The sequence below is a fragment of the Tenrec ecaudatus genome, chromosome 1 (assembly GCF_050624435.1).
Source record: "Tenrec ecaudatus isolate mTenEca1 chromosome 1, mTenEca1.hap1, whole genome shotgun sequence".
Taxonomy (NCBI): domain Eukaryota; kingdom Metazoa; phylum Chordata; class Mammalia; order Afrosoricida; family Tenrecidae; genus Tenrec; species Tenrec ecaudatus.
This window is the reverse complement of record NC_134530.1, coordinates 116453286-116514233: the sequence shown is the minus strand read 5'-3', so window position 1 is coordinate 116514233 and position 60948 is coordinate 116453286. Positions and strand designations below refer to the sequence as shown.

Sequence of the window (60948 nt, the reverse complement as noted above, 5' to 3'; positions counted from 1 at the left end):
CCCACTTCTGGCGCAGGAGAGTCACTGGGCAGATAAATACAGGAATGAATGTCAAAGATGGAGGAAAGGTGAGACTGGAGGTACCAGAATGTGATGATGGTCAAGAACAGACAGGGGCAGTGTGTTAGTCTGAGTTAACTAGAGAAGCAAATTCGTAGACACTCATATGTGTTTAACAAAGAGCTTTATATCTAAGAGCAGTTGAATATTGAGAACACATCCCAGCCCAGTCCAGATGAAGTCCATAAATCCGATACTAGCCCATATGTCTGATACCAATCTATAAAGTCCTCTTCAGACTTAGGAAACACATGCAATGATGCCGAATGTAGGAGGACCACAGGTCAGTAGGTGGAAGGTCTGTGGATCCAGTGATGGTGTGAACATCTCAGCGCTGGCATGGATTTCCACGTGGCTCCTCCAGCTCCAGAGCTCCAGTGTAGGTCCATGTGTCTTTTGAATGGAGATGTCTCACAAGGAGTGAGTGCGTGTGTCCTGCCTCCAGCAAGCTATTTCTCTCCTTTGCCCCTCCAAATGAGGTTATCAAGCTGTGACCTGATTGACAGACTAAACGCCACCCCTTCACTCTTAAGACTCTCAAATTGGACTGCCACAAAATACTGTTGAAAACCACAAAAGAAGACCCAAGAATCCAAGGTCTCGGTCACTATTAACTTTTGGTTACCAAATAGTAGTAAGCATGACAAAACACCAATAAAACTTGGTAGTGAACAGAGTAGTGAACATCTTTATACTTCTCAGTGTGTTTTCAGTTTTTGTTTACAAAAGACAGCAAAAGCAACCTCAATGTGGCCAGATCAAAATGGACAGGTGTTCAAAATTGCTTTGATAAATTCTGAACCGTGTCTTGCATGAGCAAAGTGGGTAGTCATGGTGAAACAGTTCATTACCACAAGTAAGGAGTTGTATTGTGAACCAATATCCTCTTGGTGAGGACTTGTATAAATATGTTATGAAAATCTATAATCATTTTCTTGGGCTAGGAATGTTCCCTGAGTATACGCCCCGTTCTTATGTAAAGGAAAATCCAATTTTTTTTAAAGTATAGGGATTATGTAGATTATTTTCTTTAAAAACGTTTTTATTGTAGTTAAACTGAAGATTTACAAAGTAGACATAACATTTACAATCAACAACTTACACACATTTGTTTCACCACATCTATTTCAATCCTCTTAAATTCTCATGCATTTTTGAAAACTTTTCATAACAATCTCTTGGATACAAAACAAGAAAGTCCACAGTGCCTCAAAATTGTCAAAATCACACTTATTCTATAAGCCTAGTTTTGAGGGGTTTTTTTAGGCTCTATAATAACACCAAACTAAAATTGTATTTTAAGCAATTTAGCTAAATGTACAAATGGAAATAATACAACCATTATATGTTTTGTGGCTCCTAAACATTTAGCCATTGACAGTTTCTATAGTGGCTGTTGGTTCTTCAAGGTCAGGACCGTTCATATGCCCACTAGTCTGTGGAAAAACCCAACTCCCCTGTTTGTATTCATTGCTACTAAATCATAGATGTCTTTATGAAATGTAAATATCAAATTTTAAAGTCATTGTGTAATTCTTGTTTCTGATCATATGCTCCACCTAGGTAAATATACTTTTTTTTCTAATTATACACTTTAAAATTTTCTTTCTTTTTTAAAAAGTCATTCTATTGGGGGCTCGTACAATTCTTATCACTATCCATCCATACATCCATTGTGTCAAGCGCATATGTACATTTGTTGCCATCATCATTCTCAAAACATTTGCCTTCCACTTCAGCCCTTAATATCAGCTGTTTGTTTTCCCCCTTCCTCCCCACTCCCCACTACCTCATGAACCCTTCATAATTCATAAATTGTTATTATTTTGTCTTTTGTTATACTGTCCAACGTCTCCCCCTGCCCTCTTCTCTGCTGTCCATCCCCCAGGGAGGAGGCCATGCATAGAGTCTTATAATCAGCTCCCCCTTTCTAACCTACATTTCCTCCACCCTCCAGGCATCACCACTCTCACCACTGGTCCTGGAGGAGTCATCTGTCCTGGATTCCCTGTTTCGAGTTGCCATCTGTACCAATGTACATCCTCTGGTATAGCCAGATTTGTAAAGTAGAATTGGGATCATGATAGTGGGGGGAGGAAGTATTTAAGAACTAGAGGAAAGTTAGATGTTTCTTCGTTGCTACCCTGTACCCTGCCTGGCTCATCTCCTCCCCACAACCCTTCAGTAAAGGGGTGTCCGGTTGGCTGCCAATGGGCTTTGAGTCTCCACTCTGCACTCATCCACATTTACAATGATATGATTTTTTGTTCCTTGATGCTTGATGCCTGGTCCCTTCGACAGCTTGTGGTCACATAGGCTGGTGTGTTTCTTCCATGTGGGCTTTGTTGCTTCTGAACTAGATGGCCACTTGTTTATCTTCCAGCCTCCAAGACCCCAGATGCTATATCTTTTGATAGCTGGTAACCATCAGCTTTCTTCACATTTGCTTATGCACACGTTTGTCTTCATTTATCGTATCAAAATTTTCTTTCTTTTTAAAAAAAATAATTTACATATAATTCAATAGTTCAATCATTCTCACCCTTTTTACAAAACAATTTTTTCTTCAGAAGTTTTGTCGAATGTTTTCTTTGCCTCTCCATGTTGCTGCTTCATTTGACAGATTTTATTTTCTAGTTGTACAATAGTCTGTTCAATCTTATAATTCTTACTAACCAGGGATGCCCAAATTGAGTTGGTTTCTCTCAGTTTAGACCCAACTGTTCTTGCATGTTCTATCGTGGCCAGTTTACGTTGGAATATCTTTCCGTCGCTTCCGGAGCTCTTTCTGGGCGCGTTCAAACGAACTAGGTTTTCAGTACATATTTCCAAGCAGTGCGCTATGCTGTGACCTTAGCTCCCAATTCTCAATCCGAACGGCTCGATGGTCATTCCATTTCATACTGCGCAATTCAATTGGTTGTCGAGCAGCCAGTCTTTCAAACTCATTTCTCACTGTGTCAGAATCATCTGGGGCTGTCAGGGAGCTCAGGTAATTCTTTGTGGGGCAGCACCGGCGAGTCTTCTGCTCCAGGGCCGCTTCCCGCACACCAGGTGCTTCATAACCTGGATCAAAAAGGCGGGGGGGGGGGGGGGGCCCATCCATCGCAGCTTCTCCCGCCACCAAACCTCTGCCCGCCATTACAGCTACGTCGGGATTATGTCGATTAAAAACATTTTTTCAACAGTTTTATTGTGTATACCTCACACTCACTTATCATACAGTTCCACAGTTAAATCACATCAAGATTAGTTACACAATCATCACCACAATCAGTTTCAGAATACTGTCTTCATCCTTATACTAAATGTTATTAGCTCATTTCCCCACAACCTCCCCTGCCATACCCCGTCCCCCCCCCCCCCAAAGAACCATGGATCCAGCTACTCTCCCTATAGATTTGCCTATCCTGGACTCCATATGCAGAAAACATCTAAAAACTAATAAGGGTAACAAATAAAATAGATAAAAACCTTACTAGAAAACAAAGCAGAATATAATAAAAACTAGAACAAATTTAAATGGATCATGAGAGGTCAAATGACAGGGTACTAAATTTTGACCTAACTTCATCTGCAAGAACACATTTTCCAATGCACTCTGCATACTAACGAGGCTATCACATCCCTGGTCCATGGTCACAGGGGATGCGCCAGCAGCTTAATCCACATGGATTTCTGCTTGACTTCTTTTTTAACTGTAACACCTCTAAAATGGGTCAAAAGGGAGTTCAAATGATAAGACTATACATTTTAACATAACTACATCTGCCATAATCAACTTTACAACACTCTGTGTCTAATAACAGGGATGTTCACATCCCTCAACTATGATCGGAGGGGATTCATCAGAGGCCTCACTCAGGTGGGACCCTGCAAATGGATTTTGCTCTTCACCTGTCATCCTTACCCTTCTAAAGACCAGGTTTTCACAACTTAACCTTTGATACCATTGCCTTCTTTAGATTTGGTTTATATTATTTACAGTCTTTGGATCATACAGGCTGGCGTGCTTCTTCTATGAAGACTTACTTGATTCATCACTTAGATGCCTGCTTGTTTGAAAACAAGCCTTTAAGACTGAAGACACTATTCTTTATGATAGCTGGGCACCATCTAGTTTCTTCACCACACCTTGCTATAGCACCCATCTCTTTAGTGATCTCTTCATGAGGTTAAGTCTAAAGTAAATTTTATAGCATTCAGATATCAATGGGAATGTGCTAACCACTGCTCCCACCCTGGGCACAATACTCTCAGGTCAGCCTGGGCTCACTGTAGGAACCTCACTTTGGCCTTTGACCCTACAGTCGACTCAGAAGGCAGACTAATCCTTTCAAAATGAATCAAGTCACTTCCCCAGCTTCTCTTCAAATTATCTGAACCACATACATGGTTACCAAACTGGCCCGTCAGCACTTTATGAGACCTAGCTTATGCCAATAACCAGTCTCCCTTTGTCTACCTCCCTCCATGCAACTGTGGAAGTGCCACTCTTCACATCACAATCCAATCATGCCTCTGTTCAGAGTAAAATCCATGTGACTCAACGCAGTCAGAGTAAAGCCTCACACAGATACACAATCACGCACTGCATAGTGGATGTTCAAGTAACATCTGACCACATATACATCTACAGCCCCGGCAAGTTAAATGAACAACAGAACGAACAGCTCAGTTCTGTGCCAACCACACAATCGTTCTTACGTCTAAGCCCATTGTTGCAGCCAATGTATGTATCCATCTTCTCAAGGGTCTTTCTCTTTTCACTGCTCTTGGACTTTGCCAAGTATTATATCCTTTTCCAGGGACCGGTCTCTCCTGATAACATGTCCAGAGGACATGTGTCAGAGTCACACCATCCTTGCCTCTAAAGAACATTCTGACTGTACTTCTTCCAAGACAGATTTTTTGTTTTAATAGAGTTTAGAAATCCTGATCAAAGAACAGGAACACCGTATGTCCATCTCTTGTACACAAAGCTATTGTGCTGCCAGATATATAACAGTATAGTACATACATAACCTATAATATGAATTGTGGAAAATGAAAATAAAAGATGATGGATATTTTCCACAGAGTTTTGGAAGACCCCTTATCTTGATAGTCATAATACATCACTATGATGCTGACTTATTTTTTATTGGACTTGTGTTAGGGTAGACTAGGAAAACAAATCCAGGGAGACTCATATGTATATAAGAAAGAGCTTTATATATTATATCAATTATATATTAAGAAAAAAAATCCCTGCCTAGCCCAGATCAAGTTCATAAGTTCAATATTATCCCATAGGTCCAATGCCAATCTATAAAGTCCTCTTCAGACTCAACGCAACACATGGAATTATGCCAAATGCAGGCAGGAAGATCACAGGCCAATGGGTGGAAAGTCTTCTAGATCCAGTGGCGGTGGGAGCACCTTAGCGCCGGCGTGGGTCTCCACATGGTTCCTTCAGCTCCAAGGCTCTGGTGCCATCAGCATTGCTACATGTGGCTTGTCAACAGGAAGATGAAGCAGAGAGAGTATGTGTCCCACCTCCAGGGAGGAAGACAGGAATTCCCAGATTCCTCAGAGAAAGCTATGCCCACACAGAGGCCTCATTGACTCCACCTTTCACAAGTTGACAAGAGATTATGTAACTGCCCAGTACTATACTTTCTGTCTAAAAAGTTCACCATATAACAGTGTATGCTTCAACTCATAGACAGCAATCTCCAATCTCCTGTATCGTGTGTTTGAGTGCTGTTGCATTATCTCCCTGCTTAATTTTCTTTCAAAAACACTGCCATAAAGTTTATCACGACTACCAAATGCAGCAAAACCAGTGCTAATGCTATCCACAAGAAGAGGCAAAAGGAAGTATAAATTTGGAAGTGAAAACAACATGAGAATGGAAAATCAGTGAATGCTAACTGCTTGCAATTTGGACGTGTTGTAATGATCCTCCAAAACAAAGGGAAATTTCCCCACAATTTTACAGGCAAGGCCCCACTAGAAGGCATAAGATTGATGACAATGCTAGAGGAATTTAAATCACTATGGAGAGATTTCCAATAATGTGGACTGTGGACCAAACACTAAAGTGAATCCCTCTCAGCATGGTGACAATGATAGCGAAGGCACAAAGCTTACAGAAAAAGCAGATGCTGTCTAGATATGGTGTTTGCAAACAAAACTCCAAACTCACTGCCAAGGAGTTGATTCCAACCCATTGTAATCCTATACAACAGGGTAGAACCGTTCCTGTGGATTTCCAAGACTGTAAACTCTTGACAGGAGTAGGAAGCCTCCTTTTTCTCCTGGGGAGCCCCAGGTGATTGTGAACTGCTGAACGTGCAGTTAGCAGTCCAATGCATTTGGCCCACTACGTTAAGTGTCCATACTGAATAATGTCCCGAATGCATCCTGGATGTTGATACATGTTGTATAAGAACTTTAAATAAAGTTTAAGGTTACTCACTCCATCCTAGCTACAATGGAGGCTATTCCTAGGCTGGTCTGTTCTTGGCTGTTCTACAAAAAAAAAAAGGCTTTAACCAGATGTCCGTTAGGCTCCGTCTTTCAGTCTTGACTCAAAACTCAATTTCTCAGTGAGGTCTTTGTTAACAACCCTATTTTGAAGTTTAATTCTCCCAGTCCATAAAGCCTCATTCTAATTCCGTTTGGTTGTTTCTCTTGCAATTGGTCATCTTCTAATAGTTGGCAAAGGGACCTCTTCTGGGGTAATGGTTACAGCTCAAAACCACCAGCCAACCCGCAGGAAAGATGAAGTTTTCCATTTCCTTAAAGATTGTCGCCTTGGAAACCCACAGGGGTAATTCCACTCTGTCCTTGGGATTGCTACAATTCAGGACTGGCTCCACGGTCACCATTTGGTTTGGAACAGGTGCTGCTTTGAGTTAGGCACTGGACAGATAAGTGCAAGATGGCTGGTTCAAACCCACTAGTCACTCTGCAGTAGAAAGATCATGTCGATTCCTGTAAGATTTATCATCTTAGAAATTCTACACACGGTCACCAGAAGTCAGAATCGACTTGATGGCAGCAGGGTTTGGGTTCCTGGTGGCACAGTGGTTAAGCTCTGCGCTATTAACTGAAAAGCTGGCTGCTCAAAACCTCCAGTGGATTCATAGGGAAATTATGTGCCATTCTGCTTACATATCATTTCAAAACTCAAGCCATTGCTGTGGAATTGATTCTGGCCATAGTAACCCTAAGATACCCTGGTAACCTACTGGGTTATAATTTGGACTGCTACTGCAAGGTCAATGGTTTGAAACCACCAACTGCTCCAAGAAAGAAACATGAGCTTTGGAAACCCATAGACGGTTTAGACTAGATAGCAATGAACTGGGTCATTTCCAATTTTTACTGTGACATCTTTTTTCCCAGAGTAGCTGGTGGGTTTAAACTGCCAACTTTCAGGTTAACAGCAGAGCACATAAACCAATCACACCACCTCAGGACACTGTTGCTTTGTATACATAATTCTATTATTATTAGTTAGAGTACCATTTTGAGTATTGTTGCCCTGGACCATTGGAGCAGATTAAGACACAGACTGAATGCGAAAATCGGTATCCCTAAAAAAATGGGAGAACTCTTATAAAACAAGATGCCTGGAGCATATTAATAAGTACTTAACAAATGTTTGAGTTGCACAAGATTATGCTCATGAATTGAGTGCTTACAACATGCCAGGTACCTTTAAGAGCCTTACCTAAGACTTCAGGTGCTATATCTTAAAGACCTGAAGATAAACAAGCAGACATCTAGCTGAGAGACAACAAACTGCACATGGAAGAAGCACACCAGCCTGTCCCAACTAGATCGCTGAGGACAAAGTGGGTGCATAAGCAAATGCGGTGAAGAAAGCTGACGGTGCCCAGCTGTCAAAATATATAGAATCTGGAGTCCTATCAGCTGGAAGATAAACAAGTGGCCATCTAACTGAGAAACAACAAAACCCACATGGAAGAAGCACACCAGCCTGTGAGATCAAAGGCATCAAAGGGATCAGGTATCAGGCATCAAAGACCCCCCCAAAAAAATCATAGCATTGTGAATGAGGGGGAGTGTGGAGTGAGGACCCAGGACCCATCTGTGGGAAATTGGACATCCCCTTGCAGAAGGGCTGCAGGGAGAAGAGCCAGTCAGGGTGCAGTGTAGCAACAAAGAAATATACAATTATCCTTTAATTCTTGAATGCTTCCCCCCTACACACACACTATCATGATCCCAATTCTACCTTACATATCTGGCTGGACCAGAGGATGTACACTGGTACAGATAGGAACTGGAAATACAGGGAATCCAGGACAGATGAACCCCTCAGGACCAGTGGTGAGAGTGGCGATATCGGGAGGGTGGAGGGAAGGTGAGGGAGAAAGGTGGAACAGATTATAAGGTCTACATATAACCTCTTAGCTGGGGGACGGACAGTGGAGAAATGGGTGAAGGAGACGTCAGAAGGTGTAAGATATGACAAAATAATAATAATTTATAAATTATTAAGAGTTCAGGGGGGAGGAGGGTGCGGGAGGGAAGGGAAAATGAGGAGCTGATACCAAGGGCTCAAGTAGAAAGCAGGTGTTGAGAATGATGGCAATGTACAAATGTGCTTGACACAATTGATGTATTTATGTATGGATGGATTGTTTAGAGTTGTATGAGCCCCTAATAAAATGATTTTTAAATTTTTTAAAGAGCCTTACCTATATAATTTAATTCCCACAGCAGCCCTCCAAAGTAGATACAGCTCCATTCAACAGATTAATGCATAACGAATAATGTTTATAAATAGTAACCAAAAAGTATGCACACGTTAAATTGAGTGTTAAAATGATGAGACGGTATGGTAGTTCCTTTTTCACTTTGCTGTGTGAGAGACTAAATAATTTAAAAGCCTAAGTGAGCAAACGTGGCAACAGGAAAAGTATTGCAGGATAAGGTCTGGGCAAAGGGGAGGAACCCCAAGGAACTCCAGAAAGAGCAATCTGCGAAGGTGGGGAGGGTCCCACTGACGGAAGTGATTCCTTACCAGGGAAGCAACCGCCCTGAGGAGGCGTGGCTTACGTGGCGCCAGTTGGGGGCGGAGCTGATGCGGAATGGCTGCAGCCGGAACAGGCGTGGTCCAAAGGCTGGGACTGATTGGCTACAGCAGTGGCGGGGCGGGCTCTGCCGACGGGCCAGCCTCCCAGAGGTGCTGCGCCGAAGTCGCGAAGACCGGCTTCTACCTGGGTGTCGAAACCCCGCGTCAGGAGCGCCGTCGGCCTCCGAGGCGGAGCCGGAAGCGCCACGGTCTGTCCCCCAAGCTCTTGTTTTTGAAGGGGCAGCCCCTCCTCGCTGTGCCGCTCCGCCTCGCTTACTTCCCCCTTTACTCGAGGCCGAAGCCCCTAGGCCTGGGCGGTGCGGCGCGACCCGAGCTCTACACCCGGAAGAGGCGCCCTCGCCAGCCTTTTCCATGGAGCCCACCGCGCCGTTCCTCACCGAGGAAGACCTGACTGAAGTGAAGAAGGACGTGAGTAGCACCCCAAGAGCGGCGTCCGCCCAGGGGCCAGAGGGAGCAGGGGCGGGCTGCCACCCCTCGGGAGGGGGAACCGGAAACCCCGAATCCGAGGCGGAGGTGGAGCCTCCGGTTTGGAGGAGCAAAGGTCTGGGCTCAGGGACCTGGGTGCAACGATCCCTCAGGACCCGGAAATCCCGGCGCTAGCCCCCGGCGGCGGGGGAGCGTTTCCCCCGCTCACCCCTCACTCGTTCCTGCTTGATCTTCCTTCTCGCTGCACTCTTGGAAAAGAGCCCCAGTAGCGATGCGGCTCGGGCATTGGGCCGCTGGCTGACAGCAGAGCGGGCGGCTCGAACCCAACCCCGGCAGTTGCTCTGCGAGAGAAAGATGAAGCTATCTGCCCCCGTGAAGATTTTCGGTCTCGGAATCGACTTATGGCTGTGGGTTTGGTTGGAGTTTGGGCATCATCAGTGGCTCAAGTCCATCCCTGAGTCAGACCGAGTGCTGCGGTCCTAACCCAGAGAGCTACACTTAACGCCAGTTAGAGAGGAGTGGCTCCAACATTTGAAACTTGCAGAGGGCCTGGGGGGAAGCTCAACAGCTGAAAGCACAAACGGGAATTCCCCTAGTAAGCGAACACCCACACATTTAAATTGAGGGGGTGGGGGACTGAACACTAGTAGCTGAGAATTAATTTACAGGTTAACATTGGAAATATGCACTAGCTAAATTATGCCCTACTGGCTAGTTGTTGCAGGACTGCAAATGCTTTAATATTAATTTGTAAGGAACGGCTTTGTTGACGAATGATTTGCTTCCCTATCTCCTTTACTTTTAGTCACTTGCTTTGCCATTTGAGATATACACAAACATCACTAAGGTACTTTATATTCAGAAGAAAACAAACGCCCCGTGAAGGGTGTTTTGACTGAACATTGCAGTATTCCATAGTTTACTCTCAACTTCCTCTTCTCTGTAAGATTTATTACACTATATTCATTACAATTGGTGTGACTCATTAGCAAACAGGAAATTAAACTATGACTGGGATTTGTGCCTTAGTTTCCTCATGCAGCAGATAATTCATAAAAGACTCATAATGTGCTAGGTACTATTCTTGGCTCAGAGAGGATGCCTCACATTAACATCAGGTCCTGCTTTTCAATCTAGCTGAGATAAAGCTGAGTGCTGTCATATTTAGAAACCCACTTCAGGTGTTAGACTTTACTATGTTCCAGGTGTGGTGCTACCCAAGTTACTGTGTTCATGTTTAATCTGAGGGAGACTTCCTTGTTCCCATTGTACAGTTGCTGAGAAGGTACATAAGTAGGAGGAGGTGAGACCTGTGCACAAATACACATGTAAACATTGGCTTCTAGGCCTTTCTTTTCCCTGTTCATTCATTGATAGTATCTGCCTTTATTGTTTATATTTACATCCATATCAGAGATTGATAATTATGATTAAACCATAGATGAATTTCAGAAATTTATGTGAAAAATGTGTGTGCACATTTTTTTTCTTTTTCTGTGTGTGTGCACAGTTTTTCTTAGAGTTTTTTTCCCGTAAGACACTAAACATTTTATAATCGCCTTCTATATGGAATTGCTTCTCTTTCAACTCTAGACCAATACTATCACCTATTTAATGGAAGTCTCCTTTTATATTCTGCAGATTTGCTCACTTTGTCTAAAACTGTACTTGCTCTTCCTGCTCTATCAGTGGTGTACCACTATCCATCCTCCTAGAAATCCCTTCTTCACTCTAAGCTCATTTACCTCATCTCATTGATTGAATTAGTGTAGTTTGATAAATATAGATTACATATCACTATGAGGTTAGTACTATAGTTGATTCTAACTGTTCATAAGGAAAAACCACAAAAAAATCCTATTTTGGCAAAGAGCTCAGTTTCTTAGAGCAAGGGAGACAGAATGTTAAATTCATACAAAAGACTGTCTAATTGGCTTTCTGCTAAGTGTGTGGTATACAACAGTGAACAAAATATGATTGGTCCTGGTTTAAAACCAATGTATAGCTACAAATTAGGATAAGTACTGGGAAGGAGGCAGACAGGTGCTGAGAAAATAACCAGGGTAGTCTACTTGAGGTAGGATGATCAAAGAAAGTTACATTTAAAGTCATCTTGGGAAGTCTGTAATATTATCAAGAGAATATACTAGGAACATAGAATTTGCAAAGGAACTGAAACAGGCAAGCATCAGAGGATGACCTGAGGTAGAGTTAGGAAGGTGGGTGTGACCCAGATCTGAAGGGACTTAAAGATGGCAATTAATAAAGGATTTGGATTTTCCTCAAGTTGCTGGGTGTCATCGAATTAGTTCCGACTCATAGCAACCACTGACCTTATGTACTACAGAAACCCTGCCCAGGCCTGTGCCATCCTCACAATTGTTCATGTTCAAGTCCATTGTTGCAGCCACTGTGTCTATACCAAGCATGATGCCAGTGACTAAGACAAGGTTTCACCATTCTTGCCGCAAGGAGCATTCTAGCTGTACTTCCAAAACAGATCTGCTTGTTCTGTTGGCAGTCCTTGGTGCTTCCAGCATTCTTCACCAGCACAACGGCTCAAATGTATCTCTTCTTCAGTCTTCCTTATTCCATGTCCCACTCACACTTGCATGTGAGGTAATTGAACATACACCATGATTTGGGTCAGCTGCATCTATCCCTCAAAGGAATATCCTTGCTTTTTAACTCATGAAAGAGATCTTGTGCAGCAGACTTACCCGATGCAATGCGTCATTTAATATCTTAACTGCTGCTTCCATGAGCATTGCCTGTGGATCCAACAAGACAAAATTCTTGAAAACTTCATTCTTCATTTATCACAGTGTCACCTAATAGTCCAGTTGTAAGGATTTGGGTTTTCTTTAGATTGAGTTTTTATTCATACTGAAGACTGTAATCCTTGATCTTCATCGAGTGCTTCAAGTCCTCCTCACTTTCAGCAAGCAAGGTTGTGTCATCTGCGTATCATAGATTGTTAATAAGCCTTCTTCCAATCCTAATGCTGCGTTCTTCATATAAGCCACCTTCTCTGGTAATTTGCTCAGCATTGAATAAATACGATGAAGAGGAGCCAATAAAAAGAGGCCTTCCTGTTCCATTACTCCACCACTTTACCTGCACACACCTTTCTTGATTTTAAACCATATAGTATGCCCTTGTTCTGTTCTTTCTAGGGATCTTGTGAAATATTCATCATTACCTTATTGATGAGTAATCTATCTGATCTTTAACGAGGTTAAGTAACTTGTTCCAGCTTTCACAGGAATACGTGACAGAGTCAAGATTTATGTCGATATTGATCTGACTCAGGGCTGCACTCCTATCTACTCTTCTACCATCCTTGAGGAACATTGTCCAAAAGCCAGGGGTTATGTGCTCCAAGAACCCTGTGTGTGAAGTTGGTGTGTTATTAAATTAAAATTTCAATATTAGGAGAACTCATAATACTCCACATATTCAGTTTCTATTTTTAAAAATCTTGTGATGTTTCCAGTAGAAATTGGAATTAATAAGTTAGGAAATCGGGTGGTAGTTACCCACATAAGATATAATGAGTGCCTAAAATTATTTTGTTAATTGCTGTCTAGTCAGCCTACACTTCTTAATCATGATCACACACAACAGAGTGAAACTGCCTGGTCCTGTGCCATCCCCATGATCGGACCTGGTGATCCATAGGGTTTTCATTGGCTGTCTTTCAGAAATAGATCACCAGGCCATTATTTCTACTCCATCTTTGTCTGGCATCTCCCTTGAAATCTGTTTAGCCTCAGCAATAAATAAGGTTCCACTGACCTATGGATGGTGACTGAACATGAGGTGCATTGCTTGGAAGTTAAATCTGCATCTCCTACATAGAAGACAAGAATTCTACCACTGAGCAGCCAATGTCCTCGTAGCCCAAACTGTTGTTATTGTTAAGTGCCAATGAGTTGGTTCCTACCCAAAACCACCCTGTGTACAGCAGACGAAAACACCGCCCAGTCTTGCACCATCTTCACAGTTGTTCTTACATTTGAGCCCATTGTTGCAGCCACTGTGTTCGTCTGTCTCATCAAGGGCCTTCCTCTTTTTCACTGCCCCTCCGCTTGACCAGGTACTGCTTTCTCCTGACAGCATGCCCAAAGATTGTGAGACCAGGTCCCACCATCCTTGTCTGTAAAGAGCATTCTGGTTGTACTTCTTCCAAGACAGATTAGCTTGTATTATTCTTTACCAGCAAACAAAACTTCTCACCTCTAAGGAGCATTCTGGCTATACTTTTTTCCAAGATAACATGTTTGTTCTTTTGGCAGTCAATGGTATGGTCTGCACTGTAGTTCAATTTGAATTGATTTTCTTCCGTTTTCCTTATTCAGTATCCAATGTTCACATGCACATGAGGCAATTGAAAGTACGATGGCTTGGGTCAGGTGCACCTTAGCCCTCAAAGAAGCCTCCTTGCTTTTCAGCACTTTAAGGAGGTCTTGTGTAGCAGATTTACTTAACGCGGTTCATCATTTGTTTTCTTGACTGCTGCTTCCATGAACATTTATTGTGGATCCAAGCAAGATGAAATCCTTAACTAGGGTAATGGTAATAATACAGATGAAACCAAAAGATAGATTAAATAAATATGAAGGTTAGAATGACAAGACTGAGCACATGGGTGATGAGCTGGAACACGTGAGTGAAATAGAGGCAACAAAGACTTAGGTTTATTGCATGGGTAGATGGATTTTGATGCTTACAAGTGAGGTGGAAGGATAGAGGATGAGAACAAATTTGTTTGGGGCCATGTTAAATTTTAAGTACCTTTGAGAGTCCCATCAGTGGAAAAGGTCCCTCAGTCTTGATAGTGGTTGTTGCTAGGTGCTCTTGAGTCAATCTCACAGCGACCCTACAGACAACAGTCGGAAACACTGCCTGCTCCTGCTGTGCCGTTCTCACGATCTTTATATGTTGTAGCCAGTGTCTCAGTCCAGCTCGTTGCTGGTCTTTCTCTGATTGCGTTCTCCCTTTCCAAGGACGGGTCTTTCATTTATCATGATATTGTTCAGTTGTAAAGGATTGGGGTTCTCTTTACTTTTGTAGTACATACTGAAGGTTACAGTCCACGCTGTTTATCCTCACTTTGAGCAAGCAGAGCTGTGTGATCTGCGTTTGTCTTGATTATGGGTAAATTTAAGAATCACCAGCATATAGATGATAAACCATAAGTAGAGGTTCTCCAAGTCTTTACTTTAATTCCATAGTTTAAATTCAGGTGCTTAACAAAGTTTACCACAGCAGTCTTCCTTTGACAGCAGTTTTTGTTCCCTTCAGTCCCTTTCAAAAATTATCTCAGTGTCTCCTTTTTGGCTGTAGGGAAATGTATGTTCTTCAGTGTGTTATAAAAATCTTGTGAACAAACCCATTTTTTATCCCAGCTTCTTTTACAATCTTCTTATATGTACAGCTACCCGCCTTCGAGTGTCTAGCTCAGCTGCACACCACCTCTGTAAGTTCCCCAGGTCCTGCGGGTGACGGTGTGTTTCCTCTGTTTTCTCAGTACTTGTTCTATGTAGTCTTTTTCCCTAGGGCATACCATATTGTTTTGTAACTCCGAGTAGAAATTAAACCAAGAGGACACATAACCATAGCAGCAACCACTTCTCAGGTCTACGCTTGTTTTCTGTGGTTTCTTTCATTTCTTCCAATATTCACTATTTCTTTAAATTTCTCTCTCACACTGTTTCTCTGTCTCTCTCTCTCTCTCTGTCTCTCTCTCTCTCTCTGTCTCTCTCTCTCTCTCTCTCTCTCTCTCTCACACACACACACACACACACACACACAAAATTCTGTTCCCTTTCCACCAAGACTGAATCATAAGTTAGTTTGTCGTCTTTCTAACTGATGTCTTTCAGTTTCTTTCTTGAATGGTTTCCATGTAGGAAGATGGAATGATTAGTAAAAACCTGAGGAAGTGAGTGTGTTAGGCCAGGTTGACTAGAGAAACAAATCCAGTGACACCCATATATGTGTAAGAAAGCACTTATATCAAGAAGTAATTATATATCAAGAAAACATCCCAGCCTAGTCCCATCAAGTCCCTAAGTCTGATACTAGTCCATAAGTCCCTCTTTAGACTCACACAGTCACATGCAATGATGCAGAGTGCAGGAAGATCACAGGATGATGGTGCATGCAAAGTCATGTGGGTCCAACAGTGGCTCTGGTGGCACACCGTCAGCCAGCAGGAAGGTGAGGGCAGAGAGAACAGGGAGTTTCCCAGGGCCCTCTTTATAAGGCCACACCCACAGGAGTCACCATCAGCCTGTGACCTGATTGACACCCCTGAACTTTTATATATCTTCAAGTTAACATAAAATTATGTAATTACCACACTTAGTAAACTTGGAGAACTCTTACTGTTATGCTTCCTACTACTGAATAATCCTTAACTCCTTACTAAATGATATCTAGAAAGCATGGCAGCCTTTTCTCATTCTTACCCTTGAAAGGCTCCTTAAGCAGACCATCCTGTTTTAGGACTGCAGTGGGAAGGACTATCTAGTCTGGGACCTGCTTGTATCTACCAGGCAGACCTTCATCCCAACTGACATGCATTATGGTGGGCCTGGGCCTCCTCATTTAGGAAATTTTCTTACACTAACTAGAAATTCCTGAGTATTCCTGTGTATAATTTTCTTGTTTTAAAAAATAACATTTTGTCTTTTAGGCATTAGAAAATTTACGTGTATACCTGTGTGAAAAAATCATAGCTGAAAGACATTTTGATCATCTACGTGCAAAAAAAATACTCAGTAGAGAAGACACTGAAGAAATTTCTTGTCGAACATCAAGTAGAAAAAGAGCTGGGAAATTGTTAGACTATTTACAAGAAAACCCCAAAGGACTAGATACACTGCTTGAATCTATTCGGCGTGAAAAAACACAGAACTTCCTGATCCAGAAGATTACAGATGAAGTGCTAAAACTTAGGAATATAAAACTAGAACATCTGAAAGGTAAGATAACTAAGAGGTAATTTAAAAATTAAGATGCAAAGTTAATCCTAGAAAATGTTGCTTGCTTTTAGTGAAAACATTAAGTTTCAGGATTCTGTTAGATTTGTTTGTCTTATAAAATGTATTAGGCAGGATTGACTAGAGGAACAAATCCAGAGATACTCATATGTGTAAGAGTGAGCTTTATATCAAGAAGTAATTATATATATCAGGAAAACATCACAGCCTAATCCAAATGGAGTCCTTAAGTCCAATACTAGTCCATAAATCCCTCCTCAGACTCAATGCAGCCTCATGCAATGAAGCAAAAGGCAGGAAGATCATAGGCCGGTGGGTGCAAAGTCTTGTGGATCCAATGACAAGGGAAGCATCACGTGGCTCACGTAGGTCTCTGTGGCTTGCCAGCTCGAAGGTGAAGGCAGAGAGAGAGCAAGGCTCCCAGGACCCTCTTTTTGAAGAAGACACGCCCACAAAGAGGTGCCATCAGGCTGTGACAGGCTAGACCCCAGCTGTACACTTTTAACTTGACATGAAATTATGTAACTACCACACCTGATAGCATATAGAAGAATGTTAGTTTCATACGGGTTAAACACTTGACTGTTAACCAAAAGGTTTGTAGTTCAAACCCACCAGCAACTCCACAAGAGAAAAGACATGGTAATCTGCTCCTATAAAGATTGCAGCCTAGTAAGATACAACTGGTCTTTCCTCGCTTGAGATAAAGAAAATCAAAGACTCAAGGAAGCAATTAATGCAATGGACTACATAAGCTACAACCTCCACTAGCCTGAGTCCAGAACTAGATAGTGCCTGCTTACCACTACTTCTGATTGGGATTATAATACAAGGTCCTGGACATAGTGGGGGAAAAATACAGAACAAAATTGAAAACCACAAAGGCCAGACTTAACTGGTTTGAACCTCCAAAACTATGGTTTTTAGATATCCCCAATCCTGGGACTGAACCCACTGCTGGAAATCTCTTTTCAGCCAAACAATAGACTGGTCTGTCCAGTGACCAGTAACACTGAAAAACATACTTCTTAGCACAGTCAACCATACAAAAGTAAAAGGGTATTTTCCCAAAAAAAAAAGTTTAGAAGGCTGGAAAGATGAGCAAATAGAAGATGGGAACCAAAGGAAGAAGTGGAAAGATTTACATTGAGAGAATTGCAACTAGTGTCCTTAAATAAAATGTGTGTCTACAGTTTCCTATTCAACCGTATATACGCATTTTATAATTTAATTTACAAATTATTTTATGTTTCATTGTTTGCTCTGTAAACTTTGATCCAAGCCACAATGAAACTTTTTTTTTTTAATCTTACAGCCTAGGAAACCTTATGGGGCAGTTCTGCTCTGTCATATAGGATCTTTATGAGTAGAAATTGATTTACTGACATGTAACAATACTACATTGGAAAAGTGAAATACTACTCAGCTTGTGTTTTATTTCCTTAACATTATTTATAGAACACTTCTATAGTGAAGTCTCAGTACACGCAAGTGTTTGTTTCTAACTGTAATAAGTAGAATGTAAAATTTAATCTATTCAAAATTAGTCTGACGATTATGTACATCACACATGAACAGTATACAGACAAAATATTGTTACCAGGTAAGTTATGTACTTCTAACCACAAAGTTGGTGTTCAAACCCACCAGCTGCTCTGCAGGAGAAAAATGAGACTGTCTACTCCTATAAATATATAATCTTGGAAACCAAGCTCTGAGTCCAGATCAACTTAATGGCAGTAGATTTGGATTGGTTTCTGGTAACTGCTTGTTTTTCTCCCACTAGTAGAAACATAAGATGAAGAATAAGCTTACCATATATACTCAAGTATAAGCCAACCCAAATATCCGCTGAGGCACCTATTTTTACCACAAAAACAGCATTTAAAATGTGCTGGAAAATTCGGCTTATACACAAGTATATATGATATGTTTATAGGAATCACGCTGTGTAAAATAATCATAACTTTAAACACTAAGAGTCAACTCACTCTAGGAAAGTAGGCACACTGAGAGGCTTGGCCCTGAGACTAATTAAAGGAATAAATACCAAATGCACCTGTTGCATCTCACCCTTACTCACCAATGGAGCACTATGTAGAATTGTCTGCACAATTTAAATTCATTCTCTGCGGTGTGTAATTTAAATATGCATGTGCTATGGTTTTCCTCCACCTGTTCTTGGCAGTGGGAATACAGAAATGTATATTTTAGGGCTCTTCCATTAAGGTTCTCACACTCTCTAAATGTAGATAGTTCCTGACTTAGGCGCTCTGTTCAGTTGATTCTCTCATAAATTGGTTCTAATGTAAGTCAAATCCCTTTTTTTTCCTTCTAGTTTTCATTATTACTAAGCCTTTTTATTAAAATTAGTATTTTTTTCAAACCAATCTTTCCTTTAGGGGTTGGGAACATTACCTGTGAACTTAAGGATATATTGTATTATGTTCATGCATACATAAAATGTACAGATAATGAAAACTTACTCCAAGAGTTGGACAGTGTTGGCACTTTGTCCGATGCCAGACTGACTTGTGGAAGGCACGAAGCCCCTGTGGGTTATCCCCGGGATTGTGGTCGGCATTTCCAGTCAGAAATCGCCAGTTCACTTCTCTTATTTCATTAGAATTGAACACTGCGTGGCTTTCTGTGCACTTTGACTCCTTACACCGGCAATGACTCCATTATATCCCAGTTCATAACCTTAATTTACAGGTGTGTTTTGAACAGTAAATCATAGCACTGAGATCAGGCTGCAGCATGGTAAATAGTACAGATTGCTTACTCAAAGATGTACTGTATTGGACAGGGTTCTCTAGAGAGACAAAACCAGATTGCTAGTAATTATATATAAATATATTTATAAAGATAGATATATAATACAAGAAATGAACCGATAAATTATGTACAGATAGATAATACAAGAAATTAACAGTTAAATTATAAAGCAGTGAGACACTAGCAGTCCTTTAAGGCTTGAGAGCCGCCAGTTGCCAGTCCCTTTCTGTAGAGCGAGCTGGGCTATGTACATACCCAGGCAGCAAATAGCAAGGCAGGTCCCCAACTGTCACCAACTGTCGGTCCCCAGCTCCAGAGACGAACATTCCAATCATGTGGGATTAAAGGGACCTCAACTTACAGCGACACAGTGCACAGGCTAGGCATCCCACAGGTAGTGTACCCCTTTAAACGAGGCACAGAACAAGCAAGGTGAGGCTCACTGAACCATTTATCCCTCCGCCCTTCAATTAATCCTACTTGTGTTTATCAGCCAGGCTGGCACAATAAACTATCGCATGTACCTTGGAAAAAAGAAAGGATATTCATAAGTGGAGCTTGTTGTAACAAATTCATAAGTCAAGGACGGCCTCTATACACTTGTATACTTTGCACATTGGCCATTTCCCTTCTGGATGCCATATTTAAGAAAACCATTTCTGTAGCATGTGACAGAAGTGCTGGCGTGTATTGTGATGGTGATGGGCTTGGGAAAAATGTGAAAGGGTCCTTTGAATCCCCCAAAGGGGTCACGACCCATAGGTTGAGAACCACTTGTAGGTTTTATAGATCTTAAGTCATCTTAAACAGAAATCACAATTTGTTATTTGTTTACTAAGTTTGTGTTCATTGTTTCATCCTGAGACAATTATTGGCTACATCCTTTAGATAGAATAAAATTCTTTGATGGAAATAACTGCCAGTTAAAAAAGTAAATAATTAGTTTGAGAAGCAGATCAGTGCCCATTTCATGTGACGAGATCCGATTCCCGTTCTCACCATATCACAAAGTAACCCTAGAATGTTGGGCAGGTTTTGTTATATGCCTCAATTATTTCTAATAAAAGCTATACCAGATGACCTTGAACTCCCTTCCACTTCAAGAATTAGTCCTTGGCATTAATCAATTTATAAAAATAATATTTTTGGGTTGAGAATATACACAGCAAAGTAAGCAACAACTCAGCAGTTGCTACATGTACCACTTAGCTACATTGATTATATTCTAGTGGAGCCCTTGATGCCTCCTTTTCTGAGTTGCATCTCCCCAGTTAACGTACTCACTGTCCCTAATGTTCCTAGCTAATCTGAGTTACCATTGTCAATTTGAGGCCATATAGATCAAGCGGTTCTCAACCTATGGGTCGTGACCCCTTTGGGGGGTTTGAAGGACCCTTTCACTGGTCGCCTAAGACCATCAGAAAACACATATTAACATACATTATAGTAAGACTGTTACCTATGTTATACCATGCTTTAAGACATAAATTTATTTGTCATTAGAAATAAATAGAAAAAATTTTTCACATATACAATTACATATTGTTTTTGTGATTAATCACAATGCTTTAATTATGTTCAATATTTAACAATGAAAATATATACTGCATATCAGATATTGACATGATGATTCATAACAGTAGCAAAATTACAGTTATGATGTCGCAACGAAAATAATTTTATGGTTGGGGGTCACCAAAACATGAGGAACTGTATTAAAGGGTCGTGGCATTAGGAAGGTTGAGAACCACTGATAGATGGTCCTTAAAAGACAATGCTGAAGGTAAACACTCTTACTAGGTAAACTAAACTGTTCAGGAAAACTTCAGGGGCTATCTTTGACTTAAAGATTCTGTCGGGGAAGTAGCTTCAAGATAACTGAACAAAATTTTAATGCATGCCCTGTTTAAATTTTAAATTAACAAAATGGACATGGATTCGGTTTTGTGTTCTTTTAGTTACTTTTCTGGCAGTAATCTATTAACCTGACTTTAATAGATGTGAATAATTTTATTTCAGGACTGAAATGTAGCCGCTGTGAGCCTTACCCAGATGAAGCTACAAACAACCTCTCTGGACCCAATTCTGATGAGAGTAACTTCTCTGAGAAACTGCGGGCATCCACTGACATATACCATCCGGAAGGAGAATCCAGCACAGCCCCCTTTTTTTCTACTGACTCATCTCTGAATTTACCTGTTCTAGAAGTAGGCAGAACTGATAATACTGTTTTTTCTTCAGTGTCTCTTCCTAGGCCTGGAGACCCTGGGGCCCCTCCTTTGCCACCAGAACTGCAATTAGAAGGAGAAACTTGTGGAAACTCAAGTGAGATGTTTCTTCCCTTAAGATCACGTGCTGTGTCAGGACAATGACAGTTTCCTACCTTTTAGTTACTTAAATTTATCAAAGATGTTTCAAAGAATATAAATCTTTTTATAAAATCACTGTACTGATTTCATTTATTAACATTTGATACTTGTATTTTAAAAGAACTACATAGGAACTCCAAAACCTGTATAGACTAATTGAATTCAATGGTAACAGAATTTTTCCACCGAGTTTTTGAAGCCCCCTAGGCATTATGCTTTAAAAGAATGTAGGCATGTTGTGTAAATAGAATTTTTTAAAGGACATGGGAATTTAGGACAGCTAAATATAAACTATTTTGGCCATGTATTTCTCAGTATTTTCTAGTCAGGTGTGTCTTTCAGTGTTGTAACTGTTTTTAACCTTTTTGTATTTCTAGACTAATTTTCATAGGGAGCATTCCTCTATTTGATTTAGATATGGTTGACGTTTTCATGGAGTTTCCAGGATTCAGCTGCTATTGCTATTCAATAATAAAGTCAAACTGATGAGAATGCTACCAGTGAACTGAAGAGATTATCTCTACACTTGGTTGGGCTTCTCTGAGCTTCCAGAGCCCCTCTGACGTTGGAGGAGTGCCTGATGGGCTGGGATGCACCTAAAGTTCTCAGTTGTTAACCGTATGACAATTAACCTGGATCAGTCATTACTACCCATTTGAGGCTTTTCACATCCCTTGTTTTATTATTTTAATCCTTACAGAAAAAAATCTTAGTTTAAACCATATTTAAATAGATTTTTCTGTACTTTGCATTCTTTAAAGCGAACGAAGCTTCAGTTGAAATAACTGGAACAAATTGTTTTTTGTTGTGTGTGTGCGTGTGTTTTGGTGGTAATTCTGTTTTTAATAATCTTGAAATAAGCAGGCCATTTTCCAGGATTTATTGCTTTGTTTTGGATCACAATTTGACTACATGTATTGTTAAATCTTAACTCTGAAAGTTTTGTTTTAAATCCCAATTCTACGTATTTCTTTATATTTTCATGTATAAATTTTTATTATTATAAAAGGCAGAAATGAAAATTTTCCATTAAAGTGTTTTCATATATTTTAAATGTAATGATATATTTGAGGAGTATTGAAATTTTCGCTAGGAAATCACTTCTAACATACTTTTTATAAATACTAATTTTTATAGGAATTGTAAAATTGAGTTGCACTTCTAAATGTTCTGCATTTGTCAGTCATGAAGATTAACCTTGGCTTTAAGAAAAAGTTCTAAAGACTGGATGGTTTTTGTAGTTTAAAGCATATTTTATGTATTATGGGAAAATGTTTCATTCCTAGCTTAAATTTAAAAATGGAATTGTTTATGAAATCTTTAATTAAAGCTCAACGTGTGACTTCCTTCTTAAATTTTCAATAGGATTTATCCAAAAGACCATAACTTACATAATCACATATTGTAGCACCTATATTTTTTTACTTATTTTATACTAGTTTTGAATTGTTGGCTTAATAATAGACAACATAATTAAGGTATTAAAAGGTTTTGAATTTTCTTTTTTTAATCATTGGGGGCTCATACAGCTCTTATCACAATCTATACATACATTCATTGTGTCAAGCACATTTTTACAGTTGTTGCCATCATCATTTTCAAAACAATTTTTTCTACTTGAGCCCTTGGTATCAGCTCATTTTTTCCTCTCCCTCCTTCATGAACCCTTGATAATTTATGATTTTTTTTCATGTTGTACATTGACCAATGTCTCCCTTCACCCACTTTTCTGTTGTCCGTCATCCTGGGAGGGGGTTATCTGTAAATACTTGTGATTGGTTCTCCTTTTCTCCTCCCACCTTTCCCTTATCCTCCTGGTATCTCTATTTTCATTATTAATCCTGAAGGGTCTATCTGTCCTGGAGTCCCTGTGTTTCCAGCTCTTATCTGTACTAGTGTACATCCTCTGATCTAGCCAGATTTGTAATATAGAACTGGGATCATGATAGTGGGGGAAACATTAAAGAACTAGAGGAAAGTTGTATGTTTCATCAGTGCGATAGGATTTTTCTGGATCCTATAATGTCTTTTTTTAAAAAAACACTGAAACTAACCATTCCCAATAATGTATAAATTAGTTTAACCGACATGACTGACAAATGCATATGGTTACTAGATTGATTATGAAAACGGTATGTTTCACAGATACTGTATTAATACAAAATCAGCTGTTTGGAGCTCACTTTTGAGAGGGAATTCATTCATTGTTTAGCATGTGCCCTCTTACTAGAAGATTACTTTTATCTTTTTCTCTTAGGTTAAGTGTTTTGATAAGCAATAGTTCTGTCAGTTTCAGTTGAGTCCAGTTTAGCAATCTTATGCCTAGTGATTATTAGCTTCCATTTTTTAGATCTCAATAACATGATAATCTCCTGTTTTCCTCTGGAACTTCAGTGTTCTCTAAACTTTAGTGGTTTCACAACTTCCTTTATGATCGGTTTCAAAGTAATTTTTCGTATCTGGTATGAGGTAGAAAGCAAGCCTTAAGAGTTCCTACGTTCTCCATTAAACCATGTAAAAGGGACCAGGAAGGTTCAGGCACTGGCCCTCTTATAAATATGTGCACTGTTAACTGTTTTTATACCGTCTCCATAGCAACTATAAGGATCTCATATTTCCTTATTTTCTCTCTCCCCAGCTAGAATGTGAGTTACATGGGAAGGTGGGTTGGGTCTGGTTTATCTTACCTTTCCAGTACCTAGATTAGGAGGTACTCAATATACTCCGACCTTTCAACCCTAAAGTCCTGCATGACTATGGGTCATTTAAGTAATTTTTATTTTTTATAGTTTTATTGGCATATACTTAACATCATACAACTTTATCACTCAGTCATATTAAGAAGAGTTATGCAATCATCCCCACAATGTCATAACCTTTTCTTCTCTTAATGGTTGTTAGTACCCCATTTCTCTCCAATGTCCCCTGCCATGCCCCAGGTAATTAATAATCCAGTTACTGTCTCTACAGATTTACCTACCCTGGATTTCCTATTCAGAAAATCATATAAAACAAACAGGAAACAAAAAAATTAACCTTAATCAAAGCAGAAAATATTAAAAATTGAAACAACTTTAAAATGGATCAAAAGGAGGATTAAAGGATAAAGTGTTCAATTTTAACCTAACGCCATGTGCCATAATTGAGTACAGTGCTCTCTGTCTGATACCATTGTGTAGCTAGAGAAGAAACACGTCTGTGGACTACGGTAGTGGGAAGGTTAATCATGTGGGATCCTGCAAATGGATTTGGGACATCCACTATAATCCATAGCCATCTGCAAGCTGGGTTTTCAGAATGGAAGCTCTGATACTATTTTCCTCCTCCAGACTTGGATTTTATTACTTACGGTCCTTGGATCACACAGGCTAGTATGCTTCTGTGTGGACTTCGTTGATATCTCACTTAGAGTACTGCTTGCTTAAAGACAAGCCTTTTAGACACCAGACGCAATTTTGAGTTCATTTCCAATCTGTCAAAAAGGTGACAATAAGGCCTACATTGCAGGGTCACTGTAATTAAGAATGAGATCACACAAGTGGAAACCCCAAGCCCAGTATCTAGCCTGCAATTAGGCTGTGTTTCCAAAACTGCTGCACATTGGAATTGCTGAGAATCTTTGCAAAGTCTCGGGCCTGATTGCCAAACTGTTCAGATTTAATTGGGATGTGTGCAGCCTGTGCTTTGGGATCGTTAAAAACTTCCTCCTTGATTCTAACTAAAAGCAAAGGTTGAGAATTATAAAGGGCAATTATGTATAAGTAATTGGGAAATTTAGGGCAGGAATTTTAGGGGCAGTACGTTATCCTTGTGTATGCTTATATGAAGCTCTCCTTTCAGGAAGTCTCCATCATACGATTTTGCTTGACAACTATTGTAAGTTGCTTCCTAGTTTGCTCTTTTCCAATACTCAGCCACACCTATGATGTGCTAGGCCCTTTTGAGTAGACATTCTTCCTCTTGGTCTAGCCACTATGCAAATGAAGTAAATATGTTTAAGGTAGTGGAAGCCAGGTTTCTGTACATTGGATAATGTGATGGTACTGTTTCTCAATGTATTCTCCACTTAGGCTTAAACGCTTCTGAAGACAGTATTTCTATCTCTAACCCTTTCCAGAAGAATTCTGCTCTCCAGTTTATATCACATCAAAACAGTTGGGGCAATCCTCAAGGGACTCAGATAATATTCCTCTTAAAATGTTGTTCTGTGTTTGGGGGTAAAAATTGTCTCAAGGAGCGAGATAGGGATGTAGGGTGAATGGGATAAGACTTTACAATAAAATTTTCCTAGGACAACCCTTGCCACTCTTGAAGATTAAGCATGATGTAAAAAAATTCCTTAACTGTTTAAAAATTAGCTTTATGCAAGGGCCAACCTGACTTAAGTTCTCCCGAGATGGCCAAGCAGCCAGACTACGACCTGGAGAAAATTGAGAACAAAGCAGCACCCACCGTAGCCATGTTTCCCAATTACCTGCAAGCTTTCAAGAAGGCCCTGGTCCTGGTCATGCAGGTGGAAGAGCAGGCCAGCAAAGAAACTAGCAGCAGGAAATAGCACCAGTGATGACTCTAAACAAATCTGAAAATAATGGAAGTTTCCCACAAGCTTTTTGAAGCCCCCTTGTATATCTGTCTCACAACTTTTGCCTGTTCAGTTATTTACAGCTTTAGGCCTTATTGACAGCCATTATAAGAATCTGCAAGCTAACATTCCATGATCCTTGTACTTTTTCCATCACCCCTACCCTCCACCCCCCACTTTATGTATACTGACCCTAGTAACCACTAATAAATTTTAGTATATTTTTTAATTGGCTTTATGGAAGCACATCATACAGTAGTTCGATTGTATTTTAAAAGGTGTGTAACCATCACCACAGTCAACTTTGGAACATTTCTTCCTGGTACCCATTGGTGTTGACTTCCCGTTTTCCCTGTCTCCTCCTGTGCCCCTAGGCAATTACTATTTCAGTTACTGTCTTCATAAATCCACCCATCCTGATTTCGCCGTACAGTAAAACAAAGCAAGGCAAAGGGGGATAAGGACCCAGCAACAATGGTCATTTAAACAGGAAGCTCAGTCTAAGAAAAAGAAGACACTACAGCTTTAGCATACACTGAGGGAGTCCAGTAGCATGACTTTCTTGACCTTTCTTAACAGTGCAGCTTTTCTGTTTAAACTCCTGTTTTCCATTTTTAAAGCACTTCCTAACAAGCCCTCATGATTGGCCTGTGTCCTTCAGGGAAGTCTATCCACATGACCCCTATAGAATTCCAAAATCACAATTGCTATAACCTCAGCTGACTTTGCTCCTTGAATTTTGTTGGTCCCAGCATACCTCACTCTCTGGATCAGAAATGGTAACTGATTATGACTCAGGGTTATGATTCATTCCATAAAGTCACCTTCCTGGCTTTGATGGTGCCTAAAAAGTTGACTGGTCACCCTTTGGGTGAGCTGATTTGGGAAGCATTTGGCCCCCACTGAAGATACTGTGCCACATGAGAGCCCAACTTTGGTAGCTATTACATCAATTGTCATTCTACATTGTACCACCATGCGCTTGCTTTCAGTCAGTTTCTTCATTGACAGTCATTGTCGAGGTCTCCCTGACATTCCTTACAATGTTTGACAAATCTATATATGCTTGGTTTGCGTAAGGCACCCTGTAAACTGGCTACAACGCTTCAATGATAGAGGAAGATGACCACCGGAGTTTTGTTAACAATTGCCTTGATCTCAATGATTTTTTTCCTGTGGCACAGAAAGTACCTTTTTAAAAAAGGCATTCTGATGATTCTAAAAGAAGCACGGCATCTTACTAAAAGAAGTTGTCAGTAGATGTACAGATCACAGTCATGTTCAAATACATTTTGTTAAGAATAAACTCATGAATATGGCAATACCTTTTTACTTACCATTTTAAACACGAGGCTGGAACATCTTGTGTCAACACAGCAAGCATGTGCTCAAAGAATGGTAGGAACAGGCCCAAAGGACTGAAACCTGCCTAAAGGTGCTCCCATTGGCCAATCCTGGGACAATTTCAAAATCAAAATAAATAATGGATTTTAACTCACAGGAAAATGAAAATCGTGAATCTGCTGATAAATAACACTGATGAGTGGAATATTGGTATCAACCCAAAGTATGTTTCACAAAATACTTAAGTATAATTGGAGGGGGGGGGATGGCTTTACAGTGGAGAAGCCTGCCAGGTTCCCTTAAACAAGAACTCAATCAGTGATAGAACAAATCCAAATGTGCCTCCAGGAAGCAATGAGAAGAAGACAGAAGCATATCTGTGATAACTTTGCTGAACATTGCAGTAAACATCATTGGAGGTCATATATGAGGAATTAGCTACTGAAAACCTTAAAAGCATCAGCAAAACATCAGATAACTGAAAACCTCATGAATAACAAAACATTATTAGATATGGTGTCAAAAGACGCCTCGGGTTGGAAGGCACTCAAAATATGACTGAAGAGCTGCCTTCAGAGTTGACCATAATGACATGAGTGGCATAAAGCCCTCACTCAGGACTTTTGTTGGCTAATGGAACACAACTAAAAATGACAAGGAACAAGTGCAAACATCTGTGAATAATTGGAACTTGGAATGTATAAAGTATGAATCTAGGAACATTGGAAATTGTAAGAATGAAATGGAACACAAAGATCAATATTCTGAGAGCTAGCTTAAATACACTGACATTGGCTGTTTTGAATCAGAAAATCATATTGCTTATTATGCTAACAATGGCACAAGAATAATAGTGTTGCATTCATCAAAAAGGACATAAGCACTACCTTGAAGTGCAATGCTGTCTGTGATAGGATAATACCTATCTATCCAAATACAATGAAATCCAGTGTATACAGCTATTATTGAGATTTATGTATGATCCATGGAAGCTATTGAAGAAAAAATTTTCACCAAATTCAGTCCAAAATTGATCAAACATGCAATCAAGATGCATTGGTAATTATTGGCAATTGAAAAGCAAAAATTGGAAATAGAAATGAAGGGTAGTTGGAAAATATGGCTTGGTAATAGAAATGAAGCTGGAGTTTACATGATGAACTTTTGCAAGACCAATTACTTTATAGCAAACACTTCTTCAACAACACATGGCCACTATATACATGAATTTCTCCAAATGGAATACATAGAAGTCATACTGACTACAGCTATGGGGAGAGACAATGGAGAAGGTCCATATCAGCAACTAAAACAAGACAAGGAGCTGACTGGGACAGACCATCTAGTGCTCATATGAAAGTTCAGCTTGAAGCTGAATAAAATTAAAAGTTGAAAATATGATCTTGAGTGTATCCCACATGAATTTTGAGGGCATCTCAAGGGCAGATTCCGATGCATTGAACACTAATGACAGAAGTTGTGGGAAGACATCAAAAACACATGAAGAAAATAAAAGGTAATTAAAAAGGCAGAAAAACAAGACTGTCTAAATAAGATAGGCTGGATGAACACTTTGGGGGAGAAAAAGGGACCGACAGTCCTGGGGAGACATGGAAGAGGAGGAGGTGGGGGAGGGAAGTAGTGGTGGTTACAAATCCAGGGATAAGGGAACAACAGGTGATCCAAATCGATGGTAAGGAGGGTGTAGGAGACCTGGTAGAATGTGACCAAGGGTAATGTAACCAGAGGAATTACTGAAACCCAAATGAAGACTGAGCATGATAATGGGACAAGAAGAAAGGAAAAGGAAATAAAGGAAAGAGCTAGGAGGTAAAAGGCATTTATAGAGTCTAAATACAGGCATGTGCATATGTACATATATATGAGGATGTGGAAATGGATGGATCTATGTGCATATATTTACAGGTTTAGTATTAAGGTAGCAGATGGATGTTGGGTCTCCACTCAAGTACTCCCTCAATGCAAGAATACTTGGTTCTATTATCTGGCATTCCATGAGCCTCACCTTCCCGGCATGGTTGTTAAAGACAAAGTGGGTGCATAAGCAAATGTGGTGAAGAAAGCTGATGGTGCCCGGCTATCAAAACATAGCATCTGGAGTCTTAGAGACTTGAAGGTAAACAAGTGGCCATCTAGCTCGGAAGCATAAAAGCCCAGATGGAAGAAGCACATCAGTCTGCGTGCTCACAAGGTGCCGAAGGGATAAGTTATCAGGCATCAAAGAACAAAAAATCATATCACTGTATGCTCACCTTCCTGATACAATCGCTGAAGACAAACAGGTGCATAAGCAAATGTGGCGAAGAACGCTGATGGTGCCCAGCTATCAAAAGATACAGTGTCTGGGGTCCTAAAGGCTTGAAGGTAAACAAGAGGCCATCTAGCTCAGAAGCAACAAAGCCCTCACAGAAGAACCACACCAGCCTGTGCAATCACAAAGTGTCAAAGAGATCAGGTATCAGGCATCATCATAACACAAAAATAATATCATAGTGAATGAGGGAGAGTGTGGAGTGGAGACCCAAAGCCCATCTGTAGGCAACTGAACATACCCTTACAGAAGGGTCACAGGGAGGAAATGAGCCAGTCAGGGTGCAGTGTAGCAATGATGAAACATACAACTTTCCTATAGTTCCTAAATGCTTCTTCCTCCTCCCCTGCACTATCATGATCCCAATTCTACCTTAAAAATCTGGCTAGGCCAGAGGATGTACACTGGCACAGAGAGGAGCTGGAAACACAGGGAATCCAGGGCGGATGATCCCATCAGGACCAGTGGTGAGAGTGGCGATACCTAGAAGGGGGAGGGAAGAGGGTGGAAAGGGGGAATCAATTACAAAGATCTACATATACCTCCTTCTGGGGGACAGAAAAGTGGGTAAAGGGAGACATCGGACAGTGCAAGATATGACACAATAATAACATATATTATCAAGGGTTCATGAGGGAGGGGGGAAGGGGGAGAGGGGAGGGAGGGGAAAATGAGCTGATGCCGGGGCTTAAGTGGAGAGCAAATGTTTTGAGAAGGATGAGGTCATTGAATGTACAAATGCACTTTGCACAATTGATGTATGTACAGATTGTGATAAGAGTTGTGTGAGCCCCTAATAAAATGATACTTTTAAAAAGGCAGGGAAAAAATTAAAGTGGATATCTGAAGAGATTCTGAGACTTGCTCTTAAATGTACAGTAGCTAAGGCAAATGGAAGAAATAATAAAGTAAAAGCTGAACAAAGATTTGCAATAGGTAGCTCAAAAAGACAAAGTATTATAATGAAATGTGCGAAGACCTGGAAGTAGAAAACCAGAAAGGAAGAACACACTAGTCACGTCTCAAGCTGAAAGGACCGAAGAGAAAAGAACCAAGCCTCAAATTTCAATATTGAATTCTCTGGGCAAAATATTGAATGCTGCAAGAAGCAGCAAAAGAAGATGAAAGGATTACACAGAGTCACTGTACCAAAATAAACTAGTCGACATTCAGATTTGTCAAGAGGCAGCATATAATCAAAGAGTTGATGGTACTGAAGGAAGAACTACAGCCAAAATATTCCTTAAAAGGTGTCGAAGGGAGCAGGTCTCAGGAATCATCAGAACAAAAAAATCTTGCCGTAGTGAATGAGGGGGGAAGTGCAGAGTGGAGACCCAAAGCCCATTTGTCGGCCACTGGAGATCCCCTTGCAGAGGGGTCTAGGGGAGGAGATGAGCCAGTCAAGGTGGGATGTAGCACCAATGAAAATACAGCTGTCCTCTAGTTCCTAAATGCTTACATGCCTCCTCCCCAACCCACCCCCCACTATCATGATCCGAATTCTACCTTGCAAGTCTGGCTAGACCAGAGGATGTACACTGGTACAGATAGGAGCTGGAAACAAAGGGAATCTAGAGTGGATGATCCCTTCAGAACCAGTGGTGTGAGTGGCGATACTGGGAGGGTAGAGGGAGAGTGGGTTGGAAAGAGGGAACCAATTACAAGGATCTACATGTGACCTCGTCCCTGGGGGACAGACAACAGAAAAGTGGGTGAAGGGAGACGTCGGACAGGGCAAGATATTACAAAATAAAAGTATCAAGGGTTCATGAGGGAGGGGGGAGTGTGGAGGGAGAGGGAAAAATAAGGACCTGATGCCAAGGGCTTAAGTGGAGAGCAAATGTTTTGAGAATGATGAGGGCAATCAATGTACAGATGTGCTTTACACAATTGATGTATGTATGGATTGTGATAAGAGTTGTATGAGCCCCTAATAAAATGATTATAAAAAAAAGTTGGTGAGGTTTCATCTCATGTACTTTGGATGTATTCCCAGGAGACTCAGTGGCTGCAAAAATGGGCTCAAACAACAATTGCATGGCATTGGGTAGGGTTTTGTCCATAGGATCTCTATGAGTCAGAACCAACTCCAAGGCACCTCCAGCAACACTTTCATACAGGCTCTGAGCTGGAAACCAGGAATAGGAGTAGAATCCACAGGAGGGGATCTAACAGCAGCAGTAACTTAGTCACACCCGCTACCAAATGTACATAGATTGAAAGAACGCGCAAAGCAGGCATAGCAGGAGGGCCACGACGAGCAGCAAAAGAGGTTGGAAGACATCCGTGGTGGGATAGGTGTAATCCAAGAGGGGGTTATTTTGGAGAGGTTGCTCAAAATGCCCCTGAATGAGGTCAAGCAGAGAATTATTTGGTTTGTGACTTGGGAGGTCTAGCACTCCTGGTGGCCTTCCATGACTACGAAAGGAAATTACTCGCTGCTTTTTAGTGGATTCTGTCTCATTGAGACCCTACAGGGCAGGGTAGAACTGATCCTGTAGACTTCCAAGACTAAGTCATCGAGGGAATAGAAAGCCTCATCTTTCTCCCATGGTGCAGCTAGTGGTTTCGAACTGCTGACCCTGCTGTTAGCAGCTGAAGGCGAACCACTACCCACCAGGGTTCCTAATATTTAGGGAAGCACCCTGGGTGGTTTTTATTTGGAAGAGGTGATGCCTGATGCAGGATCAGGAAGAATTCCTGGCTTCCCAGAGTAAAAGTTAAAAGTGGAATGGCAGTAAAAGACAAAATTCTCAGCTATTATGCCTTTAATAAATACCTTTTATGCCTTTATTGAAGTCTGAGAGTCTCACAGCTCCACAGTAAAGATCTCTGGCTCAAAATCAGCTCTTGCTTGGGAACGTGCCGGGTTTTCCTCAAGCCGGTGCAGGAGCGCCGCACGGCCGCCAGGGGGCGGAGGCCACCAACCACCCAGTCGGCGACCTGGGGGCGGGGCCAGCCATGGGCGGGCCCTCGAACAACTTCCTGCTTCCGGCGGCGTTCGCCGTCAGTGTGCCGCCGTCATGGCAGCCGACGAGAAGGATCCTCTGAGTTATTTCGCAGCCTACGGCAGCAGCAGCTCGGGCTCCTCGGACGAGGAGGACAACAGCGAGCCGGAGGAGGCGAGTCGCCAGGCCCCGGATCCAGCGAAGTCGGCCAGCGGCTGTGGAGACAAGGCGGAGAAGCGGCTGCCGGGACCCGACGAGCTGTTCCGCAGCGTGACTCGCCCGGCCTTTCTGTACAATCCGCTCAACAAGCAGATAGACTGGGAGAGGCACGTCGTGAAGGCGCCTGAGGAGGTGAGGTCCTTGACCCCGTGTCCTGGTCTTGGCCCCGGCCATCTTCCCCTTTCTGCTGGGCCTCTCCTGGGGGCCTGCTGCCCGCGCCCTCACACGCACCCACCCACCCTGTGCGGGATGCCACCCGAGCCCCTCTCCCTTCCCAGCCCTGGGCGCCCGGGTCCCTTCCCCAGCCCGCCCCGCAGCCCTGGCCCCGTGGAGGAGGCGCAGCCCTCCGCCCTCGGGGCCCCGACCCCGCGCGGCGAGGACTAACGGTGGTGACTCCCCCGCCCCCCGCTGCAGCTTCTCCCCGACACCCCTTCCCTTTGACGCCGAAGTGCCTGCGGTGCTGCCTCCAAGACAGTGTCTGCTGCAGCCTCCTGGAGGGGTCAGCCTTGGCGTAGTATCTCTGGGACTGGATTCTGCTTTGGTAACTAAAAGTTATGAGCTTCATTCCTCTAGGGAACCCTTTGACTTCACTTAGCAGTATTGTGATGTGATGGAAAGGTGTGTCGTTAAGCCTTAAAAACAAGTCAGTCTGAGAGCGAGAGAAGCGGACGGCAGGGAGGTGCATGTGCTCCGACCCACCGGCCTGGGAACCGGGGTGTGTCACAGTGCTTCTTCATGTGTTTGCTTAACAGCCTCCAAAAGAATTCAAAATATGGAAGTCAAATTATGTTCCACCTCCCGAGAGCTACACGACGGAGAAGAAACCGCCGCCCCCAGAGCTGGATATGGCGATCAAGTGGTCTAACATATATGAGGACAATGGCGACGATGCCCCCCAGAATGCGAAGAAAGCCAGGCTTCTGCCAGAAGGCGAGGAGACGGTGGAATCCGGTAAGGAGGATCCGACCCGGCTGGTGCTATCTTTGTGCCCCGCCGGTGGGGTCACAAGAAATAAAAACACGGGTGAACACTATATAAATCTACTGAGTTAGCGAACTGGTTGTAATCGTCTCTAGATACTTTCTTTCTCTTTTTTTGAGCGATTGTGCATATGCTGCCCGTAAAGTGAAATCTGAGTAATCTCATCCAGTAAGATTGGCGGTGTTTCAGGGAATGATTGGACAGACTTTTTTGAGAAGTGAAATCTCGTTTATCGTGTGATGCCTTATTAGAACCGCATGAATTAATTTGAGGAGCCGGTACGATTGCCACTGTGAAGTCCTGGCAGGTCATTGTTGCATACATCCAGACAGTTGTGCTTTGAAGCTCAAACTGGCCTGGTAAAATGAACATAGCTGGGTAGTACTACGGAGTGATAGGAAGATAATGACTTTGTGGGCTTGGCTTAGTTCATGATAGAATTTGTTTCGCTTACTTGGACTGTCATAGTAATCTGCTTCCATACTCTTAACCCTCCCAACCTTAACACTGAAGCTAGTGTTCACTTTCTAAAATTCATATCCGGTTATGTAACTAGCTGCTTTAAACCCTTCGACAACAGAAGAGAATGAGGGCCTTTTGTGATAGGCCAGGCCTCTTTCTCCAGCCTCATTTTCTGTAACCCCCTGTTGAGCAATTTAAAATCGTAAACTTACTAAGCCATGCATTGAACATATTGCACCTTAGTCTGGAATGTTCTTCCCTCACACTTGGGCTGGTAAAATCATCATCCTTCAAAATCCAGCTAAAAACAAAATCTCAGCTTTCACTTCCAACTTACTCGCTCCTATATTTCGCGTGCGCTGCTGCTATTGATTGCACTGCTCACTCTTACTGTGATGATTTGTTCCTAAGTCTTCTGATCTTTCCACAATACCAGGACTGTTTACTTTGCTCCTTTATAGCCATTCGGAGAGTTTGAAAAATAAGGATTACTTTAAAAAATTCTTATTCTAGTTCTTATGTAACAAACTTTCCATTTCTTTTACTGATTCCCCATTATGAGTTAGAAGTCATTAAAAAGGTACAATTTCAATAAATAGCTGTTTTTGGAAACCTTACCTCCATATAGAATACCTTGCATTATCTAGTAGTTTATATCATTAAAAGACTTTTCACTGGATCATCTCCAATCCTTACAACTCCTGGGGAAGCCAGACGGGGAGCTATGAAAAGGAGAGCATATATGACTGGGCCAGGATCGCAAAAACAAAAGTTCAAGCTTTAAAATAGTTACTTTCACACAGTTTTCTAATTTGTTGTTCCTAGCAACCTGGGACATCGTTCGTTATTGCTATTTTACAAATGAGAAAACAATCCCAGATTAAAGAAGTTGGCCATAGTGGGTTATGCATTGGGCTGCTAATGACAAGGTTAGCAGTTCAAAAGCACGAGCCACTCTTAGGCAGAAAGATGAAGCTTTCTACTGGCGTAAAGAGGGGCAGTCTCAAACTGACAAGAGCATTGTATCCTGTCCTATGGACCCACTATGAGGCAGAATTGACTTGAATTGACAGTGGTGAGTTTGAGTTGGGTGACAGGGTTTTTGTTTGTTGTTTGTTTGTTGTTGTTTTAATTCTTACAGCTAGAATGGTGCCAAAAAGGGATTAAAATTTGAGTCTCTAAATCAGTGGTTCTCAACTTTCCTAATGCTTCAACCCTTTAATACAGTTCCTCATGTTGTGGTGACCCCCTCCAACCATAAAATCATTTTCGTTGCTACTTCATCACTGCAATTTTGCTACTGTTATGAATTGGGCGACACCTGTGAAAGGGTTGTTCAACCTGCAAAGGGGTCGTGACCCACAGGTTGAGAATGGCTGCTCTGAATGGAAAGTATGGTCTGTCCAACAGATTTTATCTCTGGATGCTTTCCAAGCATGCTTGAGAAATAGCTGCTCTGTAAGAAGAGCGGCAGAAAGGACACTAGGGTTCGGATTTAAACTGAGGTGCCGTAGGCTGGTCCACTGATCTCTCTGTCTCTAGAAGACAGGGCCTGAATTCTTTTTCCTGTCTGCCTCTTGAGTTCACATGGAATTCCAGGTATGTGGCAAATAATTTCTGTCCTTTTGATTACATTAGTTCTCCATCAAAAAGCAAATGTAAATATTGAAATATACCATTTCTCACTCCTGTTTGTCTAAATTCAAAGTCTCTGTAATTGATTTCTCTATCCTATTTTTTAAAATGTCATGAAACTTTTACATTTTAAAGGTTTAAAATTTCTTAAGTGATTGAGTTTTTAGATCACCAAGTTACCTTGTTTTTATTTTTCCTCCCCATTTCTGCCTTTTGACCTTGTGTACTAGCTACCTTCTTCCAAATATGTTACGAGTCCTCAAACTCATCATTTGCTTTGTCACATCAGCACTTCTTGTCTTAGTGGTTATGAAATGTAAATCATTGTGGTTTGAATATTAATTGTAATTAATGAAAAGCCTGGCTAATGTAAGTAATGTTTTGCCCCCCCCCCCTTTTTTTTTTTAAGAATTTAGAAAGTCTATGTCAGAGCTTCAACTCAATTCAGACTTGGATGTAGTCATGGTGTCTAAGAAGCAAAACTGGAAGAGATCTAAATTTTTAAAAGTTGGATGAACAAGAATAATAACTTAAGGGGAAGAATTATGAGTACAAGTCCAGGCCAGGCAGACTTGGAAAAACTGTGGTGAGCCCTTTTAGGAGGCTCGTGTGGGAGACTGGAATATTGGCAATGCTGGGGAGAACTACACACATTCAAAGCCAGCCAGTTGGCCACCACCTCCAGGCTGGGCCCTGGTGTTTCCCATTCTGTGGGCGAGAGATTTGACTGCTGTGCAAGGTGTTTGCTGCCCTAAAAGGGAGGTTAAGTTTTACCCATAATTTTCCCTATTTCGTTATCATTATAGCTCAACCAATTTTAAACATTCGAGTCTGTGCCAGCCTTTCTTTCTTGGCCATGAGTGAAGCAGGCAGAACTGCCCCAGTGCCCTGGTTAGTTTGCAGCAGTAAGTTACACTTATTTACCATAAGTGACATGAGTGCCATATTAGAAAAACTGCTTCCTCACTAGGGCATTCCCAATATCTGGCACACAGTGCAAACTCCCTCATATAAATGAGTGAACATTTGCATGGGTTTTGTTTCCCCCTCTCCCTTGCACCATTTTAAGGCAATGCCTTGTTTTTGTCACTAGATGGCACTAGCTCTTCCCTTCAAATCAGTGACTGTCCAATCGCAGTAGTTCGTTTTTGTTATTCACTAAATTTACTTGTACTAAGTGCCCAGTGACAAGTGAAAATGTCTCCTTGTTCATCTTTTTAATGTACATTAACACTGGATTTTTTAGTATAAGAGCAAGTACTTGGAAAAATTTTGTTAATGTTTTGGAAGAGTATACTGACCAAAAATAGCATGTTGTTAATTAAACTTCAATTTAATAACAAAGGTCTTGACTTACTTGAGGTGTAAGTCATATTGTTGGTTTGGAGAGCTAGTATTTTTATGTATATATGATAAGAAGACTGATTAAAGGTTTGGCTTGTAAATTCCTTGGATGAGTTGATCCGAAAAGCATTCCATCTCACTGCCTAAATAAACCTATATCCCTGTAATATGTAAATAGCATTAACACTACTGTCGGTACCAGCTATTGCCCACATCAGTGAATGAGGTGTTCTGAATAATGCATAGTCAGTTGAAGGCTTGAGGATAGATTCCAAATATATTTCCTTCTAAGCATTGATGATCAAGTATCAGTGGCTTTCCGCAGTTTGAATATGGAGTACTGTCAACATCCGAGTACTGCATAGACAACCTGACTTGATAGTACTTGAACTTTTGAGTGTTTGTTGATCGAGAAAATAAAGTAAGATTACAGTAAATTGATAATATGCTTAATAAAATTATATTTTATAAACCACAATATATGCATTTATTTATCCTGTCTATAAACAGTTTTTTTTTAATATGTTATACAGTTGTTAGAGAGGTGGGAGTTGTGGCCGATGTGTGCCACCTGTGTTTCTATTTAACCAGGTCGTTAGATTTTCTTAATCTAATAAGTGTAAGTGAATCCACTTGTTCGAGTTTTATAGTCTCCTTGTTAGATTTCCTTTGACTACAGATCATACTAACCATCTGGGACTGAGTGGAAATCAGGAGCAATATTTTACTGTGAGGGTCTTCTCAGTACTTCTGCTCCCAAGTTCTCCATAGTGTGAAGAAGAGGTGTATTTTCCCATTGCCTTTAGAATCTTCTAACCCTGCTGCAGTGCATTACAATCCTGGTGGCACAGTGGATTATGTGCTAGACTGCTAACCGTAAGGTCAGCATTTCAACTCCACCAACCTCTCTGCAAGAGAGAGATGAGACTTTCCATTCCTGTAAACGCACAGGGGCAATTCTGTTTTGTCTGATAGTGTTGCTGTGAATTGGAATTGGCTTAATGGCAGTGACTGTGGTTTGATCCGGTCGATTGGGATTCATAGTGGCCCTGAAGGACAGAGTAGTAACTCCACACAGTGGTCTCCTAGGCTGTAATTTTCACAACGTCATCTGCACAGTGGCTGGTGGGTTCAAACCAGCAACTTTACCATTGGCTGTCTGGTGCTTTAAACAGTGCCCCACCAGGTAGCTTAAAGACTACACAGGACCAATTTGAAACAAGGAATTCCATGAAATCTCTAGCCCTGAGCGATCTTATCTTACTATGAGGTAGGGAGGGAAATTTTTAGAGGAGAAAAAGCCTATTGACTGAAAAACAGCTGAGGGTCATTTAAATAATAGTAACTTGTAATGTATTTTTAAATTCCTTATTTTCCCTTGTACTTTAGGCAGAATTCTAAAAGTTAATTTTTTGCCATAAAAAAGCAATTGAGGCGGGTTATGATTTCCTATAGTCTAGAACATTTTAATAACATTTTTCTTTACTGATTAAAACTCTTCTTTCCTATTTAAAGATGATGAAAAAGAAGAGCATATGTCTAAAAAGCGTAAGATGGAATCAGGAGAACCAGCAAAGAAGAAAAAGTAGAAAACAACAAACAACACGAATTTATGGACTGCGGAACTTGGAGTGTTTCTTTGGACAGAATTAAGTTGCTACTGTAAATTAAGTATTATCTTAGGAACTTTCCATTGAATTCATTTTTATTTAAAAGTCAAATGGTGACTTGTGATTGTGGAATTGACAGCACTTGGAAGCATTCTCGCTATCACAGAATTGACGACATGCTTTCCGAGTTTTGTCATGTTGATATGTCATTGTTCTATGAACCTTTTATAAAGGAATATATTTTTAAATATATTGTAATGTACTATGAACTTGTAGGGTGCTTTTCAACAGTGTTTGTACAGTGTAAATAGATCATGGAAATAAAAGTACTTATTCGATGTAACAATGTACAACATAAACATTTGAATATTTGTGATAAGTCCCCTTTTTGCCAGGTGATACTTTAGGTTGTAAAAGTGTTACCGTTTTTAGGGCGTGCTTCCTACGGTCCAGGTGCTTTGTGCATACATATGTTATCTGTATACATAGTAAAGCAGTAGTATCCTTTTACAATAGAGATTAGCTTGTCCAATGGGAGCACAGCTACTAGTGAGTAGTGAATTTGAGATTTAACCTAGGATACTTGAAGTCCATGATCATCACACTAAACCACCTATTCATCAATCAAATTCACCTGTGTCAAGAATGGCACAATGGCCACTTCTCCCGGGGACTTCTCTGTGGCTCTTACTAGATCCTTTCCTCCCTAAGTGTAGTGCTGAACGTAGCACCTATTCCTTACATCATGCCTACTCGTTTATTTCCCTGACAGGTAGTTTCCTGAAGACAAGGGTCTTGTAGCAACTGAAAATAAAGGTGGCTCACTTAAATTTATATGTCAGATAATTTCCTGCTACTTACAGTATTTGGAGTATATGCTCCAAATTTATCATCTGAAATTCAAATACAACTGGCTGTCTTGCATTTTATCTGGCCATCCTATTCCTACATCTTTCCCCTAGTTTTTAAATCTTCCTTCTCTCTACTTCCTTTGGCTCCCGCCCCCATCTCATATGTTAATGTCTTCTATATGGTCTTAAAGACAGCTTAGATTTGAGCTCTACTGTCTAAAATGCAGGTATTTGTGACATTTCGGATAATACAAATAGCTTATACCTTATATCTCTCTGTGTTTCTTAATCATCATAATTATAAGATACTGTGTACTTAATGTATAAGGAAAAGACAATATTAATCCCTAAATTTAAAAAATGTTCACTCTTAATTTTTCCCACCCATACTTGAAGTCAAAATTTGAAAATACACAAAAATTTGTTTACTCCGGAATTTAAGTCAAGTAGATTAAAATTTGAATATGCTATTGTGTTAGTCTGGGTAGACTAAAACAAATCTATGGACACACGTGTATATAAGAAAGAGATTTATATACAAGAGCAATTGAATATTGAGAAAACAGCCCAGTCCAGATCAAGTCCATATGTCCCATATTAGCCCATATGTCTGATACCAATCTATAAAGTCCTCTTCAGACTCACGAAACACATGCAATGACGCCAAATGTAGAAGTTAACAGCCCAGTCCTTGGATCCAGTGGTGTAAACATCTCAGCGCTGGCAGAGCTCTCTGCTTCAGGGTGGGTCTATGTGTCTTGTCAGCTGCTGTGTCTCCCAGGGTGTGTCAGAAGTGTCTCCCACCTCCAAGGAAGAAGTACCAGATTTCCCACTCGAGAAGGCTATACCCACACAGAAGCCTCATTGGCTATAATCTGATGACAGACTAGAGTCCACCCCTTCACTTGTGATCCTCTCAAATGGATAATTATATAACTGCCACAGCTATTAAAAATGATCTTGCCAGTGGCAGCATGATGAGGGACATAATGCTTGAAATCAGTTGTAACAAAGGTCAGTGGCCAGGCCATCACCTAGAGATTATAACCGAGTCTGGCCATTTCAAGCTCCCTAGTGATCCTGCTGTGGACCGAGAGCAGCACTTCCGAATGGCAGCTTTGCGGCGCCCACTGGAGGTGTCATTCTTTAGTACTGTGCCCTAACCCAGGTGGATTTGCACATACATGAATCCCAATATCGAAGGAATTGATGAGCAAGGTGCTTTTTCTTTTGCTTGTTTAAGGTTGAAATTTTTGTATATGAGGACTTTGGAAGGCTGTGGTCAGTGGCCACGACCAAACCGAAGTGGCATAATCACAAGATGCTTCCCAAGTGCTACAGAAATTCTAGCGAGTCCACGGTGTGTATTGGAGCAGATGGTCTCAGAAGTTAATGAAATAGTTCAGGGTTTAAAATCCACATGAAAAACTGGCATTGAACAAAGAAGAAGAAAAGCCAATGGTGCTACGTCTGAAGATCTTCGTAAATTCTGCCACTCATTCCTCCAACAACCAATTTAGGCCAATTCATTCTTGGTAAAGGACAAAATTTACTACCTCAACCCCTCGTGGTACTTTGAGTGGCTTTTTAGAAAGTAGTGGAAGGGAAGAAGGAAATGACATTTTTTTTTGTGAGCAGGCGGGGCCATGTTTTAGATAAGTAGCAGCTGTACTTAGGGTAAGTAGTAACATCTAGCAGATGTGTGCCAATGAAAATACTGGCTGGGGTTGCTTTTCATTTTACTTTCGCAGCATAAAGGATTTAGAAATGAGGCTAAATATTTTGGAACAGTTTGACAGTGGCCATTTATATATCATTGGACTTATTTTCAAACTGTGGTCTTATAAAACGGAAGAAGAAAAACATGTTTATGGACAGCTCAACCTTCTACAGAAATATTTCTACTCGGAAGATTCGTGTCATCTGAATTAGTGACAGTATAGCTTGGATTCTTTCTGCTTCAGCAATGTCCCGGAAACCTGTTACATGTGTATGTGGGTCTTGAGGGGAAGGAGCTATTTGGTTTTCCTGGAGAAGAATCTTTCAAAGACCAATGTAGATTGTCTTAGTTATCTAGTGTTGCCATAACTGAGTTACCACAAGTGGATGAATTTCACAAACAACAGAGACTATCAAACAACATTGTCTCGCAGGGCCCCAGCTATTTCTCCCCGAGCTAGTGGAAGGTCCTTATCTCAAGCATCTGCTCCTGGGCTTGGCATCTCTCTTTTCCTATCTTTGCCTATCCTGTTTTTATCTATTGTAAGAGATTCACGCAAGACATGGCCTGCACTAATCGTACCTCATTAATATAACAAAACTTCCCAAATGAGATTGCCAGCCACAGGCACCGAGGTTTCGATTTGTAACACATTTTTTGAGGGTACACAATTCAATTGTGTTAAGCTGGATTCTCAAGAGAAGCAAAGACCTGTGACACACAGATCCACATAGAGAAGTTTCTAACAGGAAAGAAATGTATATTAAGAAATGGCCCACACATAGAGGAGAAAAAACGTGCAGCTGAAGTCCATGAGTCATGCTTTTTAAGAAAAGCTGAAGGCTTTTCCTAATCTATGGGTTGCGATAGCTGGGAACCCAAGAAGTCAGAAAGGGCACCTGGAGGCAGGAGCACAAAGCCAGAAATCACAGCTGGTGGACTGGCAGATCAGATGCTTTGGCAGGCCATCAACAAGCTTCCAAGATTGGCCTGCAATATCACAGGATCCAGGCCAGCAGGAAAGAAAAGGAAGGGGAGTGGTCTTTATCCCATCTCTTTTGTGGGTTTCACATAGGCCCCACCCCAGGGAGACTTAATCAGGAGTGAGAGTTGGTCTTGCTACACAAGCGGCCTGAAATTATTTGCATTAAGTTAAATTCAATCTACCAAGGATCCTGGCTCAGTCAACTTGACAAACAGCCTAATCACAAATCCAAAACACAGATTTTTTTTTTAAGGTTTATCTAAACTTGATTTTTAGAGAATCAAGATCTTTCTGATTTTGTGTTTTCTTATTGGCGTCCTGGAGTGACACAGTTAAGCATTCAACTATTGAATGAAAAGTTGGCATTTCAAACTCATCCATATGTGCCTTGGGAGTCATGTTGCTTTACATTTAAGGTACTAGTGTACATGCAAAGTATGCCTACCAGGGTTTCCAGTGCATGCATGCACTGGTTCCTTCCAGACCGTATGTAAACATTTCTGCACTTCATGAATGGCTACAGGCAAGTTTCTCAGCAAAATGCTTGTCTTAGTCTTGTTTTTGGTTTTTTTTTGTGTGTGTGTGTGTCTTAGTCTTGTTAAGAGTAGGTTCAATTTTTTTAAGAGTCCAATAAAAAAATCTTTCCACAGGGATATACTGGACACTTCAAGTCAGCTCAAAAGGCTATGGCAACTGGGCTTTTTGTGGCATTCCAAAGGGTAACCTTGATAGATTTCCTTGAATGACACAGGACAATCTCAGAGGATTACTAGGCCAGAATTTTAAGAAAACTGAAAACTGTATTGGTGAGAAAAAGGCCAAGAAAGTTGTACTGAGGGATTTTTTTATCCCAACCATGTACCGGCTCATTCTTCAAAGGTAGCAAGGACTGTCCCATGAGAATCTTGTTGGTAACCTTAACCCCATCCATCCTACATCCAGGTCTTGCCCCTTCTTTTTGTTTCCTAACCTCAACATGTAAGAAAAACACTTTAGTCTGTTGAGAAGGTCCAAACTGCCTTTTTGACATGGTGTACAACCAAGAGTCCGGGTCCTTCAGGGAAGGGTTAGACAGATGGAAACATTGCCTTTAGAAGTGTGCACACCTAGATGGAAGGTATGTTGAGGACTTATAACCTCACATTTTGCTATTTTTGTTTTTTAATGGCTTCTATGATTTTGTAGTATGACTTTTTTACTTACCCTCTTATTTCCAATTGGCTTAGTACACATCCGAAAAATGTCAGTATTTGTATTTACATATGATCTGAATTAGTCACTCAATTTTTAAAAGTTTGATGAATGTGAGTCTACCGGTGGACTTGAAACTATATTGTTTTTAGCATTTTAGGTTTCTACAAATACTGAGCTACCCTACTTCACTTCTCCATGTGCTAGCCCATATGTCCAATACCAATCTATAAATTCCCTCTGCAGACTCACGCAACACATGCAATGATGTCAAATGTAGGAAGATCACAGACCAGTGGGTGGAAAGTCTTGTGGATCCACTGGCAGTGGAGGCACCTCAGCGCTGGCAGGGATCTCCACGTGGCTCCTCCAGCTCCAGGGTTCTTGCATAGCTCCATGTGTCTTGTCAATAGGAATGTCACGTGGGGACTGAGCCAGTGTCCAGCCTCCAGTGAGCTATTTATCTCCTTTGTGCCTCCAAATGAGGTCATTAAGCTGCGACCTGATTGACAGACTAAATTCCACCCTTTCACTCTTAATAGCCTTAAGTTGGCACCAGATTATGTAACTACGACATCCCTAAATACAGAAGTTTCCAACATTCCTACAAAGATGTATTTCATTCTCAGCATTCATGGACGAGCATTTGACTTCACAAGGGGTAACGAGAATCCAACTCATCAGCCCAAGGCCCGAGGTGGAGATCAGACAGTCCTCCACCCACCCAACCTCCTCACCAATCCTGACACCCGCATCTGCAGGGTGTAAGAATCCATTGCAATGTCCACACCTCTCACAGACAATACAAAGCCCAGGCTTACTAGGAAAGGTAGGAGGTTACAATTTATGTCGGTCAGAATGTTCAAGATCAGAAGCGTCCTCTGCTCAGAACAGCCTTTTCCCAGCCTTGACCACAGGCAGGTCCTTAGCCTCTCAGTCATGCAGACCCATGGCTTGTCCAATATTACATAGCTGGTTTAGGACTGCTGATGAGTGCCCAATGGCCATGCCACTCCACCATAAGTCTCAATCCAAAGTCTTCAGCTCTAGTTCTGGGGATCAGTAAACCTAACTCCCCCAATTAAGTGCCTGGAGCCACCCCATTCCCCAAGTGGGTGTGCTGCCTGCAGGAGCTCTCCTCAGTCTGTGATCTAGGGAGCCCTCGCTGTCTCCTGCTCTTGCTCTTTGTCTCACTCCTGCTTCCCCTCTGGGGTCACAACTTCTGTCCTTGGATCTTTAGTCCCAAAGGACACACTCCACTCCTGGCTTTTCTTTCTTGATAGTAATGAGATTCCCCTCTCCTGCTTCTGCGATGGCACTTTTTATACCCAGAAGGAGGGCAAAACTGGCCTGTCCTCACACTGAAGTTCTTCACTTTGACAGTCACAAGCCTGTCAGCAATCACACACAACTGAATCCTGTACTCCTGCTCTTTCCCTGCCTTCACATACCCAGCTCCATCAGAAACGTCAAAATCCACCCAATTTGCACGGCCCCACCCAGTCAGACACTGGCTGGAAGAATCATGTTAAGTAATTCACTGCACCGTGATATGTTTTGGATTTTCACTAAATTATCAAGCATTTTTACTTCTCTCCACTTAGTTAGACTTTCCCAATTTATAGCAAAAAGTTGGAATTTTAACAAAATAAAATAACCACAAAGTAGCTGTAAGTATGGCTCAGAAAAGAGACTTTTACCCATTCTGATTAGATATTCAATATCACTAATGTATGTGAGGTGAATTCCCAACCTCTGGCGTAGGACTGATGCTGATTTGTCTGGGTAAAATGCCATCTTCTCTAGCTAGAAGCTCACACTTTTGCTTATATGAGCCTCTTTGACAAGTTAAACCAGTTTGAGTTGGTTTTTCTTTTTAGTCAACACCTCTGACTTGATGTCAAAGTCTTTACTCACTTGGAGTCTGCTTTTTTCCCCCCGAGGACCCTGGACTCTCCACGTTTTCTTCATTATATATTTTCTCAGCGGATGTTCTGCGTGTCCTGGGATGGCAGAACGAACTGTTCCGCTGGTCACTCTACAAGCTAGGTCTTGAGGACTTTCATCCGGTTCGTGGTTACCCCATGAAGACGCTCGGATCGTTTCTTACACCGTGTCGCCTGGCACAGTGCTCTTTGTAAAGCCACAGATTTGTGTGTCCTTTGGGTCCCCAAAGTCCCTTACATGTCACATGTAAAAATGAAATGCACTGTGCCACCAGTCCTACCACTTCCATGTGGAGTTGCCATCAGCCCAAGATCTGTCCTCTCACTATCCTTCTGTAAGGGAGTGAATTATTTAACGTGGCTCTTCTGGCTAAAGTCTCTAACTCCCGCTAAACAACCTTTTCCTGCATGGTCTGGTAAGAAGGCGGGAGGTTGGGGGCGGGGGCGTGCGGGCGGGGAGGCACTGATAGGATTCACCTGTGAGGAATTGTTCACAGGATTTATTGTGCTGATATCCTGCTGCATACAAAATGAGCCCTATGGAAAGCAGGAGAGGGTGGATTTTGTTACCAGCAAGAACCCCAGTTGCTGCATCCTCTGGACCCCGAGATCCCTGAGCAGCAAACCTCCTGGATCCAAAAGACAGCACTGCATGTGAGCAGCAGCAGCAGAACCAGGTGCCGGAGCAGGAAGCCAAGTCTTCCAGACCGCAGATCAAGTAAAGCTGAGTGCTTGCGGGGGACAGGCGGCTGGCATGTGACCTGAGGTGCCTCTGGACCTTTAGCTGGAGGAGCTAAGCTTGCTGACCCTGGGGGATGGGGCTGAGTGCCTTCAGGCTGAGGCTTACAGAAGTAGGCTGCCTCAAAGCACTTACTTTGTTTGGGAAGCAGGGTTTGCTATTTCCATGAAGCTTGAATAGGTTTACAGTGAAGTAGCATGCTCTTTGCCTGTTGGGCATTTATTAGCAGCCCTGAAGGAATATTGTAGTATATACTGAACTGAACATCCTGCTTTGCTACCATATATACGTGTGCATAAGCCAGTTTTTCAGCACATTTTAGTGCAGTTTTTGTGGTAAAATTAGGTGTGTCGGCTGATATTCAGGTCTGCTTATACTCAAGTATATACGGTATGTATTTGGAGTATTTCTAAATCTAAAACCTTAAAGGACAGCAATAAAACAAAACAAAAAACCTCACTGCCAGCACAGAAACCACCTCCCTGTCATGGAGTCAATTTCAACGCAAAGTGACCTTATAGGACAAGGTGGACCTGCCGCTTGGGTTTCCAAGACGGCACATCCTTATGGGAGCAGGAAGCCTGGCCAGCACTCAGACTGAGCGTGTACGTATCGCTTACCTGCCCCAAGTCCTTCCCCAAACACGTTGTAGTCTTTGGTTTGCTTTTCGGCATTTACATTTATTAAAGCAAAGTGAGGCAGCTTTGTGCCACAAGTTCTGCCTTACATTCATGGACCTTGGAAAATGTTAGAAAATACCCATTTCGATTATGGATCAGTTTTGTACCTGGGATTCCGAAGGCCTACCAGGGGTTACCAGGCACAGCCTTCGCCGAATGCCGGAATGGCGTCGGCCTGATCTTCCCCTCGCTTTTCGAGGCAAGCCCACAAAATGACGGGTTTGCAGCCTGGGTTTGAGGAGTTATGTCCTGTGTGTCTGTAATATTTTGGTGCGAGGGGCTGGAACTGTGCTTCCATCCCCTGTGTTTACAGTGTACTCAGAAAGGAGAAGAGATGCAAAAATGCAGCTCTATTCCTGGTGTAATTACCTGTCTCCACTTCTAAATGGGTCCTTCCTGGCTGGCTGGGGCGTTAGCATCTGCATTTTAAAGTTAGATTCTGAAGGGAACCTGCAATGAAAGAGCCTAGCAATCACTTCCAACTAAGGCGAAACTTGTCTGCCAGCAAAATCATAAGCAAGCCAACTCAGAAATAACTCTTCTCAGGCTCATGTTCCAGGAGAGGTGTAAGACTCCGCTACTAGTTCTCATTTAGGGCTTATGCGCATGGTGGCTCAGAGGTAGAAATCTCACCTTCCCCGTGGGGCACCTGGGTTTGATTCCCAGGCAACATGTCCCCTGTGCAAATACACCTGTCTGGACAAGGAGGCTTGAGCATGGTGATGCTAAACTGGCTGCAGAGGAGCTGCCAGATTAAGAGACTGGGAAGGAGGGCCGGTGAAAACCCTTTGCGCCTGCTGTGTAACTGATCATGGGGATAGTGCAGCACCAGGCTGGGGGTTCTTTCAGTTGTGCAGGGGGGCTCCGTGGCAGCCCCCCGCATACAAAAGCACAGTTCGGTGACACACATGGGTTTGCCTTGGGTTGGAGTCAACTTGATGGTACCTGGTGGGTATTGGGTCACTATGGGATTACTGTGAGTTAGCGTCCACTTGATGGGAGGGAGTTTGGAATTTTGTTTTTTAATGTGTGTGTCTATGTGTCAGTTTGTATGTATACATGTATATGTGTCCCTAAACTTGCATGCATGTTTACAAATATACTTACACAAACATGTACATGCACACATAGGTAGACATTTAGATACATGTACTCAAGAATACCACGAGGCTTTCTTTAAAATCCAATGAACTTGTCTCCCTTTTTATTGTGTTCCCTGTGAGACGTGCCTTTCCAGAATGGGACTTGACCACATCAACTGTATGTACGGCCTAAGCAATGCACGTTCTTCTAGAACATCTGGAATCCATAGGTCAAATCTTCATTTCCAACTCAAACTGCCCCCCCCTTTTAATTTGGGCTTAATTACTTAAGCTCCAAATCCCTCCGCATCCCTCCCTCCATACCAAGCTAATTAGGACAATTATCTAAGCCATCCATGGCTACAGCTCAGGTACAGCCTGTTATTGAGGTTAACAAATGAGAGGGTTAATTTCTCTTGATTGCAGCAGAGTTGGGGAAGAAAGATAATAAGCCCTTATATTTGTCCGGTGCTTGTGAACTTTTCCGCTTTTATCTTTATTCTGTACACCCAGCTGCGACTGGGGAGAAGGGCTTACAGTGGGGTTCCAGACTGTCTGGAACCCCGAGGTGAATGACTTCATTCTGAACTGAAGCACGTGGAATTTACTACTGCACATAAAAGAGGCCTGCCCAAGCCGTGCTGTTTCAACTGTGCAAAAATGGGATTCTGAAACTTTCTTTTTTCCCAAAGAAATGTGATCGTCAGATTGCTTCTGGTACTGAATTGGAGAATTTTGCTTAAAATCTTAGGCTACAAGTGACTGGCTTTTCCTACAAGTTGACCGGGCTCCTGTGTATTTTTAACTTGTTTAGAAGATGCCAAGTTCATCCAGCCACTGCGACTAATTATAAAGATTTCTCTCTCCTCTTTCCGCCTTTGTCCCCGCTGTAACAGGAGGAGGACCATCTGCCTGGTGGCAGTCTCCCTGGGCAGCGAAAGCACAGCTCCTCATTCAATCTTCTGCCCTGGAGGTTTATTTTAGTTAGATCACCCGGCCGGGCATCGAGTTTTTCAAAGCCCAGGAGAGTAGTCAAAAGAGGTATCAGGTTTTCTTGCCCTTAACATAATTTGTGAAAATTTGATAAATAGCACTAGAGAACAAGTTTTTAACAGGTTCACAAAAGTGCCCCAAAGAATATTTTGTTATGTGGCAGACACACAGGGTGTGTGTGTGTGTGTGTGTGTGTGTGTGTGTGTGTGTGTGTGTGTGTGTTGGGGAGGGGAGAATCTATATTATTTTACTTCAAATTATACAGGCAGTCCTGTGTTACAATGGATTCAATTATGATGAACTGCCTATTCAACTGCCTTTTTGGTTTTCTGAATAGCTCTTCTTTAATAATATTTACTACACGCAATGTCACAGTGTATCATTTGCTGTTAGCATTCTCACATCAACTCCCAAAGACAGAGCTTGAGTTTAGAAAGATGAACTCAACAGCACTGCCATCGAGTTGATGTCAGTGACCCCATAGGATCGATCGGGTAGAACTGTCCCTGTGGGTTTCAGAGACTGCAAGTCTTTCAGCGTGCAGAAAGCTCCAACTTTCTCTGGAAGAGCAACTGGTGGTTTCGAACTACTGACCTTGCAGTTACTAGCCCAACACATAACCACTATGCCACAAAGCAAATGACATATTCCAATTACATCTAAATGGCTTGCAACAGAGTCATCAGAAGGAACCCCAACCCTAAGGGGGGCAGGTAGTTGGGGGAAGGCGGGGAACTGCCTGTAACCTGTATTTTGCTTTCTCAAGATTGAATGTCTACACCAAAAACATAGTAAAATGCATTATAGATCAGTTACCTAGTTTCAATTAATTTTCATAGCATCAGTGTTAAACATAATTTCTTTATAATACATTATGTTCACTTCTAAAAAATTCTGATTATGAAACTATTAAACTGATTTAATGTTCTATAATTATCTCTGTTTTCTAACATCCATTGCAATGGCTATACAAAACTCACAGACAAAATTCCTGATTAAAGGATTTATTAAGGAAGTTAACCACACCCAACCAAAAAATAAAGGAAGTTAACCAGCTGTAATTCAAGTGAGAAATGTTTGGTTTATCAGGACATGTTACAAAGCTCTGTCAAATCTGCTAATAAATACCCAAAGAGCACACAACTCTTGCATAAGCCTCAACTGGAAGGTATTCAGCTTAAACTCTGTGGGGCAGAAGCCGAGCTCCCTGAATTCAGCGCCCAGAAGCACCCCACTCCAGTAAGACAGCCCGAAGGCACTCAGCTCCACTTGCGTGGGCAGCCAGTCTAACTTCCTCAATGAAAGGCCCAGCGGCACCTCACTCTGTGAGCCAGCCTCCTGCACAAAAGCTCTCAGCTTTACCTGCTCTCTGGGCGGGAAATCCATCCCTCTGTTCCATGTTCTGGTTCTGCTGCTGCTCCTCCGATGGTATAGCTGTCTTCTGGATCCAGGCAGTTCGCTGTGCAGAGCTCTCAGGTCCAGAGAACGCACTCCGCTCCTGGATCTTGCTGGTGATGAGATCCTTTGCCTTACTCCTCAGAGGACCCAATTTATACACAGCAGAATGGCACTCCAGGGAATCCTGTCCACAGGTACTCCCAGATGAATCCTATCAGTATCTTTCCCCATCTTCTTCCCAGGCCCATGCAGGGAAAGGTCGTAGGGTGGGAGTTAGACATTGGCTAGAGGAGGCACATTAAATAATGTGTTGCCCTGCAGATATATACTTACTGTGGTAGTTGGATGGTTTTATGTCAACTACCCACTCAGGGCTAGGGGTGAAGTTAAACATGTCCATCAAGTGGTGGCCTGGTGACACTTCTTGAGGTGTGGCCTTTTGTATAAGAATGAAGCACTCGAACCTGCTCTCTCCCACTTCACCTTCCTCCTTGCTGGGCCTTCACTGTGACTGTGTCTGCCTCCAGGGGTAGCCTCATGTGGGCCACCCAACCTTGACAGCTGTCCGTGCCCTGCCATGTTTCCACTGACCTTTGGATCTTCCACTTCCAGGGTCACCATTCTGGGTCCCTGGCATGAGTCTGAAGAGGCACTCATGGACTACCATCAGACTTAGGGACTTGATATGTCATTACTTCTCAATACAAAGCTCTTCCTCACACATACATGAGTGTTGCTGGATTTGCTTCTCAAGAAAACCAGCCTAACATACATTCCATGGTGTACAGCTTCCCGACACAATCGCTGAAGACAAATGTGTGCATAAGCAAATGTGGTGAAGAAAGCTGATGGTGCCAGGCTATCAAAAGATATAGCATCTGGGGTCTTAGAGGCTTGAAGATAAACAAGCAGCCATCTAGCTGAGAAGCAACAAAACCCACATGGAAGAAGCATAACAGCTTGTGTGACCACAAGCTGTCGAAGGGATCAGGTATCAAGCATCAAAGAACAGAAAATCATATCATTGTAAATGAGGGTGAGTGCAGAGTGGAGACTCAAAGCCCATTTGTAGGCCACTGGACATCCCCTTACTGAAGGGTTGTGGGGAGGAGATGAGCCAGGGTGCAGGGTAGCACCGATGAAACATATAACTTTCCTCTAGTTCTTAAATGCTTCCTCTCCCAATCATGATCCCACTTCTACCTTGCAAATATGGCTAGACCAGAGGATGTACATTGGTACAGATAGCAGCTGGAAACACATGTAATCCAGAACAGATAACTCCTTCAGGACCAGTGGTGAGAGTTGTGATGCCTGGAGGGTGGAGGGAAGTGGGATGGAAAGGGGGAACGAATTACGAGAATCTACATATAGCCTATTCCCTGGGGGAATGGACATCAGAGAAGTGGGTAGGGGGAGATGTCAGACAGTGTAACATATGACAAAATAACAATAATTTATTAATTATGAAGGGTTCATGAGGGGGGAGGCAGGGGAAAATATGAGGAGCCAATATTAAGGGCTTAAGTAGAAGGCAAATGTTTTGAGAATGATGATGGCAACAAATGTACAAATGTTCCTGACACAATGGATGGATGGATGGATGGATAGTGATAAGAATTGTATGAGCAGAAGACAAAGCGGGTGAAGAAGCAAATGTGGTGAAGAAAGCTGATGGCTATCCAAAGAAATAGCATCTGGGGTCTTAAAGACTTGAAGGCAACAAGTGGCCATCTAGCTCAGAAGCAACTAAGCCCACATGGAAGAAGCACACCAGCCTGTGCGATCACGAGCTGTCGAAGGGATCAGGTATCAAGCATCATCGGAACAAAAATTCATATCATTGTGAATGAGGTGGGGAATGCAGAGTGGAGACCCAAAGCCCATTTGTAGGCCACTGGACATCTCCTTACAGAAGGGTCTTGGGGAGGAGATGAGCCAGTCAGGGTGCGATGTAGCAATGATGAAACATACAACTTTCCTCTAGTTCCTAAATATTTCCTCTCCCCACCCTATCATGATCCCAATCCTACCTTACAAATCTGGCTAGACCAGAGGATGTGCATTGGTACAGATAGGAACTAGAAACACAGGGAATCTCTTCAGGACTTATCCCAGAGATTGCAAATTACCCAAGATTGCATATTTGAGTTTTATAAGACCAACAATTTCTTCACTGCAAACTTATTCACTGCAAAGATCCTTTTTCAACTGCATTACTGGTGAGTATATGTATGAGCCTTGCCAGATGAAATACAATAGAGTCATCTGTGTAAAGAAATAATGGAGAAACTCAATAACACCAGTCAGGGAAAAACCAGGGGTCAACTTCAGTACAGACTGTCAATTGCTCAAATGCAAGTTTGAGTTGCAGGTATAGAAAATTTAAAGTCCCCAAGAGCCAAAGTGACTTTGAACATATGCCATCTGAAATTTGAGACCAACTTAAGAACAGATTGGACACATTGAACAGTAATGAATGAAGGCCAGACGAGCATGGGATGACATCAAAAGCATCATACATAAAGAAAGCAAAAAGTGTCATCAAGATTGTAAACAGAGAGAGAGAGACCCAAATGAAATGTCAGAAGAGACTTTGAAAAATTTTCACGAAAATATAGTAGCTAACACAAAGTGAAAATGATGATGTAAAAGAGCTGAACAGATTTCAGAAGGCTGCTCCAAGAGTGTTACCATGGCATGTGTAAACGTCGGGTGGTAGGAAGCCAAAGGGCAGAGAGCTAAATGGCTTGGTGAGCCTCACCTCTCTTGTCTTTTGCTCTTTGATATCGGACCAGTGTGCAGCTGCCTTACTTGTTCTCTGCCTCAATTTGCCAGCTACACTACCTGTGGGACACCTAACCCATAGAATATGTCACTGTAATTTGAGGTTCCTTCAAGACCTGCTTTGCCACACGACTAGAATATACATCTCTTGAGCTGGGGACTGTCGGACCCTGTCATCTGTCTGACTGTTGGTGATCTGCCTTGCTGTTTGCTGCCTGTGGCTGGATAGCCTGCATTGCTCTACAGAGGACTACCCAGCGGCCCTCAAGATTTGAAGGACTGCCAGTGTATTAGCTGTCTCATGGAAGTGAGTTACACTGAGCCATTTGTACTGCTCTACAGATTAATTGTTTACTTCTTATATATATCTATATAAATATATATAAAATCATTAGTGTCCTGGTTTTGTTTCTCTAGAGAACCCTATCTAACATGCTCCTAACCAACAACTGGTTTAGAAAGAAGGGGATGGGTAACAGAAGAGTGGGTAAAGTGAGACATCGGTCAGTGTAAGACATGAAGAAATAATAATAATCTATAAATTATCAAGGGTTCATGAGGGAGGGAGGGTGGGAGAGGGAGGGGTAAAAATTGAGGAGCTGATACCAAAGGCTCAAGAAGAAAGAAAATGTTTTGAGAATGATGATGGCAACAAATGTACAAATGTGTTTGACACATGGATGGATGGATTGTGCTGAGTTGTATGATCCCCCGATAAAATGTTTTATTAAAAATTTTTAAAAGGAGAAATGAACCCAAAAATACATGGAGGATGTGGGAGAAGTAATGTTACACCAAATGAAACAAAATATAAAACAGATGATCTGCTCTGTAAACCTTCACCCAATTCACAATAAAAAGTAAAAGTAAGAAGAGGTGCAGCCTGGGAAACCCCTTGGGACAGTTCTACTCTGTTCTATAGTCACTGTGAATGGAAGTAGATTCACTGGCCATAGTTTCATTTGTCTGCTTTGAAGAACTAAAGAAAAGAGTTCCCAGATGTCAAAAAGGGTTAAGTTGTTGACTACTAACTACAATGCTGGTGACCTGAAGCTCCCCAGAGCCCTGTTGGCAAATCAATGGGTCATCCACTAGCCTTGAAAATCTGCACACACGAAGTTACCATGACTCAGTGACAACAACAGTGTGTTAGTCTGGATACTGTAGAGAAACAAATTCATGGACACTCATGTATAAGAGAGTTTTATATAAAGGTTAAGTGTCCATCAAGAAAACATCCCAACCTAGTGCTGCCCAAGCTCACAGTTCAACATTAACCCATATGTCCAACACCAATCCACAAAGTTCTCCTCCATCTCACAAAGCAGACGCAATGGTGCCAACTGCAGGTGGAAAGCCAAGTCAATGAATGTGTAAGCATCTCAGCGCTGGCAAGGGTCTCCACATGGCTGCTCCAGCACCCAGGGCTGCATCGGGGTAGGTCCATGTGGCTTCTCCTTGGGGATGTCTTGCAGGAAGTGAGCCTTGCCAGCAGAAGCAGGGAACTGCTAAGGCAGCTGCACCCTGGTCCGACCATCACAAAGCAAGAGACCCGAGAACTAGAAAGGCGAGACTTAACAAGCCATTTATCCCTCCTCCCTTCAATTAATCCCACATGTGTTTATTGGCCAGGTTGGCACAATAAACTAACTAACTCAAACAGTAACAACCAAAGACACATTTGAGGTCAGAAAATGGACTAGGAGAGAAGGTTGAAGAAGCCAATGCTTTGTTATACATGTATTGATCACAATTTTAAAAGAAACGAATTTTAAAACTGTGTTAGTCCAAATTCACTAGAGAAACAAATCTACAGAGACACTCATGCATGTAAGAGAGCTCTATATCCAAGAGCAAAATATTGAGAAAACATCCCAGCCTGGTCCATATCAAGTCATTTAACCCACAAGTCTAATACTAGTCCATATACCACTCTTCATACTCATGCAGCCACATGCAATGATGCAAAATGTAGGAAGATCACAGGCCGGTGGGTGCAAAGTCTTGTGGATCCAATGGTGGTGGATGCATCCATCCCCAGGCCTCTAGCTGTGTCAGTGTGGCTCCATGTGGCTTGTCAAGAAGATGAAGCAGAGAGAGAGTGTGTGTCCCTCCTCCAGGAGAGAGGAGGCTCGCAGAATCCTCAGGAGAAGGTCACACCCACCAGGAACCATCATCAGGTTGTGACCTGATTGAAAGGCTAAACTCCACCCCTTCACTCTATTTATCAAGTTGGCAATAAATTATGTAACTGCCACAAAACCAGAGGAAAGGTGGACTAAACCTGTCCCTCCTCCCTGCCCTGACTCCCTTCTATATTAGTGAAAATATTGTCATTTGCAGTGGCAAACCCGAGGGCAGGCCAAGGCTGTAGAGAACCAAACTCAGGGGATCAGACCTCTTGGATCCCCAAGTGCAGGTGACTCACATCACTCACTGCAGGAGGCACCCAGACTGGCATCTAAGATGGTCAAAAAGGAGGGGTGGGGTTGAGGGGGGGCGAGACAGACGAAAAATGCCTCCCTCTCTAGGCTTGTGGAATGGAGGGCACGCTACAGCTGGAGTTCCCAGCAAAGCAGAGGGCTGTACATCTCTAGAGTTGCAGCCAACCGCATCTTTGTCCAGTGAAGCATATGGTGTGCTCCAACCACAGAGCTGGTGGTCGGCGACGGAGTCCTTAAGCACGGTGGTGCCAGGATGCCTGGGTCATCCAGCTGATTCCGCTCGTAGTGGCCCTGTGAGGTTTCTGAGATGATGGATCTTGACAGGAGCAGACAGCAGCATCTTTCTCCTGCAGAGTGGCTGCTCGGTTTTGCCTACAATGCTGTGGTTCATATGTTGTCTTTTAATTATTTGTTTATTTTAAATCATTTTATTGGGGGCTCACACAGTTCTTCTCACAATCCATACGTGCATCCATTATGTCAAGCACATTTGTACATTTGTTGCTATCATCATTCTCAAAACATTTGCTTTCTACTTGAGCCCTTACTATCAGCTCCTCATTTTCCCCCAACCTCCCCTCCCCCCCTTCATAAATCATAAATTATTACTATGTTGTCATATCTTACACTGTCTTTAACTTCTTTAATATCCATTGCAATGGCTACACAGAACTCAGACACAATTCACGATTAAAGGGCCTATTATGGAAGTTAACAAGCTGTAATGCCAGTGGGAAATGCTCCGGATGGTTGTTCATCAGGACATGGTACAAAATTCTCTCGGGTCTGCTAATAAATGCCCAAATGGGGCATACCACTGTACTCTAAGCCGCAGGCATTCAGTTCAGGCTCCCTGCGTCAGCAAATCCGGCTCCCTGAATTAAGTGCCCAGAGGCACCCAGCTCCAGTAAGCCTCTGCTCAAAGGCACTGAGCTCCGCTTCCCGGGGTCAGCAAGCCCACTTTCCATTTTGCCCACTTAAGTGCCCAGAGGCACCCCCTTCCGCAAGCCAGCCCCATGCACAAAGTCACTCAGCTTTCCTTGCTCTGAGGTTGGAAGTCCTCCACTTTGTTCAAGACTCTGACTCCTGGTTCTGCGGCGGTTCCTCTAATGCAGCGGTTCTCAACCTATGGGTCACGACCCCTTTGGGGGTTAAACGACCCTTTCACAGGGTGGCCCGATTCATAACAGTAGCAAAATTACAGTGATGAAGTAGCAACGAAAATAATGCTATGGTTGGGGAGTCACCACCACATGAGGAACGGCATGAAAGGGTCTCGGCCTGAGGAAGGTTGAGAGCCGCTGCTTTAATGGGATAGCGGCCATCTGATGCCAGGAGTTCCCTGGCGAGGATGTCAGGGCCAGAGGATGCACTCCCCTCCTGGTTCTTGCTGGTGGTAACATCCCTCCTCCTTCGCAGAGGGCTCATTTTATGCACAACAGGGCGGCGCGCCTGTTCACAATTGCTCGCTGGTGAGTCCCATCATCATCTTCCCGGCTTCTCACTAGAGCTCTGCAGGGAAGGCTGGCTGGCGGGAGTTAGAGAATGGCTAGCAAACCTCCAGGAAACAAATCACTGCTCCCGAAGCCGGAAACCCAATTCACTTCATGTTTCTCTGAGTACCACCAAAACGCCCTGTCAAGTATAACTCAAAAGAATAAGCTCACTGCCATCGATTTGATTCTGATTCAACTCAAAACACCTCACAGCATCAAGTTGATTCAGATCCATAGTGACCATAGAGGACACTGTGGAAGTGCCCCTGTGGGCGTCTGAGGCTGGGAATCTTGATCTTTTTCTCAGGAAGTGGTCACTGGGTTTGAACTGCTGAACTCTCTGTGCCACCAGGGCTCTGTCCTTGTTCCAACGCATAGCAGTCCCATATTGCTGGAGAATTAAAATGCAGATAATTCTCCAAGGAAGATCTCCGGCGGAGAAAAAACATCCTCCTAACTCTTGTCTTGAAAGCACACTCATATTGGGCACATTCTATCTTCCTCTCTAGATGACAGACTTCTGGAGACTATAACAGGCCTTGACATTTCCTCTGGGCAACCCCCTGGACCCGGCAAAAAGCAACAAAATTAGACATTGTTCAAAATGTAATCAAGCAAATGAAAAAAAATTTAACAAATGCATTTTCAGATAATTCCTTACCACCCTGTTTGTGATAGATGATTGAATAAAGCAACCAGGCAAAAAATGGCCTGAATACTACCACCCCACACTCACCCCCTGTCCCCCCACCCAAAAAAAACCTCACCTCACTGCCCTGGAGTCAATGCTGACTCACAGTGACCCTATACAAGACACAGCTGCCCCTGCAAGTTCCCAAGATGATATAGTTCTGTGGGGGCTAGAAAACCCCATATGTCCACCTTGGGAAATGGCCTGTTGTTACTGTTAGGTGGCATTGAGTTGGTTTTGACCCACAAGGACCTTATACACAATAGAACCACACCCAGTCCTGTGCCGTGTTCACAGTTGTTCCTATGCTTAAGCTCATCATTGTCGCAGCCACGGTACCAGTGCATCTCTCACTGACCCTCTATTTACCAAACATGATGTCCTTCTCCAGGGACTGGTCTCCCCTGACAACATGCCCAAAGTCTGTAAGACCAAGTCTCCCCATCCTTGCCTCGGAGGAGCACTCCGGCCCTACTCCTTCCACGACAGATCGGTGTCTCCTTTTAGCAGTCCATGATACTGTCACTATTTTCCAGCTCCACATTTCACACGCATCGATTCTTTATTGGTCTTCCTTAGTCATTGTCCCAACTTTCACATTTCTGTGGGGCAATGGAAACCACCATGCCTTGCGTCAGACACACCTTAGTCCTCAAAGCAACAATCTAGCTTTTCAACACTCTAAAGAGGCCTTGTCTTCTGCAGCACATTTACTTAATCATTGGCTCTCTTGACTGCTGCTTCCATGAACCCTGATGGTGGATCCAAGCAAGATGAAATCCTTGACAACTTCAACCTTTTCTTCATTTCCCGGGCTGACCCTAAAGGAAACTAAGCAAGTTTAGATTCTGTTTTCTGAATTTCGGTTAACCTGATGAACACTGCCATTCAATGAACTGAGATTTATGTGTGTGTGATATATATATATATATATATATATATATATATATATATATATAACATATATATATATATATATAATCTGCTGCACAAGACTATTTTAGAGGTCTTGGTATTTTCCATTGCCTCATATGCATGTAAAAGGTAGACACTGAATAAAGAAGACTGAAAAAGAGCCGATCCCTAAGAATAGCAGTACCAGAGAAGAACCTTGAAAGAACCAAGGTCTACCAGAAGGATAAACCCATCTGTTTGGGGCAGAAATAAAGACAGAGTGTTCCTCAGACACAAGGATGGGGAGACTTGGTCTTACAGACTTTGGGCATGTTGTCAGGGAGACCAGTCCCTGGAGAAGGACATCATGTTTGGTAAATAGAGGGTCAGCGAGAGAGAGCAAGGCCTTCAAGGAGATGCACTGGTACCGTGGCTGCGACAGTGAGTTCAAGCATAGGAACAACCGTGAACATGGCGCAGGACTGGGCCATGTTTGGTTCTGTTGTGCACAGGTTCCTGTGGGTCAGAACCGACTCGGTGGCACCTAACAACAGTAGACATATATGCTTACAGTTTGAGCAGTAGGTTAGCTGCAGTTCATAGTGGGAAACTTTAAACCCACTTTTAATCTTGGCATCCTTGGAGTTCTTTCTGACCAGTGACCAGCAATCTATTACTCAGCATCCATATTAAATGAGCGTAGTGAGAAGATACAACCCTGACCCACACCTTTTCTGCTTTTAAGCTCTCCAGTATCCCCTTGTTCTGTTTGAGTGACTGCCTCTGCACCTGTCTACAGGTGCTGCAAGAGCACAGCGAAGGGTTTTGGAATTCCCATCCTTTGTAGTATTGCCTGTTGTCAGTTTTCTTCTTGAATGATTCACTGTGGATTTCCTTTGCATGCCCAATAAAGCGCAGGTAAACGTATTTCTGGTAGTCTCTGCTTACAGTCAAGATTCATTTGATGTCCATTCCATGCCCTCTTCTCAACCCCGTGTGAGTTTCTGCCAGCGCCTCATTGGTGTACTGAAGAAACTATTTTTAAATTACTTTCATCAAAAGTTTGCATGCATGTGATAATAATGATATTGTTCAAGAATTTCTGCATCCTATGAGGTCATCATTCTTTGGTCTGCACATGAATATGGATCTCTTGTGGTCAGTTGGCTGGGTAGCGGTCTCTAAATTTGGGGCATAGACAAGTAAGCCTTTCCAGAGTTGCTTCAGTTTGTTGAAACATCTCCATTTGGTATTCTGACCATTTCTGGAGCCTTGTTATTTTTCACTAACGTCTTCAGTGTAGTTTAGACTTCTTCCTTTAATACCATTGGTTCTTGATGGCATGCTACCTCCTGAAATGGTCGAACATTGACCAATTCTCTCAGGGACATGGCTCGGTGTAGTCCTTCCATCTTCTTTCAATAATCCCTGCGTTGTTTGTGTTTTTCTTCCCTTCTTTCAGCGTGAGAAATGTCAGGCAATGCCTTCCCTTTTGGTTTTCTATCTGCAGGTCTTTTCACAGTTCAGTGTAATGTTCTTCTCGTCTTGAGCCAGCCTTTCCTTTGAAGGCTTCTGTTCAGCTCTCAAACTCCATCTGTCTCCTGGTTACGTTACTTTCTCCGCCTTCAAGAGCAGGTGTCAGATCTCTTCTAACATCCACTTTGGACTTTTCTTTCTTTCCTGACTTTAATATGCTTTCGCTTTTTTCTTGAGCAATATTCTTGATGCCATCCCGCAACTTGCCTGGTCTTCAATGCTCAGTGGGTCAAGTCTATTCTTGAGATGCCCTCTACATCCAGATGAGGATACTCAAAGGTAGGGGCCCTGGTGGGCTAA

General features: G+C 42.3%; 2 protein-coding genes and 1 pseudogene across 2 annotated transcripts; 2 read left to right on the top strand and 1 right to left on the bottom strand.

Moving 5' to 3' along the window:
• Positions 1–2626: 2626 nt before the first annotated feature.
• Positions 2627–3202, bottom strand: LOC142436680 (pre-mRNA-splicing factor SPF27 pseudogene; annotated as a pseudogene).
• Positions 3203–9246: 6044 nt separating this feature from the next.
• On the top strand, positions 9247–22805 carry BCL10 (BCL10 immune signaling adaptor). Its single transcript, XM_075557829.1, has 3 exons — positions 9247–9583; positions 16305–16593; positions 21409–22805. The coding sequence occupies exons 1-3, from the start codon at positions 9527–9529 to the stop codon at positions 21759–21761; spliced, it is 699 nt and encodes a 232-aa protein (XP_075413944.1). The 5' UTR covers positions 9247–9526; the 3' UTR covers positions 21762–22805.
• A 10215-nt stretch (positions 22806–33020) lies between these two features.
• C1H1orf52 (chromosome 1 C1orf52 homolog) lies at positions 33021–40307 on the top strand. Its single transcript, XM_075557817.1, has 3 exons — positions 33021–33315; positions 33936–34134; positions 39121–40307. Exons 1-3 carry the CDS (start codon positions 33040–33042, stop codon positions 39192–39194), a joined length of 549 nt encoding a protein of 182 aa, XP_075413932.1. The 5' UTR covers positions 33021–33039; the 3' UTR covers positions 39195–40307.
• The last annotated feature ends 20641 nt before the right edge of the window (positions 40308–60948 follow it).

What these genes read in the sequence shown, in the direction of transcription:
- C1H1orf52 (XM_075557817.1), top strand. Translation starts at nt 33,040, where the DNA reads ATGGCAGCCGACGAGAAGGATCCTCTGAGTTATTTCGCAGCCTACGGC. An exon ending in TCGTGAAGGCGCCTGAGGAG is followed by an intron (nt 33,316 to 33,935) that starts GTGAGGTCCTTG and finishes TTTGCTTAACAG; the next exon opens with CCTCCAAAAGAATTCAAAAT. An exon ending in CGAGGAGACGGTGGAATCCG is followed by an intron (nt 34,135 to 39,120) that starts GTAAGGAGGATC and finishes TCCTATTTAAAG; the next exon opens with ATGATGAAAAAGAAGAGCAT.
- BCL10 (XM_075557829.1), top strand. Translation starts at nt 9,527, where the DNA reads ATGGAGCCCACCGCGCCGTTCCTCACCGAGGAAGACCTGACTGAAGTG. An exon ending in TGACTGAAGTGAAGAAGGAC is followed by an intron (nt 9,584 to 16,304) that starts GTGAGTAGCACC and finishes TTTGTCTTTTAG; the next exon opens with GCATTAGAAAATTTACGTGT. An exon ending in AAAACTAGAACATCTGAAAG is followed by an intron (nt 16,594 to 21,408) that starts GTAAGATAACTA and finishes ATTTTATTTCAG; the next exon opens with GACTGAAATGTAGCCGCTGT.